Source organism: Rhynchophorus ferrugineus, unplaced genomic scaffold (genome assembly GCF_030347505.1).
Source record: "Rhynchophorus ferrugineus isolate W39M unplaced genomic scaffold, kcgeb_rfMv2 rfM9, whole genome shotgun sequence".
In the NCBI taxonomy this organism is placed as follows: domain Eukaryota; kingdom Metazoa; phylum Arthropoda; class Insecta; order Coleoptera; family Curculionidae; genus Rhynchophorus; species Rhynchophorus ferrugineus.
The window spans coordinates 21,068,065-21,140,153 of record NW_027472588.1 but is presented as its reverse complement, the minus strand read 5'-3'; positions in this window follow the sequence as shown (position 1 = coordinate 21,140,153).

Below are 72,089 nucleotides of genomic sequence, written 5' to 3'. Positions count from 1 at the left end.
ACGTAATTAGCATGCCGAATATTACTTGAAATGTGAATTGGAACGAAATCGCTAATTCATAAGACCATTTTTCAATTTTGGCCCAAGTAGAAGAAGAGCCAATATTGTAAGATGTCGATAGTCCATATCTCGGAAACTATAAGAGATAATGCAATTTGGCAATTGGCGACGTAATTAGCATGCCGAATATTTCTTGGAATGTGAATTGGAACGAAATCGCTAATTCATAAGAATATTTTACAATTTTGGCCCAAATAGAAGCAGAGCCAATATTGTAAGATGTCGATAGTCCATATCTCGGAAACTATAAGAGATAATGCAATTTGGCAATTGGCAACGTAATTAGCATGCCGAATATTACTTGGAATGTGAATTGGAACGAAATCGCTAATTCATAAGACCATTTTACAATTTTGGCCCAAGTAGAAGCAGAGCCAATATTGTAAGATGTCGATAGTCCATATCTCGGAAACTATAAGAGATAATGCAATTTGGCAATCGGCAACCTAATTAGCATGCCGAATATTACTTGGAATGTGAATTGGAACGAAATCGCTAATTCATAAGACCATTCTACAATTTTGGCCCAAGTAGAAGAAGAGCCATTATTGTAAAATGTCGATAGTCCATATCTCGGAAACTATAAGAGATAATGCAATTTGGCTATCGGCGACGTAATTAGCATGCCGAATATTACTTGGAATGTGAATTTTAACGAAATCGCTAATTCATAAGAATATTTTACAATTTTGGCCCAAGTAGAAGCAGAGCCAATATTGTAAGATGTCGATAGTCCATATCTCGGAAACTATAAGAGATAATGCAATTTGGCAATTGGCAACGTAATTAGCATGCCGAATATTACTTGGAATGTGAATTGGAACGAAATCGCTAATTCATAAGACCATTTTACAATTTTGGCCCAAGTAGAAGCAGAGCCAATATTGTAAGATGTCGATAGTCCATATCTCGGAAACTATAAGAGATAATGCAATTTGGCAATCGGCAAACTAATTAGCATGCCGAATATTACTTGGAATGTGAATTGGAACGAAATCGCTAATTCATAAGACCATTTTACAATTTTGGCCCAAGTAGAAGAAGAGCCATTATTGTAAGATGTCGATAGTCCATATCTCGGAAACTAAAGAGATAATGCAATTTGGCAATCGGCAACGTAATTAGCATGCCGAATATTACTTGGAATGTGAATTGGAACGAAATCGCTAATTCATAAGTCCATTTTACAATTTTGGCCCAAGTTAGAAGCAGAGAAAATATTGTAAGATGCCGATAGTCCATATCTCGGAAACTATAAGAGATAATGCAATTTGGCAATCGGCAACGTAATTAGCATGCCGAATATTACTTGGAATGTGAATTGGAACGAAATCGCTAATTCATAAGACCATTTTACAATTTTGGCCCAAGTAGAAGAAGAGCCAATATTGTAAGATGCCGATAGTCCATATCTCGGAAACTATAAGAGATAATGCAATTTGGCAATTGGCAACGTAATTAGCATGCCGAATATTACTTGGAATGTGAATTGGAACGAAATCGCTAATTCATAAAACCATTTTACAATTTCGGCCCAAGTAGAAGCAGAGCCAATATTGTAAGATGTCGATAGTCCATATCTCGGAAACTATAAGAGATAATGCAATTTGGCAATCGACAACGTAATTAGCATGCCGAATATTATTTGGAATGTGAATTGGAACGAAATCGCTAATTCATAGGACCATTTTACAATTTTGGCCCAAGTAGAAGCAGAGCCAATATTGTAAGATGCCGATAGTCCATATCTCGGAAACTATAAGAGATAATGCAATTTGGCAATTTGCAACGTAATTAGCATGCCGAATATTACTTGGAATGTGAATTGGAACGAAATCGCTAATTCATAAGACCATTTTACAATTTTGGCCCAAGTAGAAGCAGAGCCAATATTGTAAGATGCCGATAGTTCATATCTCGGAAACTAAAAGAGATATTGCAATTTGGTAATCGGCAACGTAATTAGCATGCCGAATATTACTTGGAATGTGAATTGGAACGAAATCGCTAATTCATAAGACCATTTTACAATTTTGGCCCAAGTAGAAGCAGAGCCAATATTGTAAGATGCCGATAGTCCATATCTCGGAAACTATAAGAGATAATGCAATTTGGCAATTTGCAACGTAATTAGCATGCCGAATATTACTTGGAATGTGAATTGGAACGAAATCGCTAATTCATAAGACCATTTTACAATTTTGGCCCAAGTAGAAGCAGAGCCAATATTGTAAGATGCCGATAGTTCATATCTCGCAAACTAAAAGAGATATTGCAATTTGGTAATCGGCAACGTAATTAGGATGCCGAATATTACTTGGAATGTGAATTGGAACGAAATCGCTAATTCATAAGACCATTTTACAATTTTGGCCCAAGTAGAAGCAGAGCCAATATTGTAAGATGTCGATAGTCCATATCTCGGAAACTATAAGAGATAATGCAATTTGGCAATCGACAACGTAATTAGCATGCCGAATATTATTTGGAATGTGAATTGGAACGAAATCGCTAATTCATAAGACCATTTTACAATTTTGGCCCCAGTAGAAGCAGAGCCAGTATTGTAAGATGTCGATAGTCCATATCTTGGAAACTATACGATATAATGCAATTTGGCAATCGGCAACGTAATTAGCATGCCGAATATTACTTGGAATGTGAATTGGAACGAAATCGCTAATTCATAAGACCATTTTACAATTTTGGCCCAAGTAGAAGCAGAGCCAATATTGTAAGATGCCGATAGTCCATATCTCGGAAACTATAAGAGATAATGCAATTTGGCAACCGGCAATGTAATTAGCATGCCGAATATTATTTGGAATGTGAATTGGAACGAAATCGCTAATTCATAAGACCATTTTACAATTTTGGCCCAAGTAGAAGCAGAGCCAGTATTGTAAGATGTCGATAGTCCATATCTTGGAAACTATACGATATAATGCAATTTAGCAATCGGCAACGTAATTAGCATGCCGTATATTACTTAGAATGTGAATTGGAACGAAATCGCTAATTCATAAGACCATTTTACAATTTTGGCCCAAGTAGAAGCAGAGCCAATATTGTAAGATGCCGATAGTCCATATCTCGGAAACTTTAAGAGATAATGCAATTTGGCAATTTGCAACGTAATTAGCATGCCGAATATTACTTGGAATGTGAATTGGAACGAAATCGCTAATTCATAAGACCATTTTACAATTTTGGCCCAAGTAGAAGCAGAGCCAATATTGTAAGATGCCGATAGTCCATATCTCGGAAACTATAAGAGATAATGCAATTTGGCAATCGGCAACGTAATTAGCATGCCGAATATTACTTGGAATGTGAATTGGAAAGAAATCGCTAATTCATAAGACCATTTTACAATTTTGGCCCAAGTAGAAGCAGAGCCAATATTGTAAGATGTCGATAGTCCATATCTCGGAAACTATAAGAAATAATGCAATTTGGCAATTGGCAACGTAATTAGCATGCCGAATATTACTTGGAATGTGAATTGGAACGAAATCGCTAATTCATAAGACCATTTTACAATTTTGGCCCAAGTAGAAGCAGAGCCAGTATTGTAAGATGTCGATAGTCCATATCTTGGAATCTATACGATATAATGCAATTTGGCAATCGGCAACGTAATTAGCATGCCGAATATTACTTGGAATGTGAATTGGAACGAAATCGCTAATTCATAAGACCATTTTACAATTTTGGCCCAAGTAGAAGCAGAGCCAATATTGTAAGATGCCGATAGTCCATATCTCGGAAACTATAAGAGATAATGCAATTTGGCAATCGGCAACGTAATTAGCATGCCGAATATTACTTGGAATGTGAATTGGAACGAAATCGCTAATTCATAAGACCATTTTACAATTCTGGCCTAAGTAGAAGCAGAGCCAATATTGTAAGATGTCGATAGCCCATATCTGGGAAACTATAAGAGATAATGCAATTTGGTAATCGGCAACGTAATTAGCATGCCGAATATTACTTGGAATGTGAATTGGAACGAAATCGCTAATTCATAAGACCATTTTACAATTTTGGCCCAAGTTAGAAACAGAGTCTAAGGTGTAAAATTTCGATAGTCCATATCTCAGAAACCATAAGAGATAATGCAATTTGGAAATAGAGAACGTAATTAGCACGCCGAATATTACTGGGAATGTGATTTAGAACGAAATCGCTAATTCATAAGACCATTTTACAATTTAGGCCCAAGTTCGAAGCAGAGCCAAATTGCAAAATTCCGACAGTGCATATCTCGGAAACTATAAGAGATAATGCAATTTGGTAATCGACAACGTAATTAGCATGCCGAATATTACTTTGAATGTGAATTGGAACGAAATCGCTAATTCATAAGGCCATTTTACAATTTTAGCCCAAGATAGAAACAGAATCTAAGGTGTAAAATTCCGATTGGCCATATCTCGTAAACTATAAGAGATAATGCAATTTGGTAATCGACAACGTAATTAGCATGGCGAATATTACTTGGAATGTGAATTGGAACGAAATCGCTAATTCATAAGACAATTTTACAATTTTGGCCCAAGTTAGAAGAAGAGCCAAATTGTAAAATTTCGATTGGCCATATCTCCGAAACTATAAGAGATAATGCAATTTGGCAATCGGCAACGTAATTAGCATACCGAATATTACTTGGAATGTGAATTGGAACGAAATCGCTAATTCATAGGGCCATTTTACAATTTTGGCTCAAGTTAGAAGAGCTAAATTGAAAAATTTCGATTGGCCATATCCCCGAAACTATAGGAGATAATGCAATTTGGCAATCGGCGACGTAATTAGCATGCCGAATATTACTTGGAATGTGAATTGGAACGAAATCGCTAATTCATAAGACCATTTTACAATTTTGGTCCAAGTTAGAAGAAGAGCCAAATTGTAAAATTTCGATTGGCCATATCTCCGAAACTATAAGAGATGTTGTAATTTGGAAATCAACAATGTAATTAGCATGCCGAATTTTAGTTGGAATGTGAGTTGGAACGAAATCGCTAATTCATTAAACCATTTTACAATTTTGGCCCAAGTTAGAAGCAGAGTTAAATTGTGAAATTTCGATAGTCCATATCTCGGAAACCATAAGAGATAATGCAATTTGGTAATCGACAGCGTAATAAGCATGCCGAATAATGCTTGGAATGTGATTTAGAACGAAACTGTTAATTCATAAGACCATTTTACAATTTTGGCCCAAGTTAGAAACAGAGCCTCAAGTGTAAAATTTCGATAGTCCATATCTCGGAAACCATAAGCGATAATGCAATTTGGCAATCGGCAATGTAATTAGCATGCCGAATATCACTTGGAATGTGAATTGGGACGAAATCGCTAATTCATAAGACCATTTTACAATTTTGGTCCAAGTTAGAAGAAGAGCCAAATTGTAAAATTTTGATTGGCCATATCTCCGAAACTATAAGAGATGTTGTAATTTGGCAATCAACAATGTAATTAGCATGCCGAATTTTAGTTGGAATGTGAGTTGGAACAAAATCGCTAATTCATAGGACCATTTTACAATTTTGGCCCAAGTTAGAAACAGAGTCTAAGGTGAAAAATTTCGATAGTCCATATCTCGGAAAATAAGAGATAATGCAATTTGGCAATCGGCAGCGTAATTAGCATGCCGAATAGTACTTGGAATGTGAATTGGAACGAAATCGCTAATTCATAAGACCATTTTACAATTTTGGCCCAAGTTAGAAGCAGAGCCAAATTGTCAAATTTCGATAGTCCATATCTCGGAAAATAAGAGATAATGCAATTTGGCGATCGGCGACGTAATTAGCATGCCGAATATCACTTGGAATGTAAATTGGAACGAAATCGCTAATTCATAAGACCATTTTACAATTTTGGCCCAAGTTAGAAGCAGACCAAATTGTAAAATTTCGATAATCCATATCTCGGAAACCATAAGAGATAATGCAATTTGGTAAACGACAACGTAATTAGCATGCCGAATATTACTCGGAATGTGATTTAGAACGAAATCGCTAAGCTAATTCATAAGACCATTTTACAATTTTGGTCCAAGTTAGAAGAAGAGCCAAATTGTAAAATTTCGATTGGCCATATCTCCGAAACTATAAGAGATGTTGTAATTTGGCAATCAACAATGTAATTAGCATGCCGAATTTTAGTTGGAATGTGAGTTGGAACGAAATCGCTAATTCATAAAACCATTTTACAATTTTGGCCCAAGTTAGAAGCAGAGCCAAATTGTAAAATTTCGATAGTCCATATCTCGGAAACTATAAGAGATAATGCAATTTGGTAATCGGCAACGTAATTAGCATGCCGAATATTACTTGGAATGTGAATTGGAACGAAATCGCTAATTCATAAGACCATTTTACAATTTTGGCCCAAGTAGAAGAAGAGCCAATATTGTAAGATGTCGATAGTCCATATCTCGGAAACTATAAGAGATAATGCAATTTGGCAATCGGCAACGTAATTAGCATGCCGAATATTACTTGGAATGTGAATTGGAACGAAATCGCTAATTCATAAGACCATTTTACAATTTTGGCCCAAGTAGAAGCAGAGCCAATATTGTAAGATGCCGATAGTCCATATCTCGGAAACTATAAGAGATAATGCAATTTGGCAATTTGCAACGTAATTAGCATGCCGAATATTACTTGGAATGTGAATTGGAACGAAATCGCTAATTCATAAGACCATTTTACAATTTTGGCCCAAGTAGAAGCAGAGTCAATATTGTAAGATGTCGATAGTCCATATCTTGGAAACTATACGATATAATGCAATTTGGCAATCGGCAACGTAATTAGCATGCCGAATATTACTTGGAATGTGAATTGGAACGAAATCGCTAATTCATAAGACCATTTTACAATTTTGGCCCAAGTAGAAGCAGAGCCAATATTGTAAGATGTCGATAGTCCATATCTTGGAAACTATACGATATAATGCAATTTGGCAATCGGCAACGTAATTAGCATGCCGAATATTACTTGGAATGTGAATTGGAACGAAATCGCTAATTCATAAGACCATTTTACAATTTTGGCCCAAGTAGAAGCAGAGCCAATATTGTAAGATGCCGATAGTCCATATCTCGGAAACTATAAGAGATAATGCAATTTGGCAATTTGCAACGTAATTAGCATGCCTAATATTACTTGGAATGTGAATTGGAACGAAATCGCTAATTCATAAGACCATTTTACAATTTTGGCCCAAGTAGAAGCAGAGTCAATATTGTAAGATGCCGATAGTCCATATCTCGGAAACTATAAGAGATAATGCAATTTGGCAATCGGCAACGTAATTAGCATGCCGAATATTACTTGGAATGTGAATTGGAACGAAATCGCTGATTCATAAGTCCATTTTACAATTTTGGCCCAAGTTAGAAGCAGAGAAAATATTGTAAGATGCCGATAGTCCATATCTCGGAAACTAAAAGAGATAATGCAATTTGGCAATCGGCAACGTAATTAGCATGCCGAATATTACTTGGAATGTGAATTGGGATGAAATGGCTAATTCATAAGACCATTTTACAATTTAGGCCCAAGTTAGAAGCAGTGAGAAATTGTAAAATTTCGATAGTCCATATCTCGGAAACCATAAGAGATAATGCAATTTGGTAATCGACAATGTAATTAGCATGCCGAATATTACTTGGAATGTGAATTGGGACGAAATCGCTAATTCATGAGACCATTTTACAATTTTGGTCCAAATTAGAAGAAGAGCCAAATTGTAAAATTTCGATTGGCCATATCTCCGAAAATATAAGAGATGTTGTAATTTGGCAATCAACAATGTAATTAGCATGCCGAATTTCAGTTGGAATGTGAGTTGGAACGAAATCGCTAATTCATAAGACCATTTTACAATTTTGGCCCAAGTAGAAGCAGAGCCAATATTGAAAGATGTCGATAGACCATATCTCGGAAACTATAAGAGCTAATGCAATTTGGCAATCGGCAACGTAATTAGCATGCGGAATATTACTTGGAATGTGAATTGGAACGAAATCGCTAATTCATAAGACCATTTTACAATTTTGGCCCAAGTAGAAGCAGAGCCAATATTGTAAGATGTCGATAGTCCATATCTCGGAAATTATAAGAGATCTAAGAGAGAATTTGGCAATCGGCAACGTAATTAGCATGCCGAATATTACTTGGAATGTGAATTGGAACGAAATCGCTAATTCATAAGACCATTTTACAATTTTGGCCCAAGTAGAAGCAGAGCCAATATTGTAAGATGTCGATAGTCCATATCTCGAAAACTATAAGAGATAATGCAATTTGGCAATCGGCAACGTAATTAGCATGCCGAATATTACTTGGAATGTGAATTGGAACGAAATCGCTAATTCATAAGACCATTTTACAATTTTGGCCCAAGTAGAAGCAGAGCCAATATTGTAAGATATCGATAGTCCATATCTCGGAAACTATAAGAGATAATGCAATTTGGCAATCGGCAACGTAATTAGCATGCCGAATATTACTTGGAATGTGAATTGGAACGAAATCGCTAATTCATAAGACCATTTTACATTTTTGGCCCAAATAGAAGCAGAGCCAATATTATAAGATGCCGATAGTCCATATCTCGGAAACTAAAGGGATAATGCAATTTGGCAATCGGCAACGTAATTAGCATGCCGAATATTACTTGGAATGTGAATTGGAACAAAATCGCTAAATCATAAGACCATTTTACAATTTTGGCTCAAGTTAGAAGCAGAGCCAAATTGTCAAATTTCGATAGTCCATATCTCGGAAAATAAGAGATAATGCAATTTGGCAATCGGCGATGCAATTAGCATGCCGAATATCACTTGGAATGTAAATTGGAACGAAATCGCTAATTCATAAGACCATTTTACAATTTTGGCCCAAGTAGAAGCAGAGCCAATATTGTAAGATGTCGATAGTCCATATCTCGGAAACTATAAGAGATCTAAGAGAGAATTTGGCAATCGGAACGTAATTAGCATGCCGAATATTACTTGGTATGTGAATTGGAACGAAATCGCTAATTCATAAGACCATTTTACAATTTTGGCCCAAGTAGAAGCAGAGCCAATATTGTAAGATGTCGATAGTCCATATCTCGAAAACTATAAGAGATAATGCAATTTGGCAATCGGCAACGTAATTAGCATGCCGAATATTACTTGGAATGTGAATTGGAACGAAATCGCTAATTCATAAGACCATTTTACAATTTTGGCCCAAGTAGAAGCAGAGCCAATATTGTAAGATATCGATAGTCCATATCTCGGAAACTATAAGAGATAATGCAATTTGGCAATCGGCAACGTAATTAGCATGCCGAATATTACTTGGAATGTGAATTGGAACGAAATCGCTAATTCATAAGACCATTTTACATTTTTGGCCCAAATAGAAGCAGAGCCAATATTATAAGATGCCGATAGTCCATATCTCGGAAACTAAAGGGATAATGCAATTTGGCAATCGGCAACGTAATTAGCATGCCGAATATTACTTGGAATGTGAATTGGAACAAAATCGCTAAATCATAAGACCATTTTACAATTTTGGCTCAAGTTAGAAGCAGAGCCAAATTGTCAAATTTCGATAGTCCATATCTCGGAAAATAAGAGATAATGCAATTTGGCAATCGGCGATGCAATTAGCATGCCGAATATCACTTGGAATGTAAATTGGAACGAAATCGCTAATTCATAAGACCATTTTACAATTTTGGCTCAAGTTAGAAGCAGAACCAAATTGTAAAATTTCGATAATCCATATCTCGGAAACCATAAGAGATAATGCAATTTGGTAAACGACAACGTAATTAGCATGCCGAATATTACTCGGAATGTGATTTAGAACGAAATCGCTAAGCTAATTCATAAGACCATTTTACAATTTTGGTCCAAGTTAGAAGAAGAGCCAAATTGTAAAATTTCGATTGGCCATATCTCCGAAACTATAAGAGATGTTGTAATTTGGCAATCAGCAATGTAATTAGAATGCCGAATATTACTTGAAATGTGAATTGGAACGAAATCGCTAATTCATAAGACCATTTTTCAATTTTGGCCCAAGTAGAAGAAGAGCCAATATTGTAAGATGTCGATAGTCCATATATCGGAAACTATAAGAGATAATGCAATTTGGCTATCGGCGACGTAATTAGCATGCCGAATATTACTTGGAATGTAAATTTTAACGAAATCGCTAATTCATAAGAATATTTTACAATTTTGGCCCAAGTAGAAGCAGAGCCAATATTGTAAGATGTCGATAGTCCATATCTCGGAAACTATAAGAGATAATGCAATTTGGCAATCGGCAACCTAATTAGCATGCCGAATATTACTTGGAATGTGAATTGAAACGAAATCGCTAATTCATAAGACCATTTTACAATTTTGGCCCAAGTAGAAGCAGAGCCAATATTGTAAGATGTCGATAGTCCATATCTCGGAAACTATAAGAGATAATGCAATTTGGCAATCGGCAACCTAATTAGCATGCCGAATATTACTTGGAATGTGAATTGGAACGAAATCGCTAATTCATAAGACCATTTTACAATTTTGGCCCAAGTAGAAGAAGAGCCATTATTGTAAGATGTCGATAGTCCATATCTCGGAAACTATAAGAGATAATGCAATTTGGCAATCGGCAACGTAATTAGCATGCCGAATATTACTTGGAATGTGAATTGGAACGAAATCGCTAATTCATAAGTCCATTTTACAATTTTGGCCCAAGTTAGAAGCAGAGAAAATATTGTAAGATGCCGATAGTCCATATCTCGGAAACTAAAAGGGATAAAGCAATTTGGCAATCGGCAACGTAATTAGCATGCCGAATATTACTTGGAATGTGAATTGGAACGAAATCGCTAATTCATAAAACCATTTTACAATTTCGGCCCAAGTAGAAGCAGAGCCAATATTGTAAGATGTCGATAGTCCATATCTCGGAAACTATAAGAGATAATGCAATTTGGCAATCGACAACGTAATTAGCATGCCGAATATTATTTGGAATGTGAATTGGAACGAAATCGCTAATTCATAAGACCATTTTACAATTTTGGCCCAAGTAGAAGCAGGGCCAATATTGTAAGATGCCGATAGTCCATATCTGGGAAACTATAAGAGATAATGTAATTTGGCAATTTGCAACGTAATTAGCATGCCGAATATTACTTGGAATGTGAATTGGAACGAAATCGCTAATTCATAAGACCATTTTACAATTTTGGCCCAAGTAGAAGCAGAGCCAATATTGTAAGATGCCGATAGTTCATATCTCGAAAACTAAAAGAGATATTGCAATTTGGTAATCGGCAACGTAATTAGCATGCCGAATATTACTTGGAATGTGAATTGGAACGAAATCGCTAATTCATAAGACCATTTTACAATTTTGGCCCAAGTAGAAGCAGAGCCAATATTGTAAGATGCCGATAGTCCATATCTCGGAAACTATAAGAGATAATGCAATTTGGCAATTTGCAACGTAATTAGCATGCCGAATATTACTTGGAATGTGAATTGGAACGAAATCGCTAATTCATAAGACCATTTTACAATTTTGGCCCAAGTAGAAGCAGAGCCAATATTGTAAGATGCCGATAGTCCATATCTGGGAAACTATAAGAGATAATGTAATTTGGCAATTTGCAACGTAATTAGCATGCCGAATATTACTTGGAATGTGAATTGGAACGAAATCGCTAATTCATAAGACCATTTTACAATTTTGGCCCAAGTAGAAGCAGAGCCAATATTGTAAGATGCCGATAGTTCATATCTCGAAAACTAAAAGAGATATTGCAATTTGGTAATCGGCAACGTAATTAGCATGCCGAATATTACTTGGAATGTGAATTGGAACGAAATCGCTAATTCATAAGACCATTTTACAATTTTGGCCCAAGTAGAAGCAGAGCCAATATTGTAAGATGCCGATAGTCCATATCTCGGAAACTATAAGAGATAATGCAATTTGGCAATTTGCAACGTAATTAGCATGCCGAATATTACTTGGAATGTGAATTGGAACGAAATCGCTAATTCATAAGACCATTTTACAATTTTGGCCCAAGTAGAAGCAGAGCCAATATTGTAAGATGCCGATAGTTCATATCTCGCAAACTAAAAGAGATATTGCAATTTGGTAATCGGCAACGTAATTAGCATGCCGAATATTACTTGGAATGTGAATTGGAACGAAATCGCTAATTCATAAGACCATTTTACAATTTTGGCCCAAGTAGAAGCAGAGCCAATATTGTAAGATGTCGATAGTCCATATCTCGGAAACTATAAGAGAAAATGCAATTTGGCAATCGACAACGTAATTAGCATGCCGAATATTATTTGGAATGTGAATTGGAACGAAATCGCTAAGTCATAAGACCATTTTACAATTTTGGCCCCAGTAGAAGCAGAGCCAGTATTGTAAGATGTCGATAGTCCATATCTTGGAAACTATACGATATAATGCAATTTGGCAATCGGCAACGTAATTAGCATGCCGAATATTACTTGGAATGTGAATTGGAACGAAATCGCTAATTCATAAGACCATTTTACAATTTTGGCCCAAGTAGAAGCAGAGCCAATATTGTAAGATGCCGATAGTCCATATCTCGGAAACTATAAGAGATAATGCAATTTGGCAATCGACAACGTAATTAGCATGCCGAATATTATTTATAATGTGAATTGGAACGAAATCGCTAATTCATAAGACCATTTTACAATTTTGGCCCAAGTAGAAGCAGAGCCAATATTGTAAGATGTCGATAGTCCATATCTTGGAAACTATACGATATAATGCAATTTGGCAATCGGCAACGTAATTAGCATGCCGTATATTACTTGGAATGTGAATTGGAACGAAATCGCTAATTCATAAGGCCATTTTACAATTTTGGCCCAAGTAGAAGCAGAGCCAATATTGTAAGATGCCGATAGTCCATATCTCGGAAACTTTAAGAGATAATGCAATTTGGCAATTTGCAACGTAATTAGCATGCCGAATATTACTTGGAATGTGAATTGGAACGAAATCGCTAATTCATAAGACCATTTTACAATTTTGGCCCAAGTAGACGCAGAGCCAATATTGTAAGATGCCGATAGTCCATATCTCGGAAACTATAAGAGATAATGCAATTTGGCAATCGGCAACGTAATTAGCATGCCGAATATTACTTGGAATGTGAATTGGAAAGAAATCGCTAATTCATAAGACCATTTTACAATTTTGGCCCAATTAGAAGCAGAGGCAATATTGTAAGATGTCGATAGTCCATATCTCGGAAACTATAAGAAATAATGCAATTTGGCAATTGGCAACGTAATTAGCATGCCGAATATTACTTGGAATGTGAATTGGAACGAAATCGCTAATTCATAAGACCATTTTACAATTTTGGCCCAAGTAGAAGCAGAGCCAGTATTGTAAGATGTCGATAGTCCATATCTTGGAATCTATACGATATAATGCAATTTGGCAATCGGCAACGTAATTAGCATGCCGAATATTACTTGGAATGTGAATTGGAACGAAATCGCTAATTCATAAGACCATTTTACAATTTTGGCCCAAGTAGAAGCAGAGCCAATATTGTAAGAAGCCGATAGTCCATATCTCGGAAACTATAAGAGATAATGCAATTTGGCAATCGGCAACGTAATTAGCATGCCGAATATTACTTGGAATGTGAATTGGAACGAAATCGCTAATTCATAAGACCATTTTACAATTTTGGCCCAAGTTAGAAACAGAGTCTAAGGTGTAAAATTTCGATAGTCCATATCTCAGAAACCATAAGAGATAATGCAATTTGGTAATAGAGAACGTAATTAGCACGCCGAATATTACTGGGAATGTGATTTAGAACAAAATCGCTAATTCATAAGACCATTTTACAATTTAGGCCCAAGTTCGAAGCAGAGCCAAATTGCAAAATTCCGACAGTGCATAACTCGGAAACCATAAGAGATAATGCAATTTGGTAATCGACAACGTAATTAGCATGCCGAATATTACTTGGAATGTGAATTGAAACGAAATCGCTAATTCATAAGGCCATTTTACAATTTTAGCCCAAGATAGAAACAGAATCTAAGGTGTAAAATTCCGATTGGCCATATCTCGGAAACTATAAGAGATAATGCAATTTGGTAATCGACAACGTAATTAGCATGGCGAATATTACTTGGAATGTGAATTGGAACGAAATCGCTAATTCATAAGACAATTTTACAATTTTGGCCCAAGTTAGAAGAAGAGCCAAATTGTAAAATTTCGATTGGCCATATCTCCGAAACTATAAGAGATAATGCAATTTGGCAATCGGCAACGTAATTAGCATACCGAATATTACTTGGAATGTGAATTGGAACGAAATCGCTAATTCATAGGGCCATTTTACAATTTTGGCTCAAGTTAGAAGAGCTAAATTGAAAAATTTCGTTTGGCCATATCCCCGAAACTATAAGAGATAATGCAATTTGGCAATCGGCGACGTAATTAGCATGCCGAATATTACTTGGAATGTGAATTGGAACGAAATCGCTAATTCATAAGACCATTTTACAATTTTGGTCCAAGTTAGAAGAAGAGCCAAATTGTAAAATTTCGATTGGCCATATCTCCGAAACTATAAGAGATGTTGTAATTTGGAAATCAACAATGTAATTAGCATGCCGAATTTTAGTTGGAATGTGAGTTGGAACGAAATCGCTAATTCATTAAACCATTTTACAATTTTGGCCCAAGTTAGAAGCAGAGTTAAATTGTAAAATTTCGATAGTCCATATCTCGGAAACCATAAGAGATAATGCAATTTGGTAATCGACAGCGTAATAAGCATGCCGAATAATGCTTGGAATGTGATTTAGAACGAAACTGTTAATTCATAAGACCATTTTACAATTTTGGCCCAAGTTAGAAACAGAGCCTCAAGTGTAAAATTTCGATAGTCCATATCTCGGAAACCATAAGAGATAATGCAATTTGGCAATCGGCAATGTAATTAGCATGCCGAATATCACTTGGAATGTGAATTGGGACGAAATCGCTAATTCATAAGACCATTTTACAATTTTGGTCCAAGTTAGAAGAAGAGCCAAATTGTAAAATTTTGATTGGCCATATCTCCGAAACTATAAGAGATGTTGTAATTTGGCAATCAACAATGTAATTAGCATGCCGAATTTTAGTTGGAATGTGAGTTGGAACGAAATCGCTAATTCATAGGACCATTTTACAATTTTGGCCCAAGTTAGAAACAGAGTCTAAGGTGAAAAATTTCGATAGTCCATATCTCAGAAACTATAAGAGATAATGCAATTTGGCAATCGGCAGCGTAATTAGCATGCCGAATAGTACTTGGAATGTGAATTGGAACGAAATCGCTAATTCATAAGACCATTTTACAATTTTGGCCCAAGTTAGAAGCAGAGCCAAATTGTCAAATTTCGATAGTCCATATCTCGGAAAATAAGAGATAATGCAATTTGGCGATCGGCGACGCAATTAGCATGCCGAATATCACTTGGAATGTAAATTGGAACGAAATCGCTAATTCATAAGACCATTTTACAATTTTGGCCCAAGTTGGAAGCAGACCAAATTGTAAAATTTCGATAATCCATATCTCGGAAACCATAAGAGATAATGCAATTTGGTAAACGACAACGTAATTAGCATGCCGAATATTACTCGGAATGTGATTTAGAACGAAATCGCTAAGCTAATTCATAGAACCATTTTACAATTTTGGTCCAAGTTAGAAGAAGAGCCAAATTGTAAAATTTCGATTGGCCATATCTCCGAAACTATAAGAGATGTTGTAATTTGGCAATCAACAATGTAATTAGCATGCCGAATTTTAGTTGGAATGTGAGTTGGAACGAAATCGCTAATTCATAAAACCATTTTACAATTTTGGCCCAAGTTAGAAGCAGAGCCAAATTGTAAAATTTCGATAGTCCATATCTCGGAAACTATAAGAGATAATGCAATTTGGTAATCGGCAACGTAATTAGCATGCCGAATATTACTTGGAATGTGAATTGGAACGAAATCGCTAATTCATAAGACCATTTTACAATTTTGGCCCAAGTAGAAGAAGAGCCAATATTGTAAGATGTCGATAGTCCATATCTCGGAAACTATAAGAGATAATGCAATTTGGCAATCGGCAACGTAATTAGCATGCCGAATATTACTTGGAATGTGAATTGGAACGAAATCGCTAATACATAAGACCATTTTACAATTTTGGCCCAAGTAGAAGCAGAGCCAATATTGTAAGATGTCGATAGTCCATATCTTGGAAACTATACGATATAATGCAATTTGGCAATCGGCAACGTAATTAGCATGCCGAATATTACTTGGAATGTGAATTGTAACGAAATCGCTAATTCATAAGACCATTTTACAATTTTGGCCCAAGTAGAAGCAGAGCCAATATTATAAGATGCCGATAGTCCATATCTCGGAAACTATAAGAGATAATGCAATTTGGCAATCTGCAACGTAATTAGCATGCCGAATATTACTTGGAATGTGAATTGGAACGAAATCGCTAATTCATAAGACCATTTTACAATTTTGGCCCAAGTAGAAGCAGAGCCAATATTATAAGATGCCGATAGTCCATATCTCGGAAACTATAAGAGATAATGCAATTTGGCAATTTGCAACGTAATTAGCATGCCGAATATTACTTGGAATGTGAATTGGAACGAAATCGCTAATTCATAAGACCATTTTACAATTTTGGCCCAAGTAGAAGCAGAGTCAATATTGTAAGATGCCGATAGTCCATATCTCGGAAACTATAAGAGATAATGCAATTTGGCAATTTGCAACGTAATTAGCATGCCGAATATTACTTGGAATGTGAATTGGAACGAAATCGCTAATTCATAAGACCATTTTACAATTTTGGCCCAAGTAGAAGCAGAGTCAATATTGTAAGATGCCGATAGTCCATATCTCGGAAACTAAAAGAGATAATGCAATTTGGCAATCGGCAACGTAATTAGCATGCCGAATATTACTTGGAATGTGAATTGGGATGAAATGGCTAATTCATAAGACGATTTTACAATTTAGGCCCAAGTTAGAAGCAGTGAGAAATTGTAAAATTTCGATAGTCCATATCTCGGAAACCATAAGAGATAATGCAATTTGGTAATCGACAATGTAATTAGCATGCCGAATATTACTTGGAATGTGAATTGGGACGAAATCGCTAATTCATGAGACCATTTTACAATTTTGGTCCAAATTAGAAGAAGAGCCAAATTGTAAAATTTCGATTGGCCATATCTCCGAAAATATAAGAGATGTTGTAATTTGGCAATCAACAATGTAATTAGCATGCCGAATTTCAGTTGGAATGTGAGTTGGAACGAAATCGCTAATTCATAAGACCATTTTACAATTTTGGCCCAAGTAGAAGAAGAACCAATATTGTAAGATGCCGATAGTCCATATCTCTGAAACTATAAGAGATAATGCAATTTGGCAATCGGCAACGTAATTAGCATGCCGAATAATACTTGGAATGTGAGTTGGAACGAAATCGCTAATTCATAAGACCATTTTACAATTTTGGCCCAAGTAGAAGCAGAGCCAATATTGAAAGATGTCGATAGACCATATCTCGGAAACTATAAGAGCTAATGCAATTTGGCAATCGGCAACTTAATTAGCATGCGGAATATTACTTGGAATGTGAATTGGAACGAAATCGCTAATTCATAAGACCATTTTACAATTTTGGCCCAAGTAGAAGCAGAGCCAATATTGTAAGATGTCGATAGTCCATATCTCGGAAACTATAAGAGATCTAAGAGAGAATTTGGCAATCGGCAACGTAATTAGCATGCCGAATATTACTTGGTATGTGAATTGGAACGAAATCGCTAATTCATAAGACCATTTTACAATTTTGGCCCAAGTAGAAGCAGAGCCAATATTGTAAGATGTCGATAGTCCATATCTCGAAAACTATAAGAGATAATGCAATTTGGCAATCGGCAACGTAATTAGCATGCCGAATATTACTTGGAATGTGAATTGGAACGAAATCGCTAATTCATAAGACCATTTTACAATTTTGGCCCAAGTAGAAGCAGAGCCAATATTGTAAGATGTCGATAGTCCATATCTCGAAAACTATAAGAGATAATGCAATTTGGCAATCGGCAACGTAATTAGCATGCGGAATATTACTTGGAATGTGAATTGGAACGAAATCGCTAATTCATAAGACCATTTTACAATTTTGGCCCAAGTAGAAGCAGAGCCAATATTGTAAGATGTCGATAGTCCATATCTCGGAAACTATAAGAGATCTAAGAGAGAATTTGGCAATCGGCAACGTAATTAGCATGCCGAATATTACTTGGTATGTGAATTGGAACGAAATCGCTAATTCATAAGACCATTTTACAATTTTGGCCCAAGTAGAAGCAGAGCCAATATTGTAAGATGTCGATAGTCCATATCTCGGAAACTATAAGAGATCTAAGAGAGAATTTGGCAATCGGCAACGTAATTAGCATGCCGAATATTACTTGGTATGTGAATTGGAACGAAATCGCTAATTCATAAGACCATTTTACAATTTTGGCCCAAGTTAGAAGCAGAGCCAAATTGTAAAATTTTGATAGTCCATATCTCGGAAACCATAAGAGATAATGCAATTTGGTAATCAACAACGTAATTAGCATGCCGAATATTACTTGGAATGTGAATTGGAACGAAATCGCTAATTCATAAGACCATTTTTCAATTTTGGAGCAAGTTAGAAGAGACAAATTGTAAAATTTCGATTGGCCATATCTCCGAAACTATAAGAAATAATGCAATTTGGCAATCGGCAACGTAATTAGCTTACCGAATATTACTTGGAATGCGAATTGGAACGAAATCGCTAATTCATAAGACCATTTTACAATTTTGTCCCAAGTTAGAAGAAGAGCCAAATTGTAAAATTTCGATTGGCCGTATCTCCGAAACTATAAGGGATGTTGTTATTTTGCAATCAACAATGTAATTAGCACGCGGAATTTTAGTTGGAATGTGAGTTGGAACGAAATCGCTAATTCATAAAACCATTTTACAATTTTGGTCCAAGTTAGAAGCAGAGTTAAATTGTAAAATTTCGATAGTCCATATCTCGGAAACCATAAGAGATAATGCAATTTGGTGATCGACAAAGTAATTGGCATGCCGAATAATGCTTGGAATGTGATTTAGAACGAAACCGCTAATTCATAAGACCATTTTACAATTTTGGCCCAAGTTAGAAGCAGAGCCAAATTGTAAAATTTCGATAGTCCATATCTCCGAAACTATAAGAGATGTTGTAATTTGGCAATCAACAATGTAATTAGCATGCCGAATTTTAGTTGGAATGTGAGTTGGAACGAAATCGCTAATTCATTAAACCATTTTACAATTTTGGCCCAAGTTAGAAGCAGAGTTAAATTGTAAAATTTCGATAGTCCATATCTCGGAAACCATAAGAGATAACGCAATTTGGTAATCGACAACGTAATTAGCATGCCGAAAAATGCTTGGAATGTGATTTAGAACGAAACTGTTAATTCAGAAGACCATTTTACAATTTTGGCCCAAGTTAGAAGCAGAGCCAAATTGTCAAATTTCGATAGTCCATATCTCCGAAACCATAAGAGATAATGCAATTTGGCAATCGGCAATGTAATTAGCATGCCGAATATCACTTGGAATGTAAATTGGAACGAAATCGCTAATTCATAAGACCATTTTACAATTTTGGCCCAAGTTAGAAGCAGACCAAATTGTAAAATTTCGATAATCCATATCTCGGAAACCATAAGAGATAATGCAATTTCGTAGACGACAACGTAATTAGCATGCCGAATATTACTCGAAATGTGATTTAGAACGATATCGCTAAGCTAATTCATAAGACCATTTTACAATTTAGGCCCAAGTTAGAAGCAGTGCCAAATTGTAAAATTTCGATAGTCCATATCTCGGAAACCATAAGAGATAATGCAATTTGGTAATCGACAATGTAATTAGCATGCCGAATATTACTTGGAATGTGAATTGGGACGAAATCGCTAATTCATAAGACCATTTTACAATTTTGGTCCAAGTTAGAAGAAGAGCCAAATTGTAAAATTTCGATTGGCCATATCTCCGAAACTATAAGAGATGTTGTAATTTGGAAATCAAAAATGTAATTAGCATGCGGAATTTTAGTTGGAATGTGAGTTGGAACGAAATCGCTAATTCATAAAACCATTTTACAATTTTGGCCCAAGTTATAAGCAGAGTTAAATTGTAAAATTTCGATAGTCCATATCTCGGAAACCATAAGAGATAATGCAATTTGGTAATCGACAACGTAATTAACATACCGAATAAAGCTTGGAATGAGATTTAGAACGAAACTGCTAATTCATAAGACCATTTTACAATTTTGGCCCAAGTTAGAAACAGAGGTGTAAAATTTCGATAGTCCATATCCTGGAAACTATAAGAGATAATGCAATTTGGCAATCGGCAATGTAATTAGCATGCCGAATATCAGTTGGAGTGTAAATTGGAACGAAATCGCTAATTCATAAGACCATTTTACAATTTTGGCCCAAGTTAGAAACAGAGTCTAAGGTGTAAAATTTCGATAGTCCATATCTCAGAAACTATAAGAGATAATGCAATTTGGCAATCGACGACGTAATTAGCATGCCGAAAATCACTTGGAATGTAAATTGGATTTTGGAGCAAGTTAGAAGAGCCAAATTGTAAAATTTCGATTGGCCATATCTCCGAAACTATAAGAAATAATGTAATTTGGCAATCGGCAACGTAATTAGCATACCGACTATTACTTGGAATTGGAACGAAATCGCTAATTCTTAAGAACATTTTACAATGTTGGCCCAAGTTAGAAGAGCCAAATTGTAAAATTTCGATTTGCCATATCTCCGAAGCTATAAGAGATAATGCAATTCGGCAATCGGCAACGTAATTAGCATGTCGAATGTTACTTGGAATTTGATTTAGAAGGAAATCGCTAATTCATAAAACCATTTTGCAATTTTAGCCCAAGATAGAAACAGAGTCTACGGTGTAAAATTTCGATTGGCTATATCTCGGAAACTATAAAAGGTAATGCAATTTGGTAATCGACAACGTAATTAGCATGCCGAATATTACTTGGAATGTGAATTGGAACGAAATCGCTAATTCATAAGACAATTTTACAATTTTGGCCCAAGTTAGAAGAAGAGCCAATTTGTAAAATTTCGATTGGCCATATCTCCGAAACTATAAGAGATGTTGTAATTTGGCAATCAACAATGTAATTAGCATGCCGAATTTTAGTTGGAATGTAAGTTGGAACGAAATCGCTAATCCATTAAACCATTTTGCAATTTTGGCCCAAGTTAGAAGCAGAGTTAAATTGTAAAATTTCGATAGTCCATATCTCGGAAACTATAAGAGATAATGCAGTTTGGCAATCGGCAACGTAATTAGCATGCCGAATATTACTTGGAATGTGAATTGGAACGAAATCGCTAATTCATAAGACCATTTTACAATTTTGGCCCAAGTAGAAGCAGAGCCAATATTGTAAGATGCCGATAGTCCATATCTCGGAAACTATAAGAGATAATGCAATTTGGCAATCGGCAACGTAATTAGCATGCCGAATATTACTTGGAATGTGAATTGGAACGAAATCGCTAATTCATAAGACCATTTTACAATTTTGGCCCAAGTAGAAGCAGAGCCAATATTGTAAGATGCCGATAGTCCATATCTCGGAAACTATAAGAGATAATGCAATTTGGCAATCGGCAACGTAATTAGCATGCCGAATATTACTTGGAATGTGAATTGGAACGAAATCGCTAATTCATAAGACCATTTTACAATTTTGGCCTAAGTAGAAGCAGAGCCAATATTGTAAGATGTCGATAGTCCATATCTGGGAAACTGTAAGAGATAATGCAATTTGGTAATCGGCAACGTAATTAGCATGCCGAATATTACTTGGAATGTGAATTGGAACGAAATCGATAATTCATAAGACCATTTTACAATTTTGGCCCAAGTAGAAGAAGAGCCAATATTGTAAGATGTCGATAGTCCATATCTCGGAAACTATAAGAGATAATGCAATTTGGCAATCGGCAACGTAATTAGCGTGCCGAATATTACTTGGAATGTGAATTCGAACGAAATCGCTGATTCATAAGTCCATTTTACAATTTTGGCCCAAGTTAGAAGCAGAGAAAATATTGTAAGATGCCGATAGTCCATATCTCGGAAACTAAAAGAGATAATGCAATTTGGCAATCGGCAACGTAATTAGCATGCCGAATATTACTTGGAATGTGAATTGGGACGAAATGGCTAATTCATAAGACCATTTTACAATTTAGGCCCAAGTTAGAAGCAGTGAGAAATTGTAAAATTTCGATAGTCCATATCTCGAAAACCATAAGAGATAATGCAATTTGGTAATCGACAATGTAATTAGCATGCCGAATATTACTTGGAATGTGAATTGGGACGAAATCGCTAATTCATGAGACCATTTTACAATTTTGGTCCAAGTTAGAAGAAGAGCCAAATTGTAAAATTTCGATTGGCCATATCTCCGAAACTATAAGAGATGTTGTAATTTGGCAATCAACAATGTAATTAGCATGCCGAATTTCAGTTGGAATGTGAGTTGGAACGAAATCGCTAATTCATAAGACCATTTTACAATTTTGGCCCAAGTAGAAGAAGAACCAATATTGTAAGATGCCGATAGTCCATATCTCGGAAACTATAAGAGATAATGCAATTTGGCAATCGGCAACGTAATTAGCATGCCGAATAATACTTGGAATGTGAGTTGGAACAAAATCGCTAATTCATAAGACCATTTTACAATTTTGGCCCAAGTAGAAGCAGAGCCAATATTGAAAGATGTCGATAGTCCATATCTCGGAAACTATAAGAGCTAATGCAATTTGGCAATCGGCAACGTAATTAGCATGCGGAATATTACTTGGAATGTGAATTGGAACGAAATCGCTAATTCATAAGACCATTTTACAATTTTGGCACAAGTAGAAGCAGAGCCAATATTGTAAGATGTCGATAGTCCATATCTCGGAAACTATAAGAGATAATGCAATTTGGCAATCGGCAACGTAATTAGCATGCCGAATATTACTTGGAATGTGAACTTTAACGAAATCGCTAATTCATAAGACCATTTTACAATTTTGGCCCAAGTAGAAGCAGAGCCAATATTGTAAGATGTCGATAGTCTATATCTTGGAAACTATACGATATAATGCAATTTGGCAATCGGCAACGTAATTAGCATGCCGAATATTACTTGGAATGTGAATTGGAACGAAATCGCTAATTCATAAGACCATTTTACAATTTTGGCCCAAGTAGAAGCAGAGCCAATATTGTAAGATGTCGATAGTCCATATCTCGGAAACTATAAGAGATAATGCAATTTGGCAATCGGCAACGTAATTAGCATGCCGAATATTACTTGGAATGTGAATTGGAACGAAATCGCTAATTCATAAGACCATTTTACAATTTTGGCCTAAGTAGAAGCAGAGCCAATATTGTAAGATGTCGATAGTCCATATCTCGGAAACTATAAGAGATAATGCAATTTGGCAATCGGCAACGTAATTAGCATGCCGAATATTACTTGGAATGTGAATTGGAACGAAATCGCTAATACATAAGACCATTTTACAATTTTGGCCCAAGTAGAAGCAGAGCCAATATTGTAAGATGTCGATAGTCCATATCTTGGAAACTATACGATATAATGCAATTTGGCAATCGGCAACGTAATTAGCATGCCGAATATTACTTGGAATGTGAATTGGAACGAAATCGCTAATACATAAGACCATTTTACAATTTTGGCCCAAGTAGAAGCAGAGCCAATATTGTAAGATGCCGATAGTCCATATCTCGGAAACTATAAGAGATAATGCAATTTGGCAATTTGCAACATAATTAGCATGCCGAATATTACTTGGAATGTGAATTGGAACGAAATCGCTAATTCATAAGACCATTTTACAATTTTGGCCCAAGTAGAAGCAGAGCCAATATTGTAAGATGCCGATAATCCTTATCTCGGAAACTATAAGAGATAATGCAATTTGGCAATCGGCAACGTAATTAGCATGCCGAATATTACTTGGAATGTGAATTGGAACGAAATCGCTAATTCATAAGACCATTTTACAATTTTGGCCCAAGTAGAAGCAGAGGCAATATTGTAAGATGTCGATAGTCCATATCTCGGAAACTATAAGAAATAATGCAATTTGGCAATTGGCAACGTAATTAGCATGCCGAATATTACTTGGAATGTGAATTGGAACGAAATCGCTAATTCATAAGACCATTTTACAATTTTGGCCCAAGTAGAAGCAGAGCCAAGATTGTAAGATGCCGATAGTCCATATCTCGGAAACTATAAGAGATAATGCAATTTGGCAATCGGCAACGTAATTAGCATGCCGAATATTACTTGGAATGTGAATTGGAACGAAATCGCTAATTCATAAGACCATTTTACAATTTTGGCCCAAGTAGAAGCAGAGCCAATATTGTAAGATGTCGATAGTCCATATCTCGGAAACTATAAGAGATAATGCAATTTGGCAATCGGCAACGTAATTAGCATGCCGAATATTACTTGGAATGTGAATTGGAACGAAATCGCTAATTCATAAGACCATTTTACAATTTTGGCCTAAGTAGAAGCAGAGCCAATATTGTAAGATGTCGATAGTCCATATCTCGGAAACTATAAGAGATAATGCAATTTAGTAATCGGCAACGTAATTAGCATGCCGAATATTACTTGGAATGTGAATTGGAACGAAATCGCTAATTCATAAGACCATTTTACAATTTTGGCCCAAGTAGAAGAAGAGCCAATATTGTAAGATGTCGATAGTCCATATCTCGGAAACTATAAGAGATAATGCAATTTGGCAATCGGCAACGTAATTAGCATGCCGAATATTACTTGGAATGTGAATTGGAACGAAATCGCTAATACATAAGGCCATTTTACAATTTTGGCCCAAGTAGAAGCAGAGCCAATATTGTAAGATGTCGATAGTCCATATCTTGGAAACTATACGATATAATGCAATTTGGCAATCGGCAACGTAATTAGCATGCCGAATATTACTTGGAATGTGAATTGGAACGAAATCGCTAATTCATAAGACCATTTTACAATTTTGGCCCAAGTAGAAGCAGAGCCAATATTGTAAGATGCCGATAGTCCATATCTCGGAAACTATATGAGATAATGCAATTTGGCAATTTGCAACGTAATTAGCATGCCGAATATTACTTGGAATGTGAATTGGAACGAAATCGCTAATTCATAAGACCATTTTACAATTTTTTCCCAAGTAGAAGCAGAGTCAATATTGTAAGATGCCGATAGTCCATATCTCGGAAACTATAAGAGATAATGCAATTTGGCAATCGGCAACGTAATTAGCATGCCGAATATTACTTGGAATGTGAATTGGAACGAAATCGCTAATTCATAAGACCATTTTACAATTTTGGCCCAAGTAGAAGCAGAGGCAATATTGTAAGATGTCGATAGTCCATATCTCGGAAACTATAAGAAATAATGCAATTTGGCAATTGGCAACGTAATTAGCATGCCGAATATTACTTGGAATGTGAATTGGAACGAAATCGCTAATTCATAAGACCATTTTACAATTTTGGCCCAAGTAGAAGCAGAGCCAGTATTGTAAAATGTCGATAGTCCATATCTTGGAAACTATACGATATAATGCAATTTGGCAATCGGCAACGTAATTAGCATGCCGAATATTACTTGGAATGTGAATTGGAACGAAATCGCTAATTCATAAGACCATTTTACAATTATGGCCCAAGTAGAAGCAGAGCCAATATTGTAAGATGCCGATAGTCCATATCTCGGAAACTATAAGAGATAATGCAATTTGGCAATCGGCAACGTAATTACCATGCCGAATATTACTTGGAATGTGAATTGGAACGAAATCGCTAATTCATAAGACCATTTTACAATTTTGGCCCAAGTAGAAGCAGAGCCAATATTGTGAGATGTCGATAGTCCATATCTCGGAAACTATAAGAGATAATGCAATTTGGCAATCGGCAACGTAATTACCATGCCGAATATTACTTGGAATGTGAATTGGAACGAAATCGCTGATTCATAAAACCATTTTACAATTTTGGCCCAAGTAGAAGAAGAGCCAATATTGTAAGATGTCGATAGTCCATATCTCGGAAACTATAAGAAATAATGCAATTTGGCAATCGGCAACGTAATTAGCATGCCGAATATTACTTGGAATGTGAATTGGAACGAAATCGCTGATTCATAAGTCCATTTTACAATTTTGGCCCAAGTTAGAAGCAGAGAAAATATTGTAAGATGCCGATAGTCCATATCTCGGAAACTAAAAGAGATAATGCAATTTGGCAATCGGCAACGTAATTAGCATGCCGAATATTACTTGGAATGTGAATTGGGACGAAATGGCTAATTCATAAGACCATTTTACAATTTAGGCCCAAGTTAGAAGCAGTGAGAAATTGTAAAATTTCGATAGTCCATATCTCGGAAACCATAAGAGATAATGCAATTTGGTAATCGAAAATGTAATTAGCATGCCGAATATTACTTGGAATGTGAATTGGGACGAAATCGCTAATTCATGAGACCATTTTACAATTTTGGTCCAAATTAGAAGAAGAGCCAAATTGTAAAATTTCGATTGGCCATATCTCCGAAAATATAAGAGATGTTGTAATTTGGCAATCAACAATGTAATTAGCATGCCGAATTTCAGTTGGAATGTGAGTTGGAACGAAATCGCTAATTCAAAAGACCATTTTACAATTTTGGCCCAAGTAGAAGAAGAACCAATATTGTAAGATGCCGATAGTCCATATCTCTGAAACTATAAGAGATAATGCAATTTGGCAATCGACGACGTAATTAGCATGCCGAAAATCACTTGGAATGTAAATTGGGACGAAATGGCTAATTCATAAGACCATTTTGGAGCAAGTTAGAAGAGCCAAATTGTAAAATTTCGATTGGCCATATCTCCGAAACTATAAGAAATAATGTAATTTGGCAATCGGCAACGTAATTAGCATACCGACTATTACTTGGAATTGGAACTAATTCTTAAGAACATTTTACAATGTTGGCCCAAGTTAGAAGAGCTAAATTGTGAAATTTCGATTGGCCATATCTCCGAAACTATAAGAGATAATGCAGTTTGGCAATCGGCAACGTAATTAGCATGTCGAATGTTACTTGGAATTTGATTTAGAAGGAAATCGCTAATTCATAAAACCATTTTGCAATTTTAGCCCAAGATAGAAACAGAGTCTACGGTGTAAAATTTCGATTGGCTATATCTCGGAAACTATAAAAGGTAATGCAATTTGGTAATCGACAACGTAATTAGCATGCCGAATATTACTTGGAATGTGAATTGGAACGAAATCGCTAATTCATAAGACAATTTTACAATTTTGGCCCAAGTTAGAAGAAGAGCCAATTTGTAAAATTTCGATTGGCCATATCTCCGAAACTATAAGAGATGTTGTAATTTGGCAATCAACAATGCAATTAGCATGCCGAATTTTAGTTGGAATGTAAGTTGGAACGAAATCGCTAATCCATTAAACCATTTTGCAATTTTGGCCCAAGTTAGAAGCAGAGTTAAATTGTAAAATTTCGATAGTCCATATCTCGGAAACTATAAGAGATAATGCAGTTTGGCAATCGGCAACGTAATTAGCATGCCGAATATTACTTGGAATGTGAATTGGAACGAAATCGCTAATTCATAAGACCATTTTACAATTTTGGCCCAAGTAGAAGCAGAGCCAATATTGTAAGATGCCGATAGTCCATATCTCGGAAACTATAAGAGATAATGCAATTTGGCAATCGTCAACGTAATTAGCATGCCGAATATTACTTGGAATGTGAATTGGATTTTGGCCCAAGTAGAAGCAGAGCCAATATTGTAAGATGTCGATAGTCCATATCTCGGAAACTATAAGAGATAATGCAATTTGGCAATCGGCAACGTAATTAGCATGCCGAATATTACTTGGAATGTGAATTGGAACGAAATCGCTAATTCATAAGACCATTTTACAATTTTGGCCTAAGTAGAAGCAGAGCCAATATTGTAAGATGTCGATAGTCCATATCTGGGAAACTGTAAGAGATAATGCAATTTGGTAATCGGCAACGTAATTAGCATGCCGAATATTACTTGGAATGTGAATTGGAACGAAATCGATAATTCATAAGACCATTTTACAATTTTGGCCCAAGTAGAAGAAGAGCCAATATTGTAAGATGTCGATAGTCCATATCTCGGAAACTATAAGAGATAATGCAATTTGGCAATCGGCAACGTAATTAGCGTGCCGAATATTACTTGGAATGTGAATTGGAACGAAATCGCTGATTCATAAGTCCATTTTACAATTTTGGCCCAAGTTAGAAGCAGAGAAAATATTGTAAGATGCCGATAGTCCATATCTCGGAAACTAAAAGAGATAATGCAATTTGGCAATCGGCAACGTAATTAGCATGCCGAATATTACTTGGAATGTGAATTGGGACGAAATGGCTAATTCATAAGACCATTTTACAATTTAGGCCCAAGTTAGAAGCAGTGAGAAATTGTAAAATTTCGATAGTCCATATCTCGAAAACCATAAGAGATAATGCAATTTGGTAATCGACAATGTAATTAGCATGCCGAATATTACTTGGAATGTGAATTGGGACGAAATCGCTAATTCATGAGACCATTTTACAATTTTGGTCCAAGTAGAAGAAGAACCAATATTGTAAGATGTCGATAGTCCATATCTCGGAAACTATAAGAAATAATGCAATTTGGCAATTGGCAACGTAATTAGCATGCCGAATATTACTTGGAATGTGAATTGGAACGAAATCGCTAATTCATAAGACCATTTTACAATTATGGCCCAAGTAGAAGCAGAGCCAATATTGTAAGATGCCGATAGTCCATATCTCGGAAACTATAAGAGATAATGCAATTTGGCAATCGGCAACGTAATTACCATGCCGAATATTACTTGGAATGTGAATTGGAACGAAATCGCTAATTCATAAGACCATTTTACAATTTTGGCCCAAGTAGAAGCAGAGCCAATATTGTGAGATGTCGATAGTCCATATCTTGGAAACTATACGATATAATGCAATTTGGCAATCGGCAACGTAATTAGCATGCCGAATATTACTTGGAATGTGAATTGGAACGAAATCGCTAATTCATAAGACCATTTTACAATTTTGGCCCAAGTAGAAGCAGAGCCAATATTGTAAGATGCCGATAGTCCATATCTCGGAAACTATATGAGATAATGCAATTTGGCAATTTGCAACGTAATTAGCATGCCGAATATTACTTGGAATGTGAATTGGAACGAAATCGCTAATTCATAAGACCATTTTACAATTTTTTCCCAAGTAGAAGCAGAGTCAATATTGTAAGATGCCGATAGTCCATATCTCGGAAACTATAAGAGATAATGCAATTTGGCAATCGGCAACGTAATTAGCATGCCGAATATTACTTGGAATGTGAATTGGAACGAAATCGCTAATTCATAAGACCATTTTACAATTTTGGCCCAAGTAGAAGCAGAGGCAATATTGTAAGATGTCGATAGTCCATATCTCGGAAACTATAAGAAATAATGCAATTTGGCAATTGGCAACGTAATTAGCATGCCGAATATTACTTGGAATGTGAATTGGAACGAAATCGCTAATTCATAAGACCATTTTACAATTTTGGCCCAAGTAGAAGCAGAGCCAGTATTGTAAGATGTCGATAGTCCATATCTTGGAAACTATACGATATAATGCAATTTGGCAATTGGCAACGTAATTAGCATGCCGAATATTACTTGGAATGTGAATTGGAACGAAATCGCTAATTCATAAGACCATTTTACAATTTTGGCCCAAGTAGAAGCAGAGCCAAGATTGTAAGATGCCGATAGTCCATATCTCGGAAACTATAAGAGATAATGCAATTTGGCAATCGGCAACGTAATTAGCATGCCGAATATTACTTGGAATGTGAATTGGAACGAAATCGCTAATTCATAAGACCATTTTACAATTTTGGCCCAAGTAGAAGCAGAGCCAATATTGTAAGATGTCGATAGTCCATATCTCGGAAACTATAAGAGATAATGCAATTTGGCAATCGGCAACGTAATTAGCATGCCGAATATTACTTGGAATGTGAATTGGAACGAAATCGCTAATTCATAAGACCATTTTACAATTTTGGCCTAAGTAGAAGCAGAGCCAATATTGTAAGATGTCGATAGTCCATATCTCGGAAACTATAAGAGATAATGCAATTTTGCAATCGGCGACGTAATTAGCATACCGAATATTACTTGGAATGTGAGTTGGAACGAAATCGCTAATTCATAAGACCATTTTACAATTTTGGCCCAAGTAGAAGCAGAGCCAATATTGTAAGATGCCGATAGTCCATATCTCGGAAACTATATGAGATAATGCAATTTGGCAATTTGCAACGTAATTAGCATGCCGAATATTACTTGGAATGTGAATTGGAACGAAATCGCTAATTCATAAGACCATTTTACAATTTTTTCCCAAGTAGAAGCAGAGTCAATATTGTAAGATGCCGATAGTCCATATCTCGGAAACTATAAGAGATAATGCAATTTGGCAATCGGCAACGTAATTAGCATGCCGAATATTACTTGGAATGTGAATTGGAACGAAATCGCTAATTCATAAGACCATTTTACAATTTTGGCCCAAGTAGAAGCAGAGGCAATATTGTAAGATGTCGATAGTCCATATCTCGGAAACTATAAGAAATAATGCAATTTGGCAATTGGCAACGTAATTAGCATGCCGAATATTACTTGGAATGTGAATTGGAACGAAATCGCTAATTCATAAGACCATTTTACAATTTTGGCCCAAGTAGAAGCAGAGCCAGTATTGTAAGATGTCGATAGTCCATATCTTGGAAACTATACGATATAATGCAATTTGGCAATTGGCAACGTAATTAGCATGCCGAATATTACTTGGAATGTGAATTGGAACGAAATCGCTAATTCATAAGACCATTTTACAATTTTGGCCCAAGTAGAAGCAGAGCCAAGATTGTAAGATGCCGATAGTCCATATCTCGGAAACTATAAGAGATAATGCAATTTGGCAATCGGCAACGTAATTAGCATGCCGAATATTACTTGGAATGTGAATTGGAACGAAATCGCTAATTCATAAGACCATTTTACAATTTTGGCCTAAGTAGAAGCAGAGCCAATATTGTAAGATGTCGATAGTCCATATCTGGGAAACTATAAGAGATAATGCAATTTAGTAATCGGCAACGTAATTAGCATGCCGAATATTACTTGGAATGTGAATTGGAACGAAATCGCTAATTCATAAGACCATTTTACAATTTTGGCCCAAGTAGAAGAAGAGCCAATATTGTAAGATGTCGATAGTCCATATCTCGGAAACTATAAGAGATAATGCAATTTGGCAATCGGCAACGTAATTAGCATGCCGAATATTACTTGGAATGTGAATTGGAACGAAATCGCTAATACATAAGGCCATTTTACAATTTTGGCCCAAGTAGAAGCAGAGCCAATATTGTAAGATGTCGATAGTCCATATCTTGGAAACTATACGATATAATGCAATTTGGCAATCGGCAACGTAATTAGCATGCCGAATATTACTTGGAATGTGAATTGGAACGAAATCGCTAATTCATAAGACCATTTTACAATTTTGGCCCAAGTAGAAGCAGAGCCAATATTGTAAGATGCCGATAGTCCATATCTCGGAAACTATATGAGATAATGCAATTTGGCAATTTGCAACGTAATTAGCATGCCGAATATTACTTGGAATGTGAATTGGAACGAAATCGCTAATTCATAAGACCATTTTACAATTTTTTCCCAAGTAGAAGCAGAGTCAATATTGTAAGATGCCGATAGTCCATATCTCGGAAACTATAAGAGATAATGCAATTTGGCAATCGGCAACGTAATTAGCATGCCGAATATTACTTGGAATGTGAATTGGAACGAAATCGCTAATTCATAAGACCATTTTACAATTTTGGCCCAAGTAGAAGCAGAGGCAATATTGTAAGATGTCGATAGTCCATATCTCGGAAACTATAAGAAATAATGCAATTTGGCAATTGGCAACGTAATTAGCATGCCGAATATTACTTGGAATGTGAATTGGAACGAAATCGCTAATTCATAAGACCATTTTACAATTTTGGCCCAAGTAGAAGCAGAGCCAGTATTGTAAGATGTCGATAGTCCATATCTTGGAAACTATACGATATAATGCAATTTGGCAATCGGCAACGTAATTAGCATGCCGAATATTACTTGGAATGTGAATTGGAACGAAATCGCTAATTCATAAGACCATTTTACAATTATGGCCCAAGTAGAAGCAGAGCCAATATTGTAAGATGCCGATAGTCCATATCTCGGAAACTATAAGAGATAATGCAATTTGGCAATCGGCAACGTAATTACCATGCCGAATATTACTTGGAATGTGAATTGGAACGAAATCGCTAATTCATAAGACCATTTTACAATTTTGGCCCAAGTAGAAGCAGAGCCAATATTGTGAGATGTCGATAGTCCATATCTCGGAAACTATAAGAGATAATGCAATTTGGCAATCGGCAACGTAATTACCATGCCGAATATTACTTGGAATGTGAATTGGAACGAAATCGCTGATTCATAAAACCATTTTACAATTTTGGCCCAAGTAGAAGAAGAGCCAATATTGTAAGATGTCGATAGTCCATATCTCGGAAACTATAAGAAATAATGCAATTTGGCAATCGGCAACGTAATTAGCATGCCGAATATTACTTGGAATGTGAATTGGAACGAAATCGCTGATTCATAAGTCCATTTTACAATTTTGGCCCAAGTTAGAAGCAGAGAAAATATTGTAAGATGCCGATAGTCCATATCTCGGAAACTAAAAGAGATAATGCAATTTGGCAATCGGCAACGTAATTAGCATGCCGAATATTACTTGGAATGTGAATTGGGACGAAATGGCTAATTCATAAGACCATTTTACAATTTAGGCCCAAGTTAGAAGCAGTGAGAAATTGTAAAATTTCGATAGTCCATATCTCGGAAACCATAAGAGATAATGCAATTTGGTAATCGAAAATGTAATTAGCATGCCGAATATTACTTGGAATGTGAATTGGGACGAAATCGCTAATTCATGAGACCATTTTACAATTTTGGTCCAAATTAGAAGAAGAGCCAAATTGTAAAATTTCGATTGGCCATATCTCCGAAAATATAAGAGATGTTGTAATTTGGCAATCAACAATGTAATTAGCATGCCGAATTTCAGTTGGAATGTGAGTTGGAACGAAATCGCTAATTCAAAAGACCATTTTACAATTTTGGCCCAAGTAGAAGAAGAACCAATATTGTAAGATGCCGATAGTCCATATTTCTGAAACTATAAGAGATAATGCAATTTGGCAATCGGCAACGTAATTAGCATGCCTAATATTACTTGGAATGTGAATTGGGACGAAATGGCTAATTCATAAGACCATTTTACAATTTAGGCCCAAGTTAGAAGCAGTGAGAAATTGTAAAATTTCGATAGTCCATATCTCGGAAACCATAAGAGATAATGCAATTTGGTAATTGACAATGTAATTAGCATGCCGAATATTACTTGGAATGTGAACTGGAACGAAATCGCTAATTCATAAGACCATTTTACAATTTTGGCCCAAGTAGAAGCAGAGCCAATATTGAAAGATGTCGATAGACCATATCTCGGAAACTATAAGAGCTAATGCAATTTGGCAATCGGCAACGTAATTAGCATGCGGAATATTACTTGGAATGTGAATTGGAACGAAATCGCTAATTCATAAGACCATTTTACAATTTTGGCCCAAGTAGAAGCAGAGCCAATATTGTAAAATGTCGATAGTCCATATCTCGGAAACTATAAGAGATCTAAGAGAGAATTTGGCAATCGGCAACGTAATTAGCATGCCGAATATTACTTGGAATGTGAATTGGAACGAAATCGCTAATTCATAAGACCATTTTACATTTTTGGCCCAAGTAGAAGCAGAGCCAATATTGTAAGATGTCGATAGTCCATATCTCGGAAACTATAAGAGATAATGCAATTTGGCAATCGGCAACGTAATTAGCATGCCGAATATTACTTGGAATGTGAATTGGAACGAAACGCTAATTCATAAGACCATTTTACAATTTTGGCCCAAGTAGAAGCAGAGCCAATATTGTAAGATATCGATAGTCCATATCTCGGAAACTATAAGAGATAATGCAATTTGGCAAACGGCAACGTAATTAGCATGCCGAATATTACTTGGAATGTGAATTGGAACGAAATCGCTAATTCATAAGACCATTTTACAATTTTGGCCCAAGTTAGAAGCAGAGCCAATATTGTAAGATGCCGATAGTCCATATCTCGGAAACTATAAGAGATAATGCAATTTGGCAATCGGCAACGTAATTAGCATGCCGAATATTACTTGGAATATGAATTGGAACGAAATCGCTAATTCATAAGACCATTTTACAATTTTGGCCCAAGTAGAAGCAGAGCCAATATTGTAAGATGCCGAAAGTCCATATCTCGGAAACTATAAGAGATAGTGCAATTTGGCAATCGGCAACGTAATTAGCATGCCGAATAATACTTGGAATGTGAATTGGAACGAAATCGCTAATTCATAAGACCATTTTACAATTTTGGCCCAAGTAGAAGCAGAGCCAATATTATAAGATGCCGATAGTCCATATCTCGGAAACTATAAGGGATAATGCAATTTGGCAATCGGCAACGTAATTAGCATGCCGAATATTACTTGGAATGTGAATTGGAACGAAATCGCTAATTCATAAGACCATTTTACAATTTTGGGCCCAAGTAGAAGCAGAGCCAATATTGTAAGATGTCGATAGTCCATATCTCGGAAACTATAAGAGATAATGCAATTTGGCAATCGGCAACGTAATTAGCATGCCGAATATTACTTGGAATGTGAATTGGAACGAAATCGCTAATTCATAAGACCATTTTACATTTTTGGCCCAAATAGAAGCAGAGCCAATATTGTAAGATGCCGATAGTCCATATCTCGGAAACTATAAGAGATAATGCAATTTGGCAATCGGCAACGTAATTAGCATGCCGAATATTACTTGGAATGTGAATTGGAACGAAATCGCTAATTCATAAGACCATTTTACAATTTTGGCCCAAGTTAGAAGCAGAGCCAAATTGTAAAATTTCGATAATCCATATCTCGGAAACCATAAGAGATAATGCAATTTGGTAAACGACAACGTAATTAGCATGCCGAATATTACTTGGAATGTAAATTGGAACGAAATCGCTAATTCATAAGACCATTTTTCAATTTTGGAGCAAGTTAGAAGAGACAAATTGTAAAATTTCGATTGGCCATATCTCCGAAACTATAAGAAATAATGCAATTTGGCAATCGGCAACGTAATTAGCATACCGAATATTACTTGGAATGCGAATTGGAACGAAATCGCTAATTCATAAGACCATTTTATAATTTTGTCCCAAGTTAGAAGAAGAGCCAAATTGTAAAATTTCGATTGGCCATATCTCCGAAACTATAAGGGATGTTGTAATTTGGCAATCAACAATGTAATTAGCACGCCGAATTTTAGTTGGAATGTGAGTTGGAACGAAATCGCTAATTCATAAAACCATTTTACAATTTTGGCCCAAGTTAGAAGCAGAGTTAAATTGTAAAATTTCGATAGTCCATATCTCGGAAACCATAAGAGATAATGCAATTTGGTGATCGACAAAGTAATTAGCATGCCGAATAATGCTTGGAATGTGATTTAGAACGAAACCGCTAATTCATAAGACCATTTTACAATTTTGGCCCAAGTTAGAAGCAGAGCCAAATTGTAAAATTTCGATAGTCCATATCTCCGAAACTATAGGAGATGTTGTAATTTGGCAATCAACAATGTAATTAGCATGCCGAATTTTAGTTGGAATGTGTGTTGGAACGAAATCGCTAATTCATTAAACCATTTTACAATTTTGGCCCAAGTTAGAAGCAGAGTTAAATTGTAAAATTTCGATAGTCCATATCTCGGAAACCATAAGAGATAACGCAATTTGGTAATCGACAACGTAATTAGCATGCCGAAAAATGCTTGGAATGTGATTTAGAACGAAACTGTTAATTCAGAAGACCATTTTACAATTTTGGCCCAAGTTAGAAGCAGAGCCAAATTGTCAAATTTCGATAGTCCATATCTCCGAAACCATAAGAGATAATGCAATTTGGCAATCGGCAATGTAATTAGCATGCCGAATATCACTTGGAATGTAAATTGGAACGAAATCGCTAATTCATAAGACCATTTTACAATTTTGGCCCAAGTTAGAAGCAGACCAAATTGTAAAATTTCGATAATCCATATCTCGGAAACCATAAGAGATAATGCAATTTCGTAGACGACAACGTAATTAGCATGCCGAATATTACTCGAAATGTGATTTAGAACGATATCGCTAAGCTAATTCATAAGACCATTTTACAATTTAGGCCCAAGTTAGAAGCAGTGCCAAATTGTAAAATTTCGATAGTCCATATCTCGGAAACCATAAGAGATAATGCAATTTGGTAATCGACAATGTAATTAGCATGCCGAATATTACTTGGAATGTGAATTGGGACGAAATCGCTAATTCATAAGACCATTTTACAATTTTGGTCCAAGTTAGAAGAAGAGCCAAATTGTAAAATTTCGATTGGCCATATCTCCGAAACTATAAGAGATGTTGTAATTTGGAAATCAAAAATGTAATTAGCATGCCGAATTTTAGTTGGAATGTGAATTGGGACGAAATCGCTAATTCATAAGACCATTTTACAATTTTGGTCCAAGTTAGAAGAAGAGCCAAATTGTAAAATTTCGATAGTCCATATCTCGGAAACCATAAGAGATAATGCAATTTGGTAATCGACAACCTAATTAACATACCGAATAAAGCTTGGAATGAGATTTAGAACGAAACTGCTAATTCATAAGACCATTTTACAATTTTGGCCCAAGTTAGAAACAGAGGTGTAAAATTTCGATAGTCCATATCCTGGAAACTATAAGAGATAATGCAATTTGGCAATCGGCAATGTAATTATCATGCCGAATATCAGTTGGAATGTAAATTGGAACGAAATCGCTAATTCATAAGACCATTTTACAATTTTGGCCCAAGTTAGAAACAGAGTCTAAGGTGTAAAATTTCGATAGTCCATATCTCAGAAACTATAAGAGATAATGCAATTTGGCAATCGACGACGTAATTAGCATGCCGAAAATCACTTGGAATATAAATTGGATTTTGGAGCAAGTTAGAAGAGCCAAATTGTAAAATTTCGATTGGCCATATCTCCGAAACTATAAGAAATAATGTAATTTGGCAATCGGCAACGTAATTAGCATACCGACTATTACTTGGAATTGGAACGAAATCGCTAATTCTTAAGAACATTTTACAATGTTGGCCCAAGTTAGAAGAGCTAAATTGTAAAATTTCGATTGGCCATATCTCCGAAACTATAAGAGATAATGCAGTTTGGCAATCGGCAACGTAATTAGCATGTCGAATGTTACTTGGAATTTGATTTAGAAGGAAATCGCTAATTCATAAAACCATTTTACAATTTTAGCCCAAGATAGAAACAGAGTCTACGGTGTAAAATTTCGATTGGCTATATCTCGGAAACTATAAGAGGTAATGCAATTTGGTAATCGACAACGTAATTAGCATGCCGAATATTACTTGGAATGTGAATTGGAACGAAATCGCTAATTCATAAGACAATTTTACAATTTTGGCCCAAGTTAGAAGAAGAGCCAATTTGTAAAATTTCGATTGGCCATATCTCCGAAACTATAAGAGATGTTGTAATTTGGCAATCAACAATGTAATTAGCATGCCGAATTTTAGTTGGAATGTAAGTTGGAACGAAATCGCTAATCCATTAAACCATTTTGCAATTTTGGCCCAAGTTAGAAGCAGAGTTAAATTGTAAAATTTCGATAGTCCATATCTCGGAAACTATAAGAGATAATGCAGTTTGGCAATCGGCAACGTAATTAGCATGCCGAATATTACTTGGAATGTGAATTGGAACGAAATCGCTAATTCATAAGACCATTTTACAATTTTGGCCCAAGTAGAAGCAGAGCCAATATTGTAAGATGCCGATAGTCCATATCTCGGAAACTATAAGAGATAATGCAATTTGGCAATCGGCAACGTAATTAGCATGCCGAATATTACTTGGAATGTGAATTGGAACGAAATCGCTAATTCATAAGACCATTTTACAATTTTGGCCCAAGTAGAAGCAGAGCCAATATTGTAAGATGTCGATAGTCCATATCTCGGAAACTATAAGAGATAATGCAATTTGGCAATCGGCAACGTAATTAGCATGCCGAATATTACTTGGAATGTGAATTGGAACGAAATCGCTAATTCATAAGACCATTTTACAATTTTGGCCTAAGTAGAAGCAGAGCCAATATTGTAAGATGTCGATAGTCCATATCTGGGAAACTGTAAGAGATAATGCAATTTGGTAATCGGCAACGTAATTAGCATGCCGAATATTACTTGGAATGTGAATTGGAACGAAATCGATAATTCATAAGACCATTTTACAATTTTGGCCCAAGTAGAAGAAGAGCCAATATTGTAAGATGTCGATAGTCCATATCTCGGAAACTATAAGAGATAATGCAATTTGGCAATCGGCAACGTAATTAGCGTGCCGAATATTACTTGGAATGTGAATTGGAACGAAATCGCTGATTCATAAGTCCATTTTACAATTTTGGCCCAAGTTAGAAGCAGAGAAAATATTGTAAGATGCCGATAGTCCATATCTCAGAAACTAAAAGAGATAATGCAATTTGGCAATCGGCAACGTAATTAGCATGCCGAATATTACTTGGAATGTGAATTGGGACGAAATGGCTAATTCATAAGACCATTTTACAATTTAGGCCCAAGTTAGAAGCAGTGAGAAATTGTAAAATTTCGATAGTCCATATCTCGAAAACCATAAGAGATAATGCAATTTGGTAATCGACAATGTAATTAGCATGCCGAATATTACTTGGAATGTGAATTGGGACGAAATCGCTAATTCAAGAGACCATTTTACAATTTTGGTCCAAGTTAGAAGAAGAGCCAAATTGTAAAATTTCGATTGGCCATATCTCCGAAACTATAAGAGATGTTGTAATTTGGCAATCAACAATGTAATTAGCATGCCGAATTTCAGTTGGAATGTGAGTTGGAACGAAATCGCTAATTCATAAGACCATTTTACAATTTTGGCCCAAGTAGAAGAAGAACCAATATTGTAAGATGCCGATAGTCCATATCTCGGAAACTATAAGAGATAATGCAATTTGGCAATCGGCAACGTAATTAGCATGCCGAATAATACTTGGAATGTGAGTTGGAACGAAATCGCTAATTCATAAGACCATTTTACAATTTTGGCCCAAGTAGAAGCAGAGCCAATATTGAAAGATGTCGATAGTCCATATCTCGGAAACTATAAGAGCTAATGCAATTTGGCAATCGGCAACGTAATTAGCATGCGGAATATTACTTGGAATGTGAATTGGAACGAAATCGCTAATTCATAAGACCATTTTACAATTTTGGCACAAGTAGAAGCAGAGCCAATATTGTAAGATGTCGATAGTCCATATCTCGGAAACTATAAGAGATAATGCAATTTGGCAATCGGCAACGTAATTAGCATGCCGAATATTACTTGGAATGTGAACTTTAACGAAATCGCTAATTCATAAGACCATTTTACAATTTTGGCCCAAGTAGAAGCAGAGCCAATATTGTAAGATGTCGATAGTCTATATCTTGGAAACTATACGATATAATGCAATTTGGCAATCGGCAACGTAATTAGCATGCCGAATATTACTTGGAATGTGAATTGGAACGAAATCGCTAATTCATAAGACCATTTTACAATTTTGGCCCAAGTAGAAGCAGAGCCAATATTGTAAGATGTCGATAGTCCATATCTCGGAAACTATAAGAGATAATGCAATTTGGCAATCGGCAACGTAATTAGCATGCCGAATATTACTTGGAATGTGAATTGGAACGAAATCGCTAATTCATAAGACCATTTTACAATTTTGGCCTAAGTAGAAGCAGAGCCAATATTGTAAGATGTCGATAGTCCATATCTCGGAAACTATAAGAGATAATGCAATTTGGCAATCGGCAACGTAATTAGCATGCCGAATATTACTTGGAATGTGAATTGGAACGAAATCGCTAATACATAAGACCATTTTACAATTTTGGCCCAAGTAGAAGCAGAGCCAATATTGTAAGATGTCGATAGTCCATATCTTGGAAACTATACGATATAATGCAATTTGGCAATCGGCAACGTAATTAGCATGCCGAATATTACTTGGAATGTGAATTGGAACGAAATCGCTAATACATAAGACCATTTTACAATTTTGGCCCAAGTAGAAGCAGAGACAATATTGTAAGATGCCGATAGTCCATATCTCGGAAACTATAAGAGATAATGCAATTTGGCAATTTGCAACATAATTAGCATGCCGAATATTACTTGGAATGTGAATTGGAACGAAATCGCTAATTCATAAGACCATTTTACAATTTTGGCCCAAGTAGAAGCAGAGCCAATATTGTAAGATGCCGATAGTCCTTATCTCGGAAACTATAAGAGATAATGCAATTTGGCAATCGGCAACGTAATTAGCATGCCGAATATTACTTGGAATGTGAATTGGAACGAAATCGCTAATTCATAAGACCATTTTACAATTTTGGCCCAAGTAGAAGCAGAGGCAATATTGTAAGATGTCGATAGTCCATATCTCGGAAACTATAAGAAATAATGCAATTTGGCAATTGGCAACGTAATTAGCATGCCGAATATTACTTGGAATGTGAATTGGAACGAAATCGCTAATTCATAAGACCATTTTACAATTTTGGCCCAAGTAGAAGCAGAGCCAAGATTGTAAGATGCCGATAGTCCATATCTCGGAAACTATAAGAGATAATGCAATTTGGCAATCGGCAACGTAATTAGCATGCCGAATATTACTTGGAATGTGAATTGGAACGAAATCGCTAATTCATAAGACCATTTTACAATTTTGGCCCAAGTAGAAGCAGAGCCAATATTGTAAGATGTCGATAGTCCATATCTCGGAAACTATAAGAGATAATGCAATTTGGCAATCGGCAACGTAATTAGCATGCCGAATATTACTTGGAATGTGAATTGGAACGAAATCGCTAATTCATAAGACCATTTTACAATTTTGGCCTAAGTAGAAGCAGAGCCAATATTGTAAGATGTCGATAGTCCATATCTCGGAAACTATAAGAGATAATGCAATTTAGTAATCGGCAACGTAATTAGCATGCCGAATATTACTTGGAATGTGAATTGGAACGAAATCGCTAATTCATAAGACCATTTTACAATTTTGGCCCAAGTAGAAGAAGAGCCAATATTGTAAGATGTCGATAGTCCATATCTCGGAAACTATAAGAGATAATGCAATTTGGCAATCGGCAACGAAATTAGCATGCCGAATATTACTTGGAATGTGAATTGGAACGAAATCGCTAATACATAAGGCCATTTTACAATTTTGGCCCAAGTAGAAGCAGAGCCAATATTGTAAGATGTCGATAGTCCATATCTTGGAAACTATACGATATAATGCAATTTGGCAATCGGCAACGTAATTAGCATGCCGAATATTACTTGGAATGTGAATTGGAACGAAATCGCTAATTCATAAGACCATTTTACAATTTTGGCCCAAGTAGAAGCAGAGCCAATATTGTAAGATGCCGATAGTCCATATCTCGGAAACTATATGAGATAATGCAATTTGGCAATTTGCAACGTAATTAGCATGCCGAATATTACTTGGAATGTGAATTGGAACGAAATCGCTAATTCATAAGACCATTTTACAATTTTTTCCCAAGTAGAAGCAGAGTCAATATTGTAAGATGCCGATAGTCCATATCTCGGAAACTATAAGAGATAATGCAATTTGGCAATCGGCAACGTAATTAGCATGCCGAATATTACTTGGAATGTGAATTGGAACGAAATCGCTAATTCATAAGACCATTTTACAATTTTGGCCCAAGTAGAAGCAGAGGCAATATTGTAAGATGTCGATAGTCCATATCTCGGAAACTATAAGAAATAATGCAATTTGGCAATTGGCAACGTAATTAGCATGCCGAATATTACTTGGAATGTGAATTGGAACGAAATCGCTAATTCATAAGACCATTTTACAATTTTGGCCCAAGTAGAAGCAGAGCCAGTATTGTAAGATGTCGATAGTCCATATCTTGGAAACTATACGATATAATGCAATTTGGCAATCGGCAACGTAATTAGCATGCCGAATATTACTTGGAATGTGAATTGGAACGAAATCGCTAATTCATAAGACCATTTTACAATTATGGCCCAAGTAGAAGCAGAGCCAATATTGTAAGATGCCGATAGTCCATATCTCGGAAACTATAAGAGATAATGCAATTTGGCAATCGGCAACGTAATTACCATGCCGAATATTACTTGGAATGTGAATTGGAACGAAATCGCTAATTCATAAGACCATTTTACAATTTTGGCCCAAGTAGAAGCAGAGCCAATATTGTGAGATGTCGATAGTCCATATCTCGGAAACTATAAGAGATAATGCAATTTGGCAATCGGCAACGTAATTACCATGCCGAATATTACTTGGAATGTGAATTGGAACGAAATCGCTGATTCATAAAACCATTTTACAATTTTGGCCCAAGTAGAAGAAGAGCCAATATTGTAAGATGCCGATAGTCCATATCTCGAAAACTAAAAGAGATAATGCAATTTGGCAATCGGCAACGTAATTAGCATGCCGAATATTACTTGGAATGTGAATTGGGACGAAATGGCTAATTCATAAGACCATTTTACAATTTAGGCCCAAGTTAGAAGCAGTGAGAAATTGTAAAATTTCGATAGTCCATATCTCGGAAACCATAAGAGATAATGCAATTTGGTAATCGAAAATGTAATTAGCATGCCGAATATTACTTGGAATGTGAATTGGGACGAAATCGCTAATTCATGAGACCATTTTACAATTTTGGTCCAAATTAGAAGAAGAGCCAAATTGTAAAATTTCGATTGGCCATATCTCCGAAAATATAAGAGATGTTGTAATTTGGCAATCAACAATGTAATTAGCATGCCGAATTTCAGTTGGAATGTGAGTTGGAACGAAATCGCTAATTCAAAAGACCATTTTACAATTTTGGCCCAAGTAGAAGAAGAACCAATATTGTAAGATGCCGATAGTCCATATCTCTGAAACTATAAGAGATAATGCAATTTGGCAATCGGCAACGTAATTAGCATGCCTAATATTACTTGGAATGTGAATTGGGACGAAATGGCTAATTCATAAGACCATTTTACAATTTAGGCCCAAGTTAGAAGCAGTGAGAAATTGTAAAATTTCGATAGTCCATATCTCGGAAACCATAAGAGATAATGCAGTTTGGTAATCGACAATGTAATTAGCATGCCGAATATTACTTGGAATGTGAACTGGAACGAAATCGCTAATTCATAAGACCATTTTACAATTTTGGCCCAAGTAGAAGCAGAGCCAATATTGTAAAATGTCGATAGTCCATATCTCGGAAACTATAAGAGATCTAAGAGAGAATTTGGCAATCGGCAACGTAATTAGCATGCCGAATATTACTTGGAATGTGAATTGGAACGAAATCGCTAATTCATAAGACCATTTTACATTTTTGGCCCAAGTAGAAGCAGAGCCAATATTGTAAGATGTCGATAGTCCATATCTCGAAAACTATAAGAGATAATGCAATTTGGCAATCGGCAACGTAATTAGCATGCGGAATATTACTTGGAATGTGAATTGGAACGAAATCGCTAATTCATAAGACCATTTTACAATTTTGGCCCAAGTAGAAGCAGAGCCAATATTGTAAAATGTCGATAGTCCATATCTCGGAAACTATAAGAGATCTAAGAGAGAATTTGGCAATCGGCAACGTAATTAGCATGCCGAATATTACTTGGAATGTGAATTGGAACGAAATCGCTAATTCATAAGACCATTTTACATTTTTGGCCCAAGTAGAAGCAGAGCCAATATTGTAAGATGTCGATAGTCCATATCTCGAAAACTATAAGAGATAATGCAATTTGGCAATCGGCAACGTAATTAGCATGCCGAATATTACTTGGAATGTGAATTGGAACGAAACGCTAATTCATAAGACCATTTTACAATTTTGGCCCAAGTAGAAGCACAGCCAATATTGTAAGATATCGATAGTCCATATCTCGGAAACTATAAGAGATAATGCAATTTGGCAAACGGCAACGTAATTAGCATGCCGAATATTACTTGGAATGTGAATTGGAACGAAATCGCTAATTCATAAGACCATTTTACAATTTTGGCCCAAGTTAGAAGCAGAGTCAATATTGTAAGATGCCGATAGTCCATATCTCGGAAACTATAAGAGATAATGCAATTTGGCAATCGGCAACGTAATTAGCATGCCGAATATTACTTGGAATATGAATTGGAACGAAATCACTAATTCATAAGACCATTTTACAATTTTGGCCCAAGTAGAAGCAGAGCCAATATTGTAAGATACCGAAAGTCCATATCTCGGAAACTATAAGAGATAGTGCAATTTGGCAATCGGCAACGTAATTAGCATGCCGAATAATACTTGGAATGTGAATTGGAACGAAATCGCTAATTCATAAGACAATTTTACAATTTTGGCCCAAGTAGAAGCAGAGCCAATATTATAAGATGCCGATAGTCCATATCTCGGAAACTATAAGGGATAATGCAATTTGGCAATCGGCAACGTAATTAGCATGCCGAATATTACTTGGAATGTGAATTGGAACGAAATCGCTAATTCATAAGACCATTTTACAATTTTGGGCCCAAGTAGAAGCAGAGCCAATATTGTAAGACGTCGATAGTCCATATCTCGGAAACTATAAGAGATAATGCAATTTGGCAATCGGCAACGTAATTAGCATGCCGAATATTACTTGGAATGTGAATTGGAACGAAATCGCTAATTCATAAGACCATTTTACATTTTTGGCCCAAGTAGAAGCAGAGCCAATATTATAAGATGCCGATAGTCCATATCTCGGAAACTATAAGAGATAATGCAATTTGGCAATCGGCAACGTAATTAGCATGCCGAATATTACTTGGAATGTGAATTGGAACGAAATCGCTAATTCATAAGACCATTTTACAATTTTGGCCCAAGTTAGAAGCAGAGCCAATATTGTAAGATGCCGATAGTCCATATCTCGGAAACTATAAGAGATAATACAATTTGGCAATCGGCAACGTAATTAGAATGCCGAATATTACTTGGAATATGAATTGGAACGAAATCGCTAATTCATAAGACCATTTTACAATTTTGGCCCAAGTAGAAGCAGAGCCAATATTGTAAGATACCGAAAGTCCATATCTCGGAAACTATAAGGGATAATGCAATTTGGCAATCGGCAACGTAATTAGCATGCCGAATATTACTTGGAATGTGAATTGGAACGAAATCGCTAATTCATAAGACCATTTTACAATTTTGGGCCCAAGTAGAAGCAGAGCCAATATTGTAAGACGTCGATAGTCCATATCTCGGAAACTATAAGAGATAATGCAATTTGGCAATCGGCAACGTAATTAGCATGCCGAATATTACTTGGAATGTGAATTGGAACGAAATCGCTAATTCATAAGACCATTTTACATTTTTGGCCCAAATAGAAGCAGAGCCAATATTATAAGATGCCGATAGTCCATATCTCGGAAACTATAAGAGATAATGCACTTTGGCAATCGGCAACGTAATTAGCATGCCGAATATTACTTGGAATGTGAATTGGAACAAAATCGCTAATTCATAAGACCATTTTACAATTTTGGCCCAAGTTAGAAGCAGAGCCAAATTGTCAAATTTCGATAGTCCATATCTCGGAAAATAAGAGATAATGCAATTTGGCAATCGGCGATGCAATTAGCATGCCGAATATCACTTGGAATGTAAATTGGAACGAAATCGCTAATTCATAAGACCATTTTACAATTTTGGCTCAAGTTAGAAGCAGACCAAATTGTAAAATTTCGATAATCCATATCTCGGAAACCATAAGAGATAATGCAATTTGGTAAACGACAACGTAATTAGCATGCCGAATATTACTCGGAATGTGATTTAGAACGAAATCGCTAAGCTAATTCATAAGACCATTTTACAATTTTGGTCCAAGTTAGAAGCAGAGCCAAATTGTAAAATTTCGATTGGCCATATCTCCGAAACTATAAGAGATGTTGTAATTTGGCAATCAGCAATGTAATTAGAATGTCGAATTTTAGTTGGAATGTGAGTTGGAACGAAATCGCTAATTCATAAAACCATTTTACAAATTTGGCCCAAGTTAGAAGCAGAGTCAAATTGTAAAATTTCGATAGTCCATATCTCGGAAACCATAAGAGATAATGCAATTTGGTAATCAACAACGTAATTAGCATGCCGAAAATTACTTGGAATGTGAATTGGAACGAAATCGCTAATTCATAAGGCCATTTTTCAATTTTGGCCCAAGTAGAAGAAGAGCCAATATTGTAAGATGTTGATAGTCCATATATCGGAAACTATAAGAGATAATGCAATTTGGCTATCGGCGACGTAATTAGCATGCCGAATATTACTTGGAATGTGAATTTTAACGAAATCGCTAATTCATAAGAATATTTTACAATTTTGGCCCAAGTAGAAGCAGAGCCAATATTGTAAGATGTCGATAGTCCATATCTCGGAAACTATAAGAAATAATGCAATTTGGCAATTGGCAACGTAATTAGCATGCCGAATATTACTTGGAATGTGAATTGGAACGAAATCGCTAATTCATAAGACCATTTTACAATTTTGGTCCAAGTAGAAGCAGAGCCAGTATTGTAAGATGTCGATAGTCCATATCTTGGAAACTATACGATATAATGCAATTTGGCAATCGGCAACGTAATTAGCATGCCGAATATTACTTGGAATGTGAATTGGAACGAAATCGCTAATTCATAAGACCATTTTACAATTATGGCCCAAGTAGAAGCAGAGCCAATATTGTAAGATGGCGATAGTCCATATCTCGGAAACTATAAGAGATAATGCAATTTGGCAATCGGCAACGTAATTACCATGCCGAATATTACTTGGAATGTGAATTGGAACGAAATCGCTGATTCATAAAACCATTTTACAATTTTGGCCCAAGTAGAAGAAGAGCCAATATTGTAAGATGTCGATAGTCCATATCTCGGAAACTATAAGAAATAATGCAATTTGGCAATCGGCAACGTAATTAGCATGCCGAATATTACTTGGAATGTGAATTGGAACGAAATCGCTGATTCATAAGTCCATTTTACAATTTTGGCCCAAGTTAGAAGCAGAGAAAATATTGTAAGATGCCGATAGTCCATATCTCGGAAACTAAAAGAGATAATGCAATTTGGCAATCGGCAACGTAATTAGCATGCCGAATATTACTTGGAATGTGAATTGGGACGAAATGGCTAATTCATAAGACCATTTTACAATTTAGGCCCAAGTTAGAAGCAGTGAGAAATTGTAAAATTTCGATAGTCCATATCTCGGAAACCATAAGAGATAATGCAATTTGGTAATCGACAATGTAATTAGCATGCCGAATATTACTTGGAATGTGAATTGGGACGAAATCGCTAATTCATGAGACCATTTTACAATTTTGGTCCAAATTAGAAGAAGAGCCAAATTGTAAAATTTCGATTGGCCATATCTCCGAAAATATAAGAGATGTTGTAATTTGGCAATCAACAATGTAATTAGCATGCCGAATTTCAGTTGGAATGTGAGTTGGAACGAAATCGCTAATTCATAAGACCATTTTACAATTTTGGCCCAAGTAGAAGAAGAACCAATATTGTAAGATGCCGATAGTCCATATCTCTGAAACTATAAGAGATAATGCAATTTGGCAATCGGCAACGTAATTAGCATGCCGAATATTACTTGGAATGTGAATTGGGACGAAATGGCTAATTCATAAGACCATTTTACAATTTTGGCCCAAGTAGAAGAAGAACCAATATTGTAAGATGCCGATAGTATATATCTCTGAAACCATAAGAGATAATGCAATTTGGTAATCGACAATGTAATTAGAATGCCGAATATTACTTGGAATGTGAACTGGAAGGAAATCGCTAATTCATAAGACCATTTTACAATTTTGGCCCAAGTAGAAGCAGAGCCAATATTGAAAGATGTCGATAGACCATATCTCGGAAACTATAAGAGCTAATGCAATTTGGCAATCGGCAACGTAATTAGCATGCGGAATATTACTTGGAATGTAAATTGGAACGAAATCGCTAATTCATAAGACCATTTTACAATTTTGGTCCAAGTTAGAAGAAGAGCCAAATTGTAAAATTTCGATTGGCCATATCTCCGAAACTATAAGAGATGTTGTAATTTGGCAATCAGCAATGTAATTAGAATGCCGAATTTTAGTTGGAATGTGAGTTGGAACGAAATCGCTAATTCATAAAACCATTTTACAATTTTGGCCCAAGTTAGAAGCAGAGTCAAATTGTAAAATTTCGATAGTCCATATCTCGGAAACCATAAGAGATAATGCAATTTGGTAATCAACAACGTAATTAGCATGCCGAATATTACTTGAAATGTGAATTGGAACGAAATCGCTAATTCATAAGACCATTTTTCAATTTTGGCCCAAGTAGAAGAAGAGCCAATATTGTAAGATGTTGATAGTCCATATATCGGAAACTATAAGAGATAATGCAATTTGGCTATCGGCGACGTAATTAGCATGCCGAATATTACTTGGAATGTGAATTTTAACGAAATCGCTAATTCATAAGAATATTTTACAATTTTGGCCCAAGTAGAAGCAGAGCCAATATTGTAAGATGTCGATAGTCCATATCTCGGAAACTATAAGAAATAATGCAATTTGGCAATTGGCAACGTAATTAGCATGCCGAATATGACTTGGAATGTGTATTGTAACGAAATCGCTAATTCATAAGACCATTTTACAATTTTGGTCCAAGTAGAAGCAGAGCCAGTATTGTAAGATGTCGATAGTCCATATCTTGGAAACTATACGATATAATGCAATTTGGCAATCGGCAACGTAATTAGCATGCCGAATATTACTTGGAATGTGAATTGGAACGAAATCGCTAATTCATAAGACCATTTTACAATTATGGCCCAAGTAGAAGCAGAGCCAATATTGTAAGATGGCGATAGTCCATATCTCGGAAACTATAAGAGATAATGCAATTTGGCAATCGGCAACGTAATTACCATGCCGAATATTACTTGGAATGTGAATTGGAACGAAATCGCTGATTCATAAAACCATTTTACAATTTTGGCCCAAGTAGAAGAAGAGCCAATATTGTAAGATGTCGATAGTCCATATCTCGGAAACTATAAGAAATAATGCAATTTGGCAATCGGCAACGTAATTAGCATGCCGAATATTACTTGGAATGTGAATTGGAACGAAATCGCTGATTCATAAGTCCATTTTACAATTTTGGCCCAAGTTAGAAGCAGAGAAAATATTGTAAGATGCCGATAGTCCATATCTCGGAAACTAAAAGAGATAATGCAATTTGGCAATCGGCAACGTAATTAGCATGCCGAATATTACTTGGAATGTGAATTGGGACGAAATGGCTAATTCATAAGACCATTTTACAATTTAGGCCCAAGTTAGAAGCAGTGAGAAATTGTAAAATTTCGATAGTCCATATCTCGGAAACCATAAGAGATAATGCAATTTGGTAATCGACAATGTAATTAGCATGCCGAATATTACTTGGAATGTGAATTGGGACGAAATCGCTAATTCATGAGACCATTTTACAATTTTGGTCCAAATTAGAAGAAGAGCCAAATTGTAAAATTTCGATTGGCCATATCTCCGAAAATATAAGAGATGTTGTAATTTGGCAATCAACAATGTAATTAGCATGCCGAATTTCAGTTGGAATGTGAGTTGGAACGAAATCGCTAATTCATAAGACCATTTTACAATTTTGGCCCAAGTAGAAGAAGAACCAATATTGTAAGATGCCGATAGTCCATATCTCTGAAACTATAAGAGATAATGCAATTTGGCAATCGGCAACGTAATTAGCATGCCGAATATTACTTGGAATGTGAATTGGGACGAAATGGCTAATTCATAAGACCATTTTACAATTTTGGCCCAAGTAGAAGAAGAACCAATATTGTAAGATGCCGATAGTATATATCTCTGAAACCATAAGAGATAATGCAATTTGGTAATCGACAATGTAATTAGAATGCCGAATATTACTTGGAATGTGAACTGGAAGGAAATCGCTAATTCATAAGACCATTTTACAATTTTGGCCCAAGTAGAAGCAGAGCCAATATTGAAAGATGTCGATAGACCATATCTCGGAAACTATAAGAGCTAATGCAATTTGGCAATCGGCAACGTAATTAGCATGCGGAATATTACTTGGAATGTGAATTGGAACGAAATCGCTAATTCATAAGACCATTTTACAATTTTGGCCCAAGTAGAAGCAGAGCCAATATTGTAAGATGTCGATAGTCCATATCTCGGAAACTATAAGAGATCTAAGAGAGAATTTGGCAATCGGCAACTTAATTAGCATGCCGAATATTACTTGGAATGTGAATTGGAACGAAATCGCTAATTCATAAGACCATTTTACAATTTTGGCCCAAGTAGAAGCAGAGCCAATATTGTAAGATGTCGATAGTCCATATCTCGAAAACTATAAGAGATAATGCAATTTGGCAATCGGCAACGTAATTAGCATGCCGAATATTACTTGGAATGTGAATTGGAACGAAACGCTAATACATAAGACCATTTTACAATTTTGGCCCAAGTAGAAGCAGAGCCAATATTGTAAGATATCGATAGTCCATATCTCGGAAACTATAAGAGATAATGCAATTTGGCAAACGGCAACGTAATTAGCATGCCGAATATTACTTGGAATGTGAATTGGAACGAAATCGCTAATTCATAAGACCATTTTACAATTTTGGCCCAAGTTAGAAGCAGAGTCAATATTGTAAGATGCCGATAGCCCATATCTCGGAAACTATAAGAGATAATGCAATTTGGCAATCGGCAACGTAATTAGCATGCCGAATATTACTTGGAATATGAATTGGAACGAAATCGCTAATTCATAAGACCATTTTACAATTTTGGCCCAAGTAGAAGCAGAGCCAATATTGTAAGATACCGAAAGTCCATATCTCGGAAACTATAAGAGATAGTGCAATTTGGCAATCGGCAACGTAATTAGCATGCCGAATAATACTTGGAATGTGAATTGGAACGAAATCGCTAATTCATAAGACAATTTTACAATTTTGACCCAAGTAGAAGCAGAGCCAATATTATAAGATGCCGATAGTCCATATCTCGGAAACTATAAGGGATAATGCAATTTGGCAATCGGCAACGTAATTAGCATGCCGAATATTACTTGGAATGTGAATTGGAACGAAATCGCTAATTCATAAGACCATTTTACAATTTTGGGCCCAAGTAGAAGCAGAGCCAATATTGTAAGACGTCGATAGTCCATATCTCGGAAACTATAAGAGATAATGCAATTTGGCAATCGGCAACGTAATTAGCATGCCGAATATTACTTGGAATGTGAATTGGAACGAAATCGCTAATTCATAAGACCATTTTACATTTTTGGCCCAAATAGAAGCAGAGCCAATATTATAAGATGCCGATAGTCCATATCTCGGAAACTATAAGGGATAATGCAATTTGGCAATCGGCAACGTAATTAGCATGCCGAATATTACTTGGAATGTGAATTGGAACAAAATCGCTAATTCATAAGACCATTTTACAATTTTGGCTCAAGTTAGAAGCAGACCAAATTGTAAAATTTCGATAATCCATATCTCGGAAAATAAGAGATAATGCAATTTGGCAATCGGCGATGCAATTAGCATGCCGAATATCACTTGGAATGTAAATTGGAACGAAATCGCTAATTCATAAGACCATTTTACAATTTTGGCTCAAGTTAGAAGCAGACCAAATTGTAAAATTTCGATAATCCATATCTCGGAAACCATAAGAGATAATGCAATTTGGTAAACGACAACGTAATTAGCATGCCGAATATTATTCGGAATGTGATTTAGAACGAAATCGCTAAGCTCATTCATAAGACCATTTTACAATTTTGGTCCAAGTTAGAAGAAGAGCCAAATTGTAAAATTTCGATTGGCCATATCTCCGAAACTATAAGAGATGTTGTAATTTGGCAATCAGCAATGTAATTAGAATGCCGAATTTTAGTTGGAATGTGAGTTGGAACGAAATCGCTAATTCATAAAACCATTTTACAATTTTGGCCCAAGTTAGAAGCAGAGTCAAATTGTAAAATTTCGATAGTCCATATCTCGGAAACCATAAGAGATAATGCAATTTGGTAATCAACAACGTAATTAGCATGCCGAATATTACTTGAAATGTGAATTGGAACGAAATCGCTAATTCATAAGACCATTTTTCAATTTTGGCCCAAGTAGAAGAAGAGCCAATATTGTAAGATGTTGATAGTCCATATATCGGAAACTATAAGAGATAATGCAATTTGGCTATCGGCGACGTAATTAGCATGCCGAATATTACTTGGAATGTGAATTTTAACGAAATCGCTAATTCATAAGAATATTTTACAATTTTGGCCCAAGTAGAAGCAGAGCCAGTATTGTAAGATGTCGATAGTCCATATCTTGGAAACTATACGATATAATGCAATTTGGCAATCGGCAACGTAATTAGCATGCCGAATATTACTTGGAATGTGAATTGGAACGAAATCGCTAATTCATAAGACCATTTTACAATTATGGCCCAAGTAGAAGCAGAGCCAATATTGTAAGATGCCGATAGTCCATATCTCGGAAACTATAAGAGATAATGCAATTTGGCAATCGGCAACGTAATTACCATGCCGAATATTACTTGGAATGTGAATTGGAACGAAATCGCTAATTCATAAGACCATTTTACAATTTTGGCCCAAGTAGAAACAGAGCCAATATTGTGAGATGTCGATAGTCCATATCTCGGAAACTATAAGAGATAATGCAATTTGGCAATCGGCAACGTAATTACCATGCCGAATATTACTTGGAATGTGAATTGGAACGAAATCGCTGATTCATAAAACCATTTTACAATTTTGGCCCAAGTAGAAGAAGAGCCAATATTGTAAGATGTCGATAGTCCATATCTCGGAAACTATAAGAAATAATGCAATTTGGCAATCGGCAACGTAATTAGCATGCCGAATATTACTTGGAATGTGAATTGGAACGAAATCGCTGATTCATAAGTCCATTTTACAATTTTGGCCCAAGTTAGAAGCAGAGAAAATATTGTAAGATGCCGATAGTCCATATCTCGGAAACTAAAAGAGATAATGCAATTTGGCAATCGGCAACGTAATTAGCATGCCGAATATTACTTGGAATGTGAATTGGGACGAAATGGCTAATTCATAAGACCATTTTACAATTTAGGCCCAAGTTAGAAGCAGTGAGAAATTGTAAAATTTCGATAGTCCATATCTCGGAAACCATAAGAGATAATGCAATTTGGTAATCGAAAATGTAATTAGCATGCCGAATATTACTTGGAATGTGAATTGGGACGAAATCGCTAATTCATGAGACCATTTTACAATTTTGGTCCAAATTAGAAGAAGAGCCAAATTGTAAAATTTCGATTGGCCATATCTCCGAAAATATAAGAGATGTTGTAATTTGGCAATCAACAATGTAATTAGCATGCCGAATTTCAGTTGGAATGTGAGTTGGAACGAAATCGCTAATTCAAAAGACCATTTTACAATTTTGGCCCAAGTAGAAGAAGAACCAATATTGTAAGATGCCGATAGTCCATATCTCTGAAACTATAAGAGATAATGCAATTTGGCAATCGGCAACGTAATTAGCATGCCTAATATTACTTGGAATGTGAATTGGGACGAAATGGCTAATTCATAAGACCATTTTACAATTTAGGCCCAAGTTAGAAGCAGTGAGAAATTGTAAAATTTCGATAGTCCATATCTCGGAAACCATAAGAGATAATGCAATTTGGTAATCGACAATGTAATTAGCATGCCGAATATTACTTGGAATGTGAACTGGAACGAAATCGCTAATTCATAAGACCATTTTACAATTTTGGCCCAAGTAGAAGCAGAGCCAATATTGAAAGATGTCGATAGACCATATCTCGGAAACTATAAGAGCTAATGCAATTTGGCAATCGGCAACGTAATTAGCATGCGGAATATTACTTGGAATGTGAATTGGAACGAAATCGCTAATTCATAAGACCATTTTACAATTTTGGCCCAAGTAGAAGCAGAGCCAATATTGTAAAATGTCGATAGTCCATATCTCGGAAACTATAAGAGATCTAAGAGAGAATTTGGCAATCGGCAACGTAATTAGCATGCCGAATATTACTTGGAATGTGAATTGGAACGAAATCGCTAATTCATAAGACCATTTTACAATTTTGGCCCAAGTAGAAGCAGAGCCAATATTGTAAGATGTCGATAGTCCATATCTCGAAAACTATAAGAGATAATGCAATTTGGCAATCGGCAACGTAATTAGCATGCCGAATATTACTTGGAATGTGAATTGGAACGAAACGCTAATTCATAAGACCATTTTACAATTTTGGCCCAAGTAGAAGCAGAGCCAATATTGTAAGATATCGATAGTCCATATCTCGGAAACTATAAGAGATAATGCAATTTGGCAAACGGCAACGTAATTAGCATGCCGAATATTACTTGGAATGTGAATTGGAACGAAATCGCTAATTCATAAGACCATTTTACAATTTTGGCCCAAGTTAGAAGCAGAGTCAATATTGTAAGATGCCGATAGTCCATATCTCGGAAACTATAAGAGATAATGCAATTTGGCAATCGGCAACGTAATTAGCATGCCGAATATTACTTGGAATATGAATTGGAACGAAATCGCTAATTCATAAGACCATTTTACAATTTTGGCCCAAGTAGAAGCAGAGCCAATATTGTAAGATACCGAAAGTCCATATCTCGGAAACTATAAGAGATAATGCAATTTGGCAATCGGCAACGTAATTAGCATGCCGAATATTACTTGGAATGTGAATTGGAACGAAATCGCTAATTCATAAGACCATTTTACAATTTTGGGCCCAAGTAGAAGCAGAGCCAATATTGTAAGACGTCGATAGTCCATATCTCGGAAACTATAAGAGATAATGCAATTTGGCAATCGGCAACGTAATTAGCATGCCGAATATTACTTGGAATGTGAATTGGAACGAAATCGCTAATTCATAAGACCATTTTACATTTTTGGCCCAAATAGAAGCAGAGCCAATATTATAAGATGCCGATAGTCCATATCTCGGAAACTATAAGAGATAATGCAATTTGGCAATCGGCAACGTAATTAGCATGCCGAATATTACTTGGAATGTGAATTGGAACAAAATCGCTAATTCATAAGACCATTTTACAATTTTGGCTCAAGTTAGAAGCAGAGCCAAATTGTCAAATTTCGATAGTCCATATCTCGGAAAATAAGAGATAATGCAATTTGGCAATCGGCGATGCAATTAGCATGCCGAATATCACTTGGAATGTAAATTGGAACGAAATCGCTAATTCATAAGACCATTTTACAATTTTGGCTCAAGTTAGAAGCAGACCAAATTGTAAAATTTCGATAATCCATATCTCGGAAACCATAAGAGATAATGCAATTTGGTAAACGACAACGTAATTAGCATGCCGAATATTACTCGGAATGTGATTTAGAACGAAATCGCTAAGCTAATTCATAAGACCATTTTACAATTTTGGTCCAAGTTAGAAGAAGAGCCAAATTGTAAAATTTCGATTGGCCATATCTCCGAAACTATAAGAGATGTTGTAATTTGGCAATCAGCAATGTAATTAGAATGCCGAATTTTAGTTGGAATGTGAGTTGGAACGAAATCGCTAATTCATAAAACCATTTTACTAATTTGGCCCAAGTTAGAAGCAGAGTCAAATTGTAAAATTTCGATAGTCCATATCTCGGAAACCATAAGAGATAATGCAATTTGGTAATCAACAACGTAATTAGCATGCCGAATATTACTTGAAATGTGAATTGGAACGAAATCGCTAATTCATAAGACCATTTTTCAATTTTGGCCCAAGTAGAAGAAGAGCCAATATTGTAAGATGTTGATAGTCCATATATCGGAAACTATAAGAGATAATGCAATTTGGCTATCGGCGACGTAATTAGCATGCCGAATATTACTTGGAATGTGAATTTTAACGAAATCGCTAATTCATAAGAATATTTTACAATTTTGGCCCAAGTAGAAGCAGAGCCAATATTGTAAGATGTCGATAGTCCATATCTCGGAAACTATAAGAAATAATGCAATTTGGCAATTGGCAACGTAATTAGCATGCCGAATATTACTTGGAATGTGAATTGGAACGAAATCGCTAATTCATAAGACCATTTTACAATTTTGGCCCAAGTAGAAGCAGAGCCAGTATTGTAAGATGTCGATAGTCCATATCTTGGAAACTATACGATATAATGCAATTTGGCAATCGGCAACGTAATTAGCATGCCGAATATTACTTGGAATGTGAATTGGAACGAAATCGCTAATTCATAAGACCATTTTACAATTATGGCCCAAGTAGAAGCAGAGCCAATATTGTAAGATGGCGATAGTCCATATCTCGGAAACTATAAGAGATAATGCAATTTGGCAATCGGCAACGTAATTACCATGCCGAATATTACTTGGAATGTGAATTGGAACGAAATCGCTGATTCATAAAACCATTTTACAATTTTGGCCCAAGTAGAAGAAGAGCCAATATTGTAAGATGTCGATAGTCCATATCTCGGAAACTATAAGAAATAATGCAATTTGGCAATCGGCAACGTAATTAGCATGCCGAATATTACTTGGAATGTGAATTGGAACGAAATCGCTGATTCATAAGTCCATTTTACAATTTTGGCCCAAGTTAGAAGCAGAGAAAATATTGTAAGATGCCGATAGTCCATATCTCGGAAACTAAAAGAGATAATGCAATTTGGCAATCGGCAACGTAATTAGCATGCCGAATATTACTTGGAATGTGAATTGGGACGAAATGGCTAATTCATAAGACCATTTTACAATTTAGGCCCAAGTTAGAAGCAGTGAGAAATTGTAAAATTTCGATAGTCCATATCTCGGAAACCATAAGAGATAATGCAATTTGGTAATCGACAATGTAATTAGCATGCCGAATATTACTTGGAATGTGAATTGGGACGAAATCGCTAATTCATGAGACCATTTTACAATTTTGGTCCAAATTAGAAGAAGAGCCAAATTGTAAAATTTCGATTGGCCATATCTCCGAAAATATAAGAGATGTTGTAATTTGGCAATCAACAATGTAATTAGCATGCCGAATTTCAGTTGGAATGTGAGTTGGAACGAAATCGCTAATTCATAAGACCATTTTACAATTTTGGCCCAAGTAGAAGAAGAACCAATATTGTAAGATGCCGATAGTCCATATCTCTGAAACTATAAGAGATAATGCAATTTGGCAATCGGCAACGTTATTAGCATGCCGAATATTACTTGTAATGTGAATTGGGACGAAATGGCTAATTCATAAGACCATTTTACAATTTTGGCCCAAGTAGAAGAAGAACCAATATTGTAAGATGCCGATAGTCCATATCTCTGAAACCATAAGAGATAATGCAATTTGGTAATCGACAATGTAATTAGCATGCCGAATATTACTTGGAATGTGAACTGGAAGGAAATCGCTAATTCATAAGACCATTTTACAATTTTGGCCCAAGTAGAAGCAGAGCCAATATTGAAAGATGTCGATAGACCATATCTCGGAAACTATAAGAGCTAATGCAATTTGGCAATCGGCAACGTAATTAGCATGCGGAATATTACTTGGAATGTGAATTGGAACGAAATCGCTAATTCATAAGACCATTTTACAATTTTGGCCCAAGTAGAAGCAGAGCCAATATTGTAAGATGTCGATAGTCCATATCTCGGAAACTATAAGAGATCTAAGAGAGAATTTGGCAATCGGCAACGTAATTAGCATGCCGAATATTACTTGGAATGTGAATTGGAACGAAATCGCTAATTCATAAGACCATTTTACAATTTTGGCCCAAGTAGAAGCAGAGCCAATATTGTAAGATGTCGATAGTCCATATCTCGAAAACTATAAGAGATAATGCAATTTGGCAATCGGCAACGTAATTAGCATGCCGAATATTACTTGGAATGTGAATTGGAACGAAACGCTAATTCATAAGACCATTTTACAATTTTGGCCCAAGTAGAAGCAGAGCCAATATTGTAAGATATCGATAGTCCATATCTCGGAAACTATAAGAGATAATGCAATTTGGCAAACGGCAACGTAATTAGCATGCCGAATATTACTTGGAATGTGAATTGGAACGAAATCGCTAATTCATAAGACCATTTTACAATTTTGGCCCAAGTTAGAAGCAGAGTCAATATTGTAAGATGCCGATAGCCCATATCTCGGAAACTATAAGAGATAATGCAATTTGACAATCGGCAACGTAATTAGCATGCCGAATATTACTTGGAATATGAATTGGAACGAAATCGCTAATTCATAAGACCATTTTACAATTTTGGCCCAAGTAGAAGCAGAGCCAATATTGTAAGATACCGAAAGTCCATATCTCGGAAACTATAAGAGATAGTGCAATTTGGCAATCGGCAACGTAATTAGCATGCCGAATAATACTTGGAATGTGAATTGGAACGAAATCGCTAATTCATAAGACAATTTTACAATTTTGACCCAAGTAGAAGCAGAGCCAATATTATAAGATGCCGATAGTCCATATCTCGGAAACTATAAGGGATAATGCAATTTGGCAATCGGCAACGTAATTAGCATGCCGAATATTACTTGGAATGTGAATTGGAACGAAATCGCTAATTCATAAGACCATTTTACAATTTTGGGCCCAAGTAGAAGCAGAGCCAATATTGTAAGACGTCGATAGTCCATATCTCGGAAACTATAAGAGATAATGCAATTTGGCAATCGGCAACGTAATTAGCATGCCGAATATTACTTGGAATGTGAATTGGAACGAAATCGCTAATTCATAAGACCATTTTACATTTTTGGCCCAAATAGAAGCAGAGCCAATATTATAAGATGCCGATAGTCCATATCTCGGAAACTATAAGGGATAATGCAATTTGGCAATCGGCAACGTAATTAGCATGCCGAATATTACTTGGAATGTGAATTGGAACAAAATCGCTAATTCATAAGACCATTTTACAATTTTGGCTCAAGTTAGAAGCAGACCAAATTGTAAAATTTCGATAATCCATATCTCGGAAAATAAGAGATAATGCAATTTGGCAATCGGCGATGCAATTAGCATGCCGAGTATCACTTGGAATGTAAATTGGAACGAAATCGCTAATTCATAAGACCATTTTACAATTTTGGCTCAAGTTAGAAGCAGACCAAATTGTAAAATTTCGATAATCCATATCTCGGAAACCATAAGAGATAATGCAATTTGGTAAACGACAACGTAATTAGCATGCCGAATATTATTCGGAATGTGATTTAGAACGAAATCGCTAAGCTAATTCATAAGACCATTTTACAATTTTGGTCCAAGTTAGAAGAAGAGCCAAATTGTAAAATTTCGATTGGCCATATCTCCGAAACTATAAGAGATGTTGTAATTTGGCAATCAGCAATGTAATTAGAATGCCGAATTTTAGTTGGAATGTGAGTTGGAACGAAATCGCTAATTCATAAAACCATTTTACAATTTTGGCCCAAGTTAGAAGCAGAGTCAAATTGTAAAATTTCGATAGTCCATATCTCGGAAACCATAAGAGATAATGCAATTTGGTAATCAACAACGTAATTAGCATGCCGAATATTACTTGAAATGTGAATTGGAACGAAATCGCTAATTCATAAGACCATTTTTCAATTTTGGCCCAAGTAGAAGAAGAGCCAATATTGTAAGAGGTTGATAGTCCATATATCGGAAACTATAAGAGATAATGCAATTTGGCTATCGGCGACGTAATTAGCATGCCGAATATTACTTGGAATGTGAATTTTAACGAAATCGCTAATTCATAAGAATATTTTACAATTTTGGCCCAAGTAGAAGCAGAGCCAATATTGTAAGATGTCGATAGTCCATATCTCGGAAACTATAAGAGATAATGCAATTTGGCAATTGGCAACGTAATTAGCATGCCGAATATTACTTGGAATGTGAATTGGAACGAAATCGCTAATTCATAAGACCATTTTACAATTTTGGCCCAAGTAGAAGCAGAGCCAATATTGTAAGATGTCGATAGTCCATATCTCGGAAACTATAAGAGATAATGCAATTTGGCAATCGGCAACCTAATTAGCATGCCGAATATTACTTGGAATGTGAATTGGAACGAAATCGCTAATTCATAAGACCATTTTACAATTTTGGCCCAAGTAGAAGAAGAGATATTATTGTAAGATGTCGATAGTCCATATCTCGGAAACTATAAGAGATAATGCAATTTGGCAATCGGCAACGTAATTAGCATGCCGAATATTACTTGGAATGTGAATTGGAACGAAATCGCTAATTCATAAGTCCATTTTACAATTTTGGCCCAAGTTAGAAGAAGAGAAAATATTGTAAGATGCCGATAGTCCATATCTCGGAAACTATAAGAGATAATGCAATTTGGCAATCGGCAACGTAATTAGCATGCCGAATATTACTTGGAATGTGAATTGTAACGAAATCGCTAATTCATAAGACCATTTTACAATTTCGGCCCAAGTAGAAGAAGAGCCAATATTGTAAGATGCCGATAGTCCATATCTCGGAAACTATAAGAGATAATGCAATTTGGCAATTGGCAACGTAATTAGCATGCCGAATATTATTTGGAATGTGAATTGGAACGAAATCGCTAATTCATAAAACCATTTTACAATTTCGGCCCAAGTAGAAGCAGAGCCAATACTGTAAGATGTCGATAGTCCATATCTCGGAAACTATAAGAGATTATGCAATTTGGCAATCGACAACGTAATTAGAATGCCGAATATTATTTGGAATGTGAATTGGAACGAAATCGCTAATTCATAAGACCATTTTACAATTTTGGCCCAAGTAGAAGCAGAGCCAATATTGTAAGATGCCGATAGTCCATATCTCGGAAACTATAAGAGATAATGCAATTTGGCAATTTGCAACGTAATTAGCATGCCGAATATTACTTGGAATGTGAATTGGAACGAAATCGCTAATTCATAAGACCATTTTACAATTTTGGCCCAAGTAGAAGCAGAGCCAATATTGTAAGATGCCGATAGTTCATATCTCGGAAACTAAAAGAGATATTGCAATTTGGTAATCGGCAACGTAATTAGCATGCCGAATATTACTTGGAATGTGAATTGGAACGAAATCGCTAATTTATAAGACCATTTTACAATTTTGGCCCAAGTAGAAGCAGAGCCAATATTGTAAGATGTCGATAGTCCATATCTCGGAAACTATAAGAGATAATGCAATTTGGCAATCGACAACGTAATTAGCATGCCGAATATTATTTGGAATGTGAATTGGAACGAAATCGCTAATTCATAAGACCATTTTACAATTTTGGCCCCAGTAGAAGCAGAGCCAGTATTGTAAGATGTCGATAGTCCATATCTTGGAAACTATACGATATAATGCAATTTGGCAATCGGCAACGTAATTAGCATGCCGAATATTACTTGGAATGTGAATTGGAACGAAATCGCTAATTCATAAGACCATTTTACAATTTTGGCCCAAGTAGAAGCAGAGCCAATATTGTAAGATGCCGATAGTCCATATCTCGGAAACTATAAGAGATAATGCAATTTGGCAATCGGCAACGTAATTAGCATGCCGAATATTACTTGGAATGTGAATTGGAACGAAATCGCTAATTCATTAGACCATTTTACAATTTTGGCCCAAGTAGAAGCAGAGCCAGTATTGTAAGATGTCGATAGTCCATATCTTGGAAACTATACGATATAATGCAATTTGGCAATCGGCAACGTAATTAGCATGCCGTATATTACTTGGAATGTGAATTGGAACGAAATAGCTAATTCATAAGACCATTTTACAATTTTGGCCCAAGTAGAAGCAGAGCCAATATTGTAAGATGCCGATAGTCCATATCTCTGAAACTATAAGAGATAATGCAATTTGGCAATTTGCAAAGTAATTAGCATGCTGAATATTACTTGGAATGTGAATTGGAACGAAATCGCTAATTCATAAGACCATTTTACAATTTTGGCCCAAGTAGAAGCAGAGCCAATATTGTAAGATGCCGATAGTCCATATCTCGGAAACTATAAGAGATAATGCAATTTGGCAATCGGCAACGTAATTAGCATGCCGAATATTACTTGGAATGTGAATTGGAACGAAATCGCTAATTCATAAGACCATTTTACAATTTTGGCCCAAGTAGAAGCAGAGGCAATATTGTAAGATGTCGATAGTCCATATCTCGGAAACTATAAGAAATAATGCAATTTGGCAATTGGCAACGTAATTAGCATGCCGAATATTACTTGGAATGTGAATTGGAACGAAATCGCTAATTCATAAGACCATTTTACAATTTTGGCACAAGTAGAAGCAGAGCCAATATTGTAAGATGTCGATAGTCCATATCTCGGAAACTATAAGAGATAATGCAATTTGGCAATCGACAACGTAATTAGCATGCCGAATATTATTTGGAATGTGAATTGGAACGAAATCGCTAATTCATAAGACCATTTTACAATTTTGGCCCCAGTAGAAGCAGAGCCAGTATTGTAAGATGTCGATAGTCCATATCTTGGAAACTATACGATATAATGCAATTTGGCAATCGGCAACGTAATTAGCATGCCGAATATTACTTGGAATGTGAATTGGAACGAAATCGCTAATTCATAAGACCATTTTACAATTTTGGCCCAAGTAGAAGCAGAGCCAATATTGTAAGATGCCGATAGTCCATATCTCGGAAACTATAAGAGATAATGCAATTTGGCAATCGGCAACGTAATTAGCATGCCGAATATTACTTGGAATGTGAATTGGAACGAAATCGCTAATTCATTAGACCATTTTACAATTTTGGCCCAAGTAGAAGCAGAGCCAGTATTGTAAGATGTCGATAGTCCATATCTTGGAAACTATACGATATAATGCAATTTGGCAATCGGCAACGTAATTAGCATGCCGTATATTACTTGGAATGTGAATTGGAACGAAATAGCTAATTCATAAGACCATTTTACAATTTTGGCCCAAGTAGAAGCAGAGCCAATATTGTAAGATGCCGATAGTCCATATCTCTGAAACTATAAGAGATAATGCAATTTGGCAATTTGCAAAGTAATTAGCATGCTGAATATTACTTGGAATGTGAATAGGAACGAAATCGCTAATTCATAAGACCATTTTACAATTTTGGCCCAAGTAGAAGCAGAGCCAATATTGTAAGATGCCGATAGTCCATATCTCGGAAACTATAAGAGATAATGCAATTTGGCAATCGGCAACGTAATTAGCATGCCGAATATTACTTGGAATGTGAATTGGAACGAAATCGCTAATTCATAAGACCATTTTACAATTTTGGCCCAAGTAGAAGCAGAGGCAATATTGTAAGATGTCGATAGTCCATATCTCGGAAACTATAAGAAATAATGCAATTTGGCAATTGGCAACGTAATTAGCATGCCGAATATTACTTGGAATGTGAATTGGAACGAAATTGCTAATTCATAAGACCATTTTACAATTTTGGCCCAAGTAGAAGCAGAGCCAGTATTGTAAGATGTCGATAGTCCATATCTCGGAAACTATAAGAGATCTAAGAGAGAATTTGGCAATCGGCAACGTAATTAGCATGCCGAATATTACTTGGAATGTGAATTGGAACGAAATCGCTAATTCATAAGACCATTTTACAATTTTGGCCCAAGTAGAAGCAGAGCCAATATTGTAAGATGTCGATAGTCCATATCTCGAAAACTATAAGAGATAATGCAATTTGGCAATCGGCAACGTAATTAGCATGCCGAATATTACTTGGAATGTGAATTGGAACGAAACGCTAATTCATAAGACCATTTTACAATTTTGGCCCAAGTAGAAGCAGAGCCAATATTGTAAGATATCGATAGTCCATATCTCGGAAACTATAAGAGATAATGCAATTTGGCAAACGGCAACGTAATTAGCATGCCGAATATTACTTGGAATGTGAATTGGAACGAAATCGCTAATTCATAAGACCATTTTACAATTTTGGCCCAAGTTAGAAGCAGAGTCAATATTGTAAGATGCCGATAGTCCATATCTCGGAAACTATAAGAGATAATGCAATTTGGCAATCGGCAACGTAATTAGCATGCCGAATATTACTTGGAATATGAATTGGAACGAAATCGCTAATTCATAAGACCATTTTACAATTTTGGCCCAAGTAGAAGCAGAGCCAATATTGTAAGATGCCGAAAGTCCATATCTCGGAAACTATAAGAGATAGTGCAATTTGGCAATCGGCAACGTAATTAGCATGCCGAATAATACTTGGAATGTGAATTGGAACGAAATCGCTAATTCATAAGACCATTTTACAATTTTGGCCCAAGTAGAAGCAGAGCCAATATTATAAGATGCCGATAGTCCATATCTCGGAAACTATAAGGGATAATGCAATTTGGCAATCGGCAACGTAATTAGCATGCCGAATATTACTTGGAATGTGAATTGGAACGAAATCGCTAATTCATAAGACCATTTTACAATTTTGGGCCCAAGTAGAAGCAGAGCCAATATTGTAAGATGTCGATAGTCCATATCTCGGAAACTATAAGAGATAATGCAATTTGGCAATCGGCAACGTAATTAGCATGCCGAATATTACTTGGAATGTGAATTGGAACGAAATCGCTAATTCATAAGACCATTTTACAATTTTGGCCCAAGTTAGAAGCAGAGCCAATATTGTAAGATGCCGATAGTCCATATCTCGGAAACTATAAGAGATAATGCAATTTGGCAATCGGCAACGTAATTAGCATGCCGAATATTACTTGGAATATGAATTGGAACGAAATCGCTAATTCATAAGACCATTTTACAATTTTGGCCCAAGTAGAAGCAGAGCCAATATTGTAAGATACCGAAAGTCCATATCTCGGAAACTATAAGGGATAATGCAATTTGGCAATCGGCAACGTAATTAGCATGCCGAATATTACTTGGAATGTGAATTGGAACGAAATCGCTAATTCATAAGACCATTTTACAATTTTGGGCCCAAGTAGAAGCAGAGCCAATATTGTAAGACGTCGATAGTCCATATCTCGGAAACTATAAGAGATAATGCAATTTGGCAATCGGCAACGTAATTAGCATGCCGAATATTACTTGGAATGTGAATTGGAACGAAATCGCTAATTCATAAGACCATTTTACATTTTTGGCCCAAATAGAAGCAGAGCCAATATTATAAGATGCCGATAGTCCATATCTCGGAAACTATAAGAGATAATGCAATTTGGCAATCGGCAACGTAATTAGCATGCCGAATATTACTTGGAATGTGAATTGGAACAAAATCGCTAATTCATAAGACCATTTTACAATTTTGGCTCAAGTTAGAAGCAGAGCCAAATTGTCAAATTTCGATAGTCCATATCTCGGAAAATAAGAGATAATGCAATTTGGCAATCGGCGATGCAATTAGCATGCCGAATATCACTTGGAATGTAAATTGGAACGAAATCGCTAATTCATAAGACCATTTTACAATTTTGGCTCAAGTTAGAAGCAGACCAAATTGTAAAATTTCGATAATCCATATCTCGGAAACCATAAGAGATAATGCAATTTGGTAAACGACAACGTAATTAGCATGCCGAATATTACTCGGAATGTGATTTAGAACGAAATCGCTAAGCTAATTCATAAGACCATTTTACAATTTTGGTCCAAGTTAGAAGAAGAGCCAAATTGTAAAATTTCGATTGGCCATATCTCCGAAACTATAAGAGATGTTGTAATTTGGCAATCAGCAATGTAATTAGAATGCCGAATTTTAGTTGGAATGTGAGTTGGAACGAAATCGCTAATTCATAAAACCATTTTACAAATTTGGCCCAAGTTAGAAGCAGAGTCAAATTGTAAAATTTCGATAGTCCATATCTCGGAAACCATAAGAGATAATGCAATTTGGTAATCAACAACGTAATTAGCATGCCGAATATTACTTGAAATGTGAATTGGAACGAAATCGCTAATTCATAAGACCATTTTTCAATTTTGGCCCAAGTAGAAGAAGAGCCAATATTGTAAGATGTTGATAGTCCATATATCGGAAACTATAAGAGATAATGCAATTTGGCTATCGGCGACGTAATTAGCATGCCGAATATTACTTGGAATGTGAATTTTAACGAAATCGCTAATTCATAAGAATATTTTACAATTTTGGCCCAAGTAGAAGCAGAGCCAATATTGTAAGATGTCGATAGTCCATATCTCGGAAACTATAAGAAATAATGCAATTTGGCAATTGGCAACGTAATTAGCATGCCGAATATTACTTGGAATGTGAATTGGAACGAAATCGCTAATTCATAAGACCATTTTACAATTTTGGCCCAAGTAGAAGCAGAGCCAGTATTGTAAGATGTCGATAGTCCATATCTTGGAAACTATACGATATAATGCAATTTGGCAATCGGCAACGTAATTAGCATGCCGAATATTACTTGGAATGTGAATTGGAACGAAATCGCTAATTCATAAGACCATTTTACAATTATGGCCCAAGTAGAAGCAGAGCCAATATTGTAAGATGGCGATAGTCCATATCTCGGAAACTATAAGAGATAATGCAATTTGGCAATCGGCAACGTAATTACCATGCCGAATATTACTTGGAATGTGAATTGGAACGAAATCGCTGATTCATAAAACCATTTTACAATTTTGGCCCAAGTAGAAGAAGAGCCAATATTGTAAGATGTCGATAGTCCATATCTCGGAAACTATAAGAAATAATGCAATTTGGCAATCGGCAACGTAATTAGCATGCCGAATATTACTTGGAATGTGAATTGGAACGAAATCGCTGATTCATAAGTCCATTTTACAATTTTGGCCCAAGTTAGAAGCAGAGAAAATATTGTAAGATGCCGATAGTCCATATCTCGGAAACTAAAAGAGATAATGCAATTTGGCAATCGGCAACGTAATTAGCATGCCGAATATTACTTGGAATGTGAATTGGGACGAAATGGCTAATTCATAAGACCATTTTACAATTTAGGCCCAAGTTAGAAGCAGTGAGAAATTGTAAAATTTCGATAGTCCATATCTCGGAAACCATAAGAGATAATGCAATTTGGTAATCGACAATGTAATTAGCATGCCGAATATTACTTGGAATGTGAATTGGGACGAAATCGCTAATTCATGAGACCATTTTACAATTTTGGTCCAAATTAGAAGAAGAGCCAAATTGTAAAATTTCGATTGGCCATATCTCCGAAAATATAAGAGATGTTGTAATTTGGCAATCAACAATGTAATTAGCATGCCGAATTTCAGTTGGAATGTGAGTTGGAACGAAATCGCTAATTCATAAGACCATTTTACAATTTTGGCCCAAGTAGAAGAAGAACCAATATTGTAAGATGCCGATAGTCCATATCTCTGAAACTATAAGAGATAATGCAATTTGGCAATCGGCAACGTAATTAGCATGCCGAATATTACTTGGAATGTGAATTGGGACGAAATGGCTAATTCATAAGACCATTTTACAATTTTGGCCCAAGTAGAAGAAGAACCAATATTGTAAGATGCCGATAGTCCATATCTCTGAAACCATAAGAGATAATGCAATTTGGTAATCGACAATGTAATTAGCATGCCGAATATTACTTGGAATGTGAACTGGAAGGAAATCGCTAATTCATAAGACCATTTTACAATTTTGGCCCAAGTAGAAGCAGAGCCAATATTGAAAGATGTCGATAGACCATATCTCGGAAACTATAAGAGCTAATGCAATTTGGCAATCGGCAACGTAATTAGCATGCGGAATATTACTTGGAATGTGAATTGGAACGAAATCGCTAATTCATAAGACCATTTTACAATTTTGGCCCAAGTAGAAGCAGAGCCAATATTGTAAGATGTCGATAGTCCATATCTCGGAAACTATAAGAGATCTAAGAGAGAATTTGGCAATCGGCAACGTAATTAGCATGCCGAATATTACTTGGAATGTGAATTGGAACGAAATCGCTAATTCATAAGACCATTTTACAATTTTGGCCCAAGTAGAAGCAGAGCCAATATTGTAAGATGTCGATAGTCCATATCTCGAAAACTATAAGAGATAATGCAATTTGGCAATCGGCAACGTAATTAGCATGCCGAATATTACTTGGAATGTGAATTGGAACGAAACGCTAATTCATAAGACCATTTTACAATTTTGGCCCAAGTAGAAGCAGAGCCAATATTGTAAGATATCGATAGTCCATATCTCGGAAACTATAAGAGATAATGCAATTTGGCAAACGGCAACGTAATTAGCATGCCGAATATTACTTGGAATGTGAATTGGAACGAAATCGCTAATTCATAAGACCATTTTACAATTTTGGCCCAAGTTAGAAGCAGAGTCAATATTGTAAGATGCCGATAGCCCATATCTCGGAAACTATAAGAGATAATGCAATTTGGCAATCGGCAACGTAATTAGCATGCCGAATATTACTTGGAATATGAATTGGAACGAAATCGCTAATTCATAAGACCATTTTACAATTTTGGCCCAAGTAGAAGCAGAGCCAATATTGTAAGATACCGAAAGTCCATATCTCGGAAACTATAAGAGATAGTGCAATTTGGCAATCGGCAACGTAATTAGCATGCCGAATAATACTTGGAATGTGAATTGGAACGAAATCGCTAATTCATAAGACAATTTTACAATTTTGACCCAAGTAGAAGCAGAGCCAATATTATAAGATGCCGATAGTCCATATCTCGGAAACTATAAGGGATAATGCAATTTGGCAATCGGCAACGTAATTAGCATGCCGAATATTACTTGGAATGTGAATTGGAACGAAATCGCTAATTCATAAGACCATTTTACAATTTTGGGCCCAAGTAGAAGCAGAGCCAATATTGTAAGACGTCGATAGTCCATATCTCGGAAACTATAAGAGATAATGCAATTTGGCAATCGGCAACGTAATTAGCATGCCGAATATTACTTGGAATGTGAATTGGAACGAAATCGCTAATTCATAAGACCATTTTACATTTTTGGCCCAAATAGAAGCAGAGCCAATATTATAAGATGCCGATAGTCCATATCTCGGAAACTATAAGGGATAATGCAATTTGGCAATCGGCAACGTAATTAGCATGCCGAATATTACTTGGAATGTGAATTGGAACAAAATCGCTAATTCATAAGACCATTTTACAATTTTGGCTCAAGTTAGAAGCAGACCAAATTGTAAAATTTCGATAATCCATATCTCGGAAAATAAGAGATAATGCAATTTGGCAATCGGCGATGCAATTAGCATGCCGAGTATCACTTGGAATGTAAATTGGAACGAAATCGCTAATTCATAAGACCATTTTACAATTTTGGCTCAAGTTAGAAGCAGACCAAATTGTAAAATTTCGATAATCCATATCTCGGAAACCATAAGAGATAATGCAATTTGGTAAACGACAACGTAATTAGCATGCCGAATATTATTCGGAATGTGATTTAGAACGAAATCGCTAAGCTAATTCATAAGACCATTTTACAATTTTGGTCCAAGTTAGAAGAAGAGCCAAATTGTAAAATTTCGATTGGCCATATCTCCGAAACTATAAGAGATGTTGTAATTTGGCAATCAGCAATGTAATTAGAATGCCGAATTTTAGTTGGAATGTGAGTTGGAACGAAATCGCTAATTCATAAAACCATTTTACAATTTTGGCCCAAGTTAGAAGCAGAGTCAAATTGTAAAATTTCGATAGTCCATATCTCGGAAACCATAAGAGATAATGCAATTTGGCAATCGGCAACGTAATTAGCATGCCGAATATTACTTGGAATGTGAATTGGAACGAAATCGCTAATTCATAAGACCATTTTTCAATTTTGGCCCAAGTAGAAGAAGAGCCAATATTGTAAGAGGTTGATAGTCCATATATCGGAAACTATAAGAGATAATGCAATTTGGCTATCGGCGACGTAATTAGCATGCCGAATATTACTTGGAATGTGAATTTTAACGAAATCGCTAATTCATAAGAATATTTTACAATTTTGGCCCAAGTAGAAGCAGAGCCAATATTGTAAGATGTCGATAGTCCATATCTCGGAAACTATAAGAGATAATGCAATTTGGTAATTGGCAACGTAATTAGCATGCCGAATATTACTTGGAATGTGAATTGGAACGAAATCGCTAATTCATAAGACCATTTTACAATTTTGGCCCAAGTAGAAGCAGAGCCAATATTGTAAGATGTCGATAGTCCATATCTCGGAAACTATAAGAGATAATGCAATTTGGCAATCGGCAACCTAATTAGCATGCCGAATATTACTTGGAATGTGAATTGGAACGAAATCGCTAATTCATAAGACCATTTTACAATTTTGGCCCAAGTAGAAGAAGAGATATTATTGTAAGATGTCGATAGTCCATATCTCGGAAACTATAAGAGATAATGCAATTTGGCAATCGGCAACGTAATTAGCATGCCGAATATTACTTGGAATGTGAATTGGAACGAAATCGCTAATTCATAAGTCCATTTTACAATTTTGGCCCAAGTTAGAAGAAGAGAAAATATTGTAAGATGCCGATAGTCCATATCTCGGAAACTATAAGAGATAATGCAATTTGGCAATCGGCAACGTAATTAGCATGCCGAATATTACTTGGAATGTGAATTGTAACGAAATCGCTAATTCATAAGACCATTTTACAATTTCGGCCCAAGTAGAAGAAGAGCCAATATTGTAAGATGCCGATAGTCCATATCTCGGAAACTATAAGAGATAATGCAATTTGGCAATTGGCAACGTAATTAGCATGCCGAATATTATTTGGAATGTGAATTGGAACGAAATCGCTAATTCATAAAACCATTTTACAATTTCGGCC